We start from the raw sequence: 72,089 nt of genomic DNA, 5'->3' as shown, positions 1-72,089 counted from the left end.
CTAATTGATTAACCTGACTCGGTTAGTCAAACTGCAATGGACTAACTCGACCTAGCTAGTCACTACATCACACTAGAATACCTTCGTGCGAGAATATAAACTCCCCCATCTAGAACTCCGTTCCGTAAACACATCGTCGAAATAATAGCATCCCATGGAATGGCCACTCATCAACATACACAACCAATATCCTCATTGGTCATAGTTGTCACGACCCTACTTTTTCCGTTATCTTTTTCAGTTAATTATTTAACGACCGTTAACTGTTAGTGTGCCACGTCATTTCTATGACTTATATTATTATTTTTATAATATATATATATATATATATATATATATATATATATATATATATATATATATATATATTAATTATTATGTGTTATGTGAATATTTGTATTCATATTTTAATTTATACGTTTCTACGTCTCGCGGATTTCCATTCGGCGAATCTTTTTGGTTTTCAAACCAACGGTCGAGTTTTTGGGACATTTAAATCCTAAATATTTTAAATATGATATTTTAAGATCATATTATTATATAGTGTATTTATATTTATTTTTCGTCGCGCGTTTGTTATCTTTTCGGATTTTTAATCGCGTAAGCATGTTTTCGCGTTTCGGGATTCGTTCGGGCTTTCGGGCCATCAGGAATTACACGTTTTTCAAATTTGGGCCATGGGGCCCACCCCACAACCCACCCATCGGCCAAATAAGGGAGGGGGGTGTATCCCTTTTGCTTCTCATTTTTGTTTTACATAATTTTAATTCTCAAATATTTCCTAAACCTAACTTGCAATTTTTCTCTCCTCCTCCTCCCTCCTAGCCGTCGCCATTCATCACCAATATCACCATCATCATCTAAAATTAAAGCTTGGATCAAGGATTGATTACTATATTCGTGTTCCTCTCGTTCTTCTCTACGCGATTACATAAATCGTTTCTCGATTAGGGTATAAACCCTAACCCTAGAATTTTCAATTTTTCATTTATTTACTGTATTTTGATGATTATCTAGTAGTATGATGTTTGTGGATTATTGTAATGGTGTTTGTATGCATAGATGTACTCATAATCACATGTTTTCGGTTTGTTAAATTCTGGACAGCAGCTATTTCGTGTATTCTGGGTTTGTGACTGAGATAAATGTTGAAATAAAGTATGTAAATGGGTTCCTCTCATCAAGACATTAATTTTAGACTCCAGATTCATGTCATTTAGATTCCCGGAGCCCTAGTTATGATCAAATTACTATTTTGTTAAAATTGAAATGTGGATTGACATTAAACAGGTTTGGTCCGACTTTGTGACCATCCTTGGTGTCTTTAGGGTGTGTTAGTGTGTTAGGACTAATGGTGGAATGAACTTTCATGTTCGGGTCACCTAAATCCGAGCCACGGTTCACCCGGTACGACTAAAACACGGTTTTGAGTAAATTGAAAGTCCAAGTGATGTCATGGCTGATTACCACGACTTGTGGACTGTTCTTGGTGAGTTCTTGAGTGCACCATTGTGTCGGGTGGTTTGAATAGGCGGAGATGCATATAAGGCTCGCCAGATATCGACACCCGGGGCTCAAGATACGACCCGATGAACTTTTGAATTAAAACTTATGTTTAATTCTAAAACTTATGATAAAAATAATGAAACTCATTATTAATAAATTTATTATAGTAAAAGAAGTAATTATTATTATTATTTAAGACTTATGATATAAATATTTATTATATCATTTAATTATTATTTATGATTTAATTAACCTTTTAATTTAACTTATGATTAATGACACTTTTATTATTAATGGAAAATACTTATGATAAGTATTAAATTTATTTTATAATAATATTATTATAAGACTTATAATGAAGATTAAATAATTATTTAATTATTATAAGACTTAATTATTATTTAATTATGATTTAATTATTAAATACTTATGATTTAATAATTATATTTAGAAACTTATGATATGATTAATAATTCATTATTAATTAATAATACTTATGATATGATTTAAAATTTATTATTAATTAATAATATTTATATTATGTCTAATATTTAATTAATTAATTAAATACTTATGTTATATTAATTATATCATTTCAACTTATATTAACTTTAATAATTCATTTTATTTAATTAAACTTATGTTATGACATAATTATACACTTTTAACTTTAATAAACATTATAACTTATGTTATTATTAAAACTTACACTTTTCAAATTAACGTTGACTATGTTTGACCAAGGTTGACTTTTGAGTTGACTTTCGGTTGACTTTGACTTTCAGTTGACATTTGTTGACTTTCTAAATAAGGAAACTTTCCTAACTTAAAAACTTTCTAAAAATAGAACTTTCTAAATTTGGAAACTTTCCAAAAATAGAAACTTTCCAAAAATGAAAACCTGCTAAAAATAGAAACTTTCTAAAAAATAGAAAGTATGTGTCCGTACGCTGTTCCTGTCAAACCGATGCTTGCCAAGTATTGTTCTATGTCTACTTGGAACATGTACAATAGCTATCATACTAAGACTTGACCTAAGTTAGTTATTTATATCGACCTGCTTTATTTATAGGTCGGCGTTGTGATCGTTCCTGATCACTTTATTCTATTTGCTGTTCGCTTGTTTGTGTGGTTTCTTCAGTTGCTTTTAAGGTGAGTTATAGTCCCGTTTTTACATACTTTTCAAAGTATATTTTTGGGATGTGATTTCATGCATTTTATTTACGTTTAGACACAAGTAACAGTTAAATTTAATTATTCATTGTGAGTTGGACAAAAATATTCCCTAGTCTGGTAACTGTAATCATTGGTTTCTACCGGTGAACGCGAATCCTACGGATAGATCTATCGGGTTTGACAACCCCATTTCGAGCTAGTCGCGCTAGCAATTTATAATCGGAATGTTTAGTACTTCGTAATTTGTTGTAGATACACTGTTCAAGTGTATATTTTTATTGTGTTTGGCAAGGGTAAATAAAGGGTTAAGTGGTTACCAGGTGGCTCATTGATAATGGAATAATGTTTAATGTTTTCTAACATTTTTAAATCTTGTGGTCTAAAGTTTACTTATTTATTTAAACCTATAATTCACTCAACCTTTGTGTTGACAGTTTACTTGCATGTTTTCACAGGTACTTGAGTTTTGTGATGCTTCCGCTGTGTTTAGAAGAGTCTGCATGCATTTGGGCAGATTTTATGAAACATTTTATGAAACTTAAGCTTGCATTCTATTTTTGGATAATTTAAACTTGTGGGTTTATTGGCAAGGTTTTGTGTCAACTTTTGGTTTATTACTATGATTGGTTGTTTAAAACTACATATTTTGGTTTGTTTCCTTTTTGGGAAACTTTTGAGATAAAAGAATGCAACTTTGTTTATTTAATTCATTTAAGTCCGATCAAGATGTGGGACCAACTGACGGATCCGTTAAATGTTTTGATGGGGTCGTCACATGTGGTATCAGAGCGTTGGTTGTAGGGAACTAGGCGGTCTTAATGTGGTCAACCCGTGGTTATTAGGGTGCATTAGAGTCTAGTCTACAGCCTGACCTTTTTGCTATAGCATTATTATGCATTTCATTTCGTATAAGTTATATTATTAGCTTTTATATCTTTTTGGTATGTGGTTTGCGGTTTTGCTGTTTGCAGATGTCGACTTCGAGCGATAACTTCGTTGCTGCTCCTGCTCCACCGTCTCCTGCTAGACGTCGTGCTAATCAATCAGAGATTGATGATCCTGTTCATTACTATTTTTCTACCATTACTCATATGAACCGGGCTTATAATGAGGTGACACGTATTAACGCCCTTAGTGATTGTTTGCGCACTTTGCCACATAATGAAGTTATGGACAAGATCCGTGCCGACATGGGTAACTTTATCACTTTCAAGCATAGGGTTGAGGATGAGAACCGTAAGCGTGATCGAGAAGTTAAGGCTAAGTTCGAGGCTCTCGAGAGCACTGTTCGTGTGTTGAAGGAAGAGTTGGATGTTGTGAAAGGGAAGTTGCGTAAGTATGAGGATCCTGCTCGTTGGTTCGAGAAAATCGAATCTATTTTCAGGGTCAGTCGGGTCCGTGAAGAGGACAAAGTTAGTTTCGCTAGTTGCACTCTCAAGGATAGTGCCTTGACATGGTGGAACAATCTGTTAGTAGTTTGGGAAGCGATGTAGCTTATGGTTTGGCCTGGAATGATTTTAAGGAAAGATTGATCACCCGCTATAGACCTCGGGGTGAGCTTAAGAAGCTAGAGGTTGAGCTCAAGAATTTGAAAATGCATGGCACCGAGTTAGATGCCTATGAACGAAGGTTTTTCGAGTTAACTTTGCTGGGTCCTAGGGTTTATGCAGATGAGGACCGCAAAATTGAGGCTTAAATTGATGGTTTGTCCGAGAAGATTGAACACGGGGTTGAGTCTAGTGAACCCCAGACTATTGAGGCGGCTATGTCTATGGCCCACAAACTTAATGACAAGGTGTTGAGAAGAAGCAAGACTACAGTTGTTGAAACTAGTGAGGAGGTTGTCAAGAAGGCTGATAATGGGAAACGAAAGTGGGATAACAACCGCAATCAAAACCAAAATCAGCAGAAGAAACAGGATACAGTTAAACAAATATAAAGCCCATTAATAGCCCATAGTCTAATTTCCACAAGTGTCGTTCTTTTGTCCAAACCCCAATTATGGTACAAAGCCCAATTACCCAATTTTAGTAATTAGCCCAACATCATGATTACTTCGTTTTAAATAAGCATAATAATAACTTAGCTACGAGACATTAATGTAAAAAGGTTGAACATAACTTACAATGATTAAAAATAGCGTAGCGTTACACGGACATAATTTCGACTTACACCCTTACAACATTCGCTAACATACCCTTATTATTAGAATTATAATTAAAATTAAAATTAAAATATAAATTATATATATATATATATATATATCGTATAGATAGAGAGATGAGAGAAATAGAATATGAAAATTGATCAGAATTCGGTTTGCTTTATAGCCAGAGTTGAAATTTGGGGCTCCGCGACTCGCGGCAAAAGCCTCTTCAAACTCCGCGAGTCGCGGAGGATGTATTTACAGCTCACACCCTTGGAGTTTCTCTGCCGACGGTTTTTTATATATAAATATAATATATATATAATTAATATAATTAATTATATATTATATTATATTTATATACATAGTTAACTTGTAATTTTTAGTCCGTTGCGTCGAGCGTTAAGAGTTGACTCTGGTCCCAGTTCCGGATTTTCGAACGTCCTTGCGTACAATTTTATATCTTGTACTTTGCGTTTTGAATCTTGTACTCTTGTAATTTCGAGACGTTTCTTATCAATAATTGGAACCTTTTTGATTGTCTTTTGTTCTTTTGAGCTTTTTGGTCGTTTGCGTCTTCAATTCGTCGAATCTGTCTTTTGTCTTCACCTTTTATTATTTAAACGAATATCACTTGTAAATAGAACAATTGCAACTAAAAGCTTGTCTTTCTTGAGGAATAATGCTATGAAATATATGTTCGTTTTTAGCATTATCAGATACCTCGGGTGCTAACAACAGGAATCAGCGTGTGTGTCCTCGTTGCTATAAAGCTCATGATGGTTACTACACAGTTACTTGTAAGAGGTGCTCTAAGCAAGGGCACATTGCTAAAGATTGTACAGTGCTTTTGCCGGGTTCTGCTACTCCCGCGGCTGGTGGTAATAATAATGTTGGTAATAGAGGTGGTAACGATAACGGTAATGGGAAATCGAATAATGGAAGTAATCAAAGGGTTTGTTATGAGTGTGGGAAGTCGGGGCATTTTCGAGATGCTTGTCCCAATAAGAAGACTGCTGAAACTGCACGCGGCCGAGCGTCCAACATTAATGCTAAGGATGCGGAGGAAGATCCTAAGCTTGTTACTGGTACGTTCTCAGTCAACGATTTATCATTTTATGTACTATTTGATTCGGGGGCTGATTTAAGTTTCGTGTCGAGTAAATTAAGTCCGAGAATCAAAACGCCGTTAACTCCCTTAGACAATACTTATGTTGTTGAAGTAGCTAATGGTAAGGAACTTACTTCTAAGACTGTACATCGTAAATGTAACATTAATCTGGGTGGTAGGGATTTTGAGATAGATTTGATACCGATTGAACTTGGTAGTTTTGATATTGTTATTGGTATGGATTGGTTGTCTGCGAACCGTGCTGAGATCGTGTGTTATGATAAGGCTATTCGTATTACTGATGTGATTGGAGAGCCACTGATGGTCTTTGGAGATAAGAAATGCACACAGTTAAATCTTATTAGCTGTATGAAAGTTCGTAAACATCTCCGCAAAGGCTGTCATGCTATTCTTGCTCATGTTGTTGATCCTAGTAAGGAAGTAAAGAACGTTGATGACGTTCACATTGTTAGGGATTTTCCCGAGGTGTTTCCCGATGACTTACCTGGCCTTCCGCCGCAACGCGCGGTAGAATTTCAAATTGATCTTGTTCCCGGCGCTGCTCCTGTAGCACGTACTCCTTATCGTCTTGCGCCTTCCGAACTTCAAGAATTGTCGAGTCAACTTCGTGAGTTGTTAGACAAAGGTTTTATTTGTCCTAGTTGGGGAGCTCCCGTTCTGTTTGTTAAGAAGAAAGATGGTTCTTTTCGTTTATGCATTAATTACCGTGAATTGAATAAGCTCACTGTTAAAAATCGTTATCCTCTTCCGAGAATTGATGATCTGTTCGATCAGCTGCAGGGTTCTTCTGTTTATTCAAAAATTGATCTTCGTTCTGGCTATCATCAGTTGCGTGTTAAAGAATCTGATGTTTCAAAAACTGCTTTTCGCACTCGTTACGGTCACTTTGAATTTCTTGTTATGCCGTTCGGATTGACAAATGCACCTGCTGTGTTCATGGACCTCATGAACCGTGTGTGTAGACCCTATCTGGACAATTTTGTTATTGTTTTCATTGACGACATCCTTATCTATTCTAAGAGTGATGAAGAGCACGAAGAACACTTGAGGTTAGTGCTTGATTTGTTAAAGAAAGAAGAGTTGTACGCTAAGTTCTCTAAGTGTGCTTTTTGGTTAAGAGAAGTTCAGTTCCTTGGTCATATTGTCAATAAACAGGGAATACAAGTTGATCCTGCTAAAATTGAGGCGATTGAAAAGTGGGAAACCTCGAAAACTCCTACTCAAATTTGTCAGTTCTTAGGGTTGGCAGGTTACTATCGAAGGTTCATTCAGGATTTCTCTCGTATTGCGAAACCTCTGACTGCTTTAACGCATAAGGGGAAGAAGTATGAGTGGAAGGATGAACAAGAGAATGCTTTTCAGATTTTGAAGATAAAGTTGACTACCGCTCCGATTTTGTCACTACTAGAGGGTAATGACGATTTTGTTGTTTATTGTGATGCATCGCGACAAGGCTATGGTTGCGTTTTGATGCAACGAAAGAAGGTTATTGCGTATGCGTCACGACAGTTGAAGATTCACGAAAAGAACTATACAACTCATAATTTAGAGTTGGGGGCTGTTGTTTTTGCGCTTAAAATTTGGAGACACTATCTTTATGGTGTTAAGAGTACTGTGTACACCGATCACAAGAGTCTTCAACATATCCTCGATCAGAAACAGTTGAACATGAGACAACGAAGATGGATTGAGACGTTGAATGATTATAATTGTGACCTTTTGTATCACCCGGGTAAGGCCAATATTGTGGCTGATGCATTGAGTCGTAAAGAAAGGACTGAACCTCGCAGGGTTAGGGCCTTGAATATGATAGTTAGATCAAACCTCGTTAGGCAGATTCTTGAGGCACCACAAGAAGCCTTAAAGGAGGAGAATTTCGTGAAGGAGAATGTAGAAAAGGTAGCTAAGAAGTTTGAAGTACGAGCTGATGGTACTAGGTATTTTGCGGGACGTTTTGGGTTCCGAAATTTGGAGGTCTTCGACAACTTGTTTTGGATGAGGCTCATAAGTCTAGATACTCTATTCATCCTGGTTCAGGAAAGATGTATCAGGATCTTAAGGAGCTGTATTGGTGGCATAATTTGAAAGGTGATGTGGCTATGTATGTGGCTAAGTGTTTGACCTGTGCTAAGGTCAAAGCTGAACATCAAAAACCGTCTGGACTTTTGGTGCAACCAGAAATTCCCGAGTGGAAGTGGGAAGGTATCACTATGGATTTTATTACTAAGTTACCAAGAGTTTCGGGTGGCTATGATGCGATTTGGGTGATTGTAGATCGACTCACTAAGTCGGCTCACTTTTTGCCGATTAGGGAAACAGATTTAATGGAGAAACTCACCCGTTTGTATTTGAAAGAGATTGTTTCTAGGCATGGTGTTCCCGTGTCCATTATTTTCGACTGAGACAGTCGATTTGTGTCGAGGTTTTGGCGATCTTTACAGGAAGCCTTGGGTACTAGGTTGGATATGAGCACCGCTTATCATCCTCAAACGGATGGTCAAAGTGAAATGACCATTCAGACATTAGAAGATATGTTGCGAGCGTGCGTCATTGATTTTAGAAATGGGTGGGATAAATATTTGCCACTAGCTGAGTTTTCTTATAACAACAGTTACCACGCAAGTATTAAAGCCGCACCGTTTGAAGCTTTGTACGGTAGGAAATGTAGGTCTCCTATTTGTTGGAATGAGGTTGGGGATGCTCAACTTACAGGTCCAGAGATTATTCACGAGACTACTGAGAAGATTGTACAAATTAAAGAAAGGTTGAGAACTGCTAGAAGTTGGCAAAAGAGTTATGCCGATAAGGGAAGGAAAGATGTTGAATTTCAAGTTGGTGATCGTGTTATGTTAAAGGTTTCGCCTTGGAAGGGCGTAATCCGTTTTGGTAAAAGAGGGAAGTTAAGTCCTCGCTTTGTTGGACCTTCTGAGATCATTGAAAGAGTTGGACCGGTGGCTTATCGTTTGAAATTGCCACAAGAACTCAGTGCTGTTCACGATGTCTTCCATATTTCGAATTTAAAGAAGTGCTTGGCTGAATTTGATCAGACTATTCCTTTGGAGGAACTTCAAGTTGATAAGCAATTGCATTTTATTGAGGAGCATGTTGAAATCATGGACCGAGAGGTTAAGACTCTTAAACAGAGCAGAATTCCTATTGTTCGGGTCAGATGAAACGCTAGACGCGGTCCCGAGTTCACTTGGGAGCGTGAAGACCAGATGAAGCAGAAATACCCGCATTTGTTCTCAGATGCCGAGTCAACCCCTGCGCCTGCTTAAATTTCTGGACGAAATTTCCGTAACGGGAAGGTACTGTCACGACCCTACTTTTTCCGTTATCTTTTTCAGTTAATTATTTAACGACCGTTAACTGTTAGTGTGCCACGTCATTTCTATGACCTATATTATTATTTTTATAATATATATATATATATATATATATATATATATATATATATATATATATATATATATATATATATATTATGTGTTATGTGAATATTTGTATTCATATTTTAATTTATACGTTTCTACGTCTCGCGGATTTTCATCCGGCGAATCTTTTTGGTTTTCAAACCAACGGTCGAGTTTTTGGGACATTTAAATCCTAAATATTTTAAATATGATATTTTAAGATCATATTATTATATAGTGTATTTATATTTATTTTTCGTCGCGCGTTTGTTATCTTTCCGGATTTTTAATCGCGTAAGCATGTTTCCGTGTTTCGGGATTCGTTCGGGCTTTCGGGCCATCAGGAATTACATGTTTTTCAAATTTGGGCCATGGGGACCACCCCACAACCCACCCATCAGCCGAATAAGGGAGGGGGTGTATCCCTTTTGCTTCTCATTTTTGTTTTACATAATTTTAATTCTCAAATAATTCCTAAACCTAACTTGCAATTTTTCTCTCCTCCTCCTCCCTCCTAGCCGTCGCCATTCATCACCAATATCACCATCATCATCTAAAATTAAAGCTTGGATCAAGGATTGATTACTATATTCGTGTTCCTCTCGTTCTTCTCTACGCGATTACATAAATCGTTTCTCGATTAGGGTATAAACCCTAACCCTAGAATTTTCAATTTTTCATTTATTTACTGTATTTTGATGATTATTTAGTAGTATGATGTTTGTGGATTATTGTAATGGTGTTTGTATGTAACAACCCAACCCGTTAACCAACCAATAACGCGGATAATTTTTTTTTTTTTTTTTGCTGGAACAGCATATGGCGCGGCGCGCCAAAGTGGCCTGTCCAAAAAGTCATGAAATGCGAAAATGTTTGACCACTTCCCGACGTATTTAGACAAAACGCTTTTAACCATACATTAATATATGTAGAACTAACACGTTCCATTAATAAAATTAGTCTTACGAAGACCGGGCCCACATCGGCCGTTTTACGACTTTCGTACGAAAATACAAGTTTTCAACCACATGATTTGTAATACAAAATAAAGGCCGAGCATGGCGATTAGGGATACGCTACCCAATCCTAATCAATCCAAAAGCAAGCCTTCTAAAGCAACTACGCAAGTCCACTAGTCCCCGCTTACCCGAGCCTCCGCATCCATGCAATCTATAAAAAAGTCAACAACGAGAGGGTAAGCTAACGCTTAGTGAATGCAATACTTATACATATACATATGTAATTTACCTACACGCATCCACTTACAATACCATGCAAACAAAATGCATAAACGAGCTAGCAACACCAAACATACGACTAGCAACCACGTTAGTATATAAATCGTCACAATAATATACTAAAATCATAACAATGCATAAATATAACAAACCGTTCCCCGCTATGGCACTACCGACTTGTAGACGACCAATAACGTCGAGTCTCACTCGTATGTTGTCACCGACTTGTGACTCATCAAAGGGTGTCACCGACTTGTGAACTACCCACCAATATCTATGGGTCACCGACTTGTGAACGCCATGTGATATCACCGACTTGTGAAGCGCCACTAAGTGTCACCGACTTGTGAACACTATAGGGTGTCACCGACTTGTGAATCACCCAAGGGTATCACCGACTTGTGAACCCCCATCAATACATATGGGTCACCGACTTGTGAACCTCTATGTGGCATCACCGACTTGTGAAGCACCACCTAGTGTCACCGGCTTGTGAACACTATGAAGTGTCACCGACTCGTGAATCACTTCCCCGACTTATGGAGACACCGACTTGTGAAACACCAACCAACTACTAAGGGTCACCGCCCCGTGAACCATTATGAGGTGTCATCGACTTGTGAATAACCTGTCGGGACACTACCGACTTATAGTTCCCATCCCATCATACCAACAAATATGTCACCGTCTTGTGACATAACGCCCACTACTCACGATGTGGCACCAAATGCCCACATCGCGTACGAGTAAATAAACCACATACATACATGTATAAATATTCCACTCACCTTTTCTCCTTGAAGAAATGCCACCGAATAATCCGCAACACACCGATGGAATGTACCTATTCCATTATCACAAAACAAGTAACACAATTAGGGTGGATATACAAATCAACCCAAATTGACAACTAGTGCAATTTCGACCCAAATGCACTTCCAAGCATAAATCGCGCCCACACTAACCAATAATCACTAACACAAGTGAGAACGGTCCTAATATGCCAATCAAACCCAAACATAGGTGTTAAACACCTATCTTGCCCAAAATGACACTTAAACCCTAATTTTGACCCAAAGGAGTCAACATCGTGCCATTAGCGAGTTTTGACACCAAAACATATTTAACTTGGTTTTATACTTCAACTTAATCCATTTTAAGTTTATAAACCTTATTAAATCGCCAAATGGGTCATAATCACCACCAAACCCTAATTTGACCCAAAGTCACAATTAGTCAACCAAATAGCCTTAAATGGGTTTCAATACTTCCATAATCACTAACTTAAGTGATTAAACTCAATTTCAAGTCCTAAACATGGCCAATTAGTTCACCAACCCAAAATCCACCAACAATTAACAATAAACCCAATTACTAGCATCACTAAACCCATTTCATCATCTAAAAGGGTTTTTCATCAAACTAACTCAAACCCTAACTTGAATATCAAATCAAATAGATGAAATTCGGAGTTTGAGCTTACCAATACCTCCACAACGTAGCTAGGAACAAAAGGAACAACTTTAGAACTCGAGCTTTTGATCAATTCGACCTCCTTCTTCACCAAAACCCTAAATCTCTCTCTAGAATCTCTCTCTCTCTCTAAAATAGTTTGAGAGTGATGAATGTATGTGAAAATGATCCAAAACTGATCCAAACCAGCTAATATGGCTCACAAATCCGGCCCCAAGTGAAATTACTCAATTGCCCTTCATTTAAAACAATTAAAAAGAAGAAGAGGGCTGTCTGCGTGATTTGGCGCGACGCGCCCCAGACCCGCGCGGTGCGCAAGTAGCCAGTTTCAGATTCTTTTACCTTTTTAATTACATAACAATGTTCAACGAAGCCCGTTCTCGAATGTCATAAGTACACAAGTATACAAGATAAATATTCGGGTCTTACAACTCTCCCCCACTTAAACTCGATCACGTCCTAGTGATCCTCGTCACTTAACCAAATGGACCCCACTCAACGGTCCTCAACATACGTCCCAATCCGGCTTTCCTAAGCAATTTCTCCCAACGAATCGCCTACAACAACTAAAATCGTCACCCACGATTTTCACAAATCCACAATCCGAGTACTAAAACTATGCTCCCTCCCTAACATCGGGAAAAACTCAACTAATCTCGTACCGAGATATCTATCCCTTAGCGTACTATTACCGAGTATAACGCCAAAAGCAACAAGGTCTCAACCTAAGGTCAACAACCCGAAACGATGAAGACCGAACCAAACGAACCCTTACGGATTACACCAATCACTAAACATCCCTTGTAGTGCGTCATACGACCAATACACAACTACCGTAACATCATAATCCAACGGCTAGAACCGATAGCGCCCAAAACGACTATGGAAACGCAAAACCCAAGGTGTATGAAATCAACCATCGTCACACCCGTAACAAACATGTGAGCGAAACACGGATATCGCCTCACTAATCCCACAACATGGTCCTCACGACCCACCATCGACGTATAAAACGACCGATAGTTCCCGCAACAATTTAAGCACACACAAGTCTAAGTCTAGGCACCTATCTCAAGTCACCTAAATCCCTTAGACCATGCTCTGATACCACTTGTAACAACCCAACCCGTTAACCAACCAATAACGCGGATAATTTTTTTTTTTTTTTTTTTTGCTGGAACAGCATATGGCGCGGCGCGCCATATGGCCGCGCGGCGCGCCAAAGTGGCCTGTCCAAAAAGTCATGAAATGCGAAAATGTTTGACCACTTCCCGACGTATTTAGACAAAACGCTTTTAACCATACATTAATATATGTAGAACTAACACGTTCCATTAATAAAATTAGTCTTACGAAGACCGGGCCCACATCGGTCGTTTTACGATTTTCGTACGAAAATACAAGTTTTCAACCACATGATTTGTAATACAAAATAAAGGCCGAGCATGGCGATTGGGGATACGCTACCCAATCCTAATCAATCCAAAAGCAAGCCTTCTAAAGCAACTACGCAAGTCCACTAGTCCCCGCTTACCCGAGCCTCCGCATCCATGCAATCTATAAAAAAGTCAACAACGAGAGGGTAAGCTAACGCTTAGTGAATGCAATACTTATACATATACATATGTAATTTACCTACACGCATCCACTTACAATACCATGCAAACAAAATGCATAAACGAGCTAGCAACACCAAACATACGACTAGCAACCACGTTAGTATATAAATCGTCACAATAATATACTAAAATCATAACAATGCATAAATATAACAAACCGTTCCCCGCTATGGCACTACCGACTTGTAGACGACCAATAACGTCGAGTCTCACTAGTATGTTGTCACCGACTTGTGACTCATCAAAGGGTGTCACCGACTTGTGAACTACCCACCAATATCTATGGGTCACCGACTTGTGAACGCCATGTGACATCGCCGACTTGTGAAGCGCCACTAAGTGTCACCGACTTGTGAACACTATAGGGTGTCACCGACTTGTGAATCACCCAAGGGTATCACCGACTTGTGAACCCCCATCAATACATATGGGTCACCGACTTGTGAACCTCTATGTGGCATCACCGACTTGTGAAGCACCACCTAGTGTCACCGGCTTGTGAACACTATGAAGTGTCACCGACTCGTGAATCACTTCCCCGACTTATGGAGACACCGACTTGTGAAACACCAACCAACTACTAAGGGTCACCGCCCCGTGAACCATTATGAGGTGTCACCGACTTGTGAATAACCTGTCGGGACACTACCGACTTGTAGTTCCCATCCCATCATACCAACAAATATGTCACTGTCTTGTGACATAACGCCCACTACTCACGATGTGGCACCAAAGGCCCACATCGCGTACGACTAAATAAACCACATACATACATGTATAAATATTCCACTCACCTTTTCTCCTTGAAGAAATGCCACCAAATAATCCGCAACACACCGATGGAATGTACCTATTCCATTATCACAAAACAAGTAACACAATTAGGGTGGATATACAAATCAACCCAAATTGACAACTAGTGCAATTTCGACCCAAATGCACTTCCAAGCATAAATCGCGCCCACACTAACCAATAATCACTAACACAAGTGAGAACGGTCCTAATATGCCAATCAAACCCAAACATAGGTGTTAAACACCTATCTTGCCCAAAATGACACTTAAACCCTAATTTTGACCCAAAGGAGTCAACATCGCGCCATTAGCGAGTTTTGACACCAAAACATATTTAAATTGGTTTTATACTTCAACTTAATCCATTTTAAGTTTATAAACCTTATTAAATCGCCAAATGGGTCATAATCACCACCAAACCCTAATTTGACCCAAAGTCACAATTAGTCAACCAAATAACCTTAAATGGGTTTCAATACTTCCATAATCACTAACTTAAGTGATTAAACTCAATTTCAAGTCCTAAACATGGCCAATTAGTTCACCAACCCAAAATCCACCAACAATTAACAATAAACCCAATTACTAGCATCACTAAACCCATTTCATCATCTAAAAGGGTTTTTCATCAAACTAACTCAAACCCTAACTTGAATATCAAATCAAATAGATGAAATTCGGAGTTTGAGCTTACCAATACCTCCACAACATAGCTAGGAACGAAAGGAAAAACTTTAGAACTCGAGCTTTTGATCAATTCGGCCTCCTTCTTCACCAAAACCCTAAATCTCTCTCTCTCTCTCTCTCTCTCTCTAAAATAGTTTGAGAGTGATGAATGGATGTGAAAATGATCCAAAACTGATCCAAACCAGCTAATATGGCTCACAAATCCGGCCCCAAGTGAAATTACTCAATTGCCCTTCATTTAAAACAATTAAAAAGAAGAAGAGGGCTGTCTGCGTGATTTGGCGCGGCGCGCAAGTAGCCAGTTTCAGATTCTTTTACCTTTTTAATTACATAACAATGTTCAATGAAGCCCGTTCTCGAATGTCATAAGTACACAAGTATACAAGATAAATATTCGGGTCTTACATTGTATGCATAGATGTACTCATAATCACATGTTTTCAGTTTGTTAAATTCTGGACAGCAGCTATTTTGTGTATTCTGGGTTTGTGACTGAGATAAATGTTAAAATAAAGTATGTAAATTAGTTCCTCTCATCAAGACATTAATTTTAGACTCCGGATTCATGTCGTTTCGATTCCCGGAGCCCTAGTTATGATCAAATTACTATTTTGTTAAAATTGAAATGTGGATTGACATTAAACAGGTTTGGTCCGACTTTGTGACCATCCTTGGTGTCTTTAGGGTGTGTTAGTGTGTTAGGACTGATGGTGGGATGAACTTTCATGTTCGGGTCACCTAAATCCGAGCCACGGTTCACCCGGTACGACTAAAACACGGTTTTGAGTAAATTGAAAGTCCAAGTGGTGTCATGGCTGATTACCACGACTTGTGGACTGTTCTTGGTGAGTTCTTGAGTGCACCATTGTGTCGGGTGGTTTGAATAGGCGGAGATGCATATAAGGCTCACCAGAAATCGACACCCGGGGCTCAAGATACGACCCGATGAACTTTTGAATTAAAACTTATGTTTAATTCTAAAACTTATGATAAAAATAATGAAACTCATTATTAATAAATTTATTATGGTAAAAGAAGTAATTATTATTATTTAAGACTTATGATATAAATATTTATTATATCATTTAATTATTATTTATGATTTAATTAACCTTTTAATTTAACTTATGATTAATGACACTTTTTTTATTAATGGAAAATACTTATGATAAGTATTAAATTTATTTTATAAGAATATTATTATAAGACTTATAATGAAGATTAAATAATTATTTAATTATTATAAGACTTAATTATTATTTAATTATGATTTAATTATTAAATACTTATGATTTAATAATTATATTTAGAAACTTATGATATGATTAATAATTCATTATTAATTAATAATACTTATGATATGATTTAAAATTTATTATTAATTAATAATATTTATATTATGACTAATATTTAATTAATTAATTAAATACTTATGTTATATTAATTATATCATTTCAACTTATATTAACTTTAATAATTCATTTTATTTAATTAAACTTATGTTATGACATAATTATACACTTTTAACTTTAATAAACATTATAACTTATGTTATTATTATAACTTACACTTTTCAAATTAACGTTGACTATGTTTGACCAAGGTTGACTTTTGAGTTGACTTTCGGTTGACTTTGACTTTCAGTTGACTTTTGTTGACTTTCTAAATAAGGAAACTTTCCTAACTTAAAAACTTTCTAAAAATAGAACTTTCTAAATTTGGAAACTTTCCAAAAATAGAAACTTTCCAAAAATAGAAACTTTCGAAAAATGGAAACCCGCTAAAAATAGAAACTTTCTAAAAAATAGAAAGTATGTGTCCGTACGCTGTTCCTGTCAAACCGATGCTTGCCGAGTATTGTTCTATGTCTACTTGCAACATGTACAATAGCTATCATACTAAGACTTGACCTAAGTTAGTTATTTATATCGACCTGCTTTATTTATAGGTCGGCGTTGTGATCGTTCCTGATCACTTTATTCTATTTGCTGTTCGCTTATTTGTGTGGTTTCTTCAGTTGCTTTTAAGGTGAGTTATAGTCCCGTTTTTAAATACTTTTCAAAGTATATTTTTGGGATGTGATTTCATGCATTTTATTTACGTTTAGACACAAGTAACAGTTAAATTTAATTATTCATTGTGAGTTGGACAAAAATATTCCCTAGTCTGGTAACTGTAATCATTGGTTTCTACCGGTGAACGCGAATCCTACGGATAGATCTATCGGGTTTGACAACCCCATTTCGAGCTAGTCGCGCTAGAAATTTATAATCGGAATGTTTAGTACTTCGTAATTTGTTGTAGATACACTGTCCAAGTGTATATTTTTATTGTGTTTGGCAAGGGTAAATAAAGGGTTAAGTGGTTACCAGGTGGCTCATTGATAATGGAATAATGTTTAATGTTTTCTAACATTTTTAAATCTTGTGGTCTAAAGTTTACTTATTTATTTAAACCTATAATTCACTCAACCTTTGTGTTGACAGTTTACTTGCATGTTTTCACAGGTACTTGAGTTTTGTGATGCTTCCGCTGTGTTTAGAAGAGTCTGCATGCATTTGGGCAGATTTTATGAAACATTTTATGAAACTTAAGCTTGCATTCTATTTTTGGATAATTTAAACTTGTGGGTTTGTTGGCAAGGTTTTGTGTCAACTTTTGGTTTATTACTATGGTTGGTTGTTTAAAACTACATATTTTGGTTTGTTTCCTTTTTGGGAAACTTTTGAGATAAAAGAATGCAACTTTTTTTATTTAATTCATTTAAGTCCGATCAAGCTGTGGGACCAACTGACGGATCCGTTAAGTGTTTTGACGGGGTCGTCACAATAGTCCCTCGAATTCTCACGAATTCGTCTCCAACAATAGCTCCCGACGATAAACACATGCTCACTCTCACGGACACTAATCCGACAACTAATGCGCCAATCGCATTATCATAACTCCTAAAAGAAAGACGAGGTTCACCCGTCTTGCATCTCTTAATACGCACGTCAACAAACCTTGCTCCAACCTTGAGCATACGAAGGATTTCGGATTATCCTTTGCTACTTCAACTGAAGCACTTACAGAACCGTACGAGTATTACTCTAGCAATCATCGAGTTGCTATCGCTTGTAACTTCCACACCGCCACTCGAACACCTAAGGGTTTTCTTGCCGGTACCCTATGCTCAATGTAACCGTAACACCATCGGAGTCGAATACCATGCTAGTAGGTATGAAAGAGACACCTAATGTTGCGTCCCGTAGACTCCATTACCAACATTCATCTAGATCAAACACTTGATCTCAGGGGTTTCATCCACCCGACGAACCTCATGGATCATCAACTTCAACACGAAAGCGAACACGCTCTAACATCCGAATACATCCGAATACGTGTAACTCTAGCATTAAACTCAGCGTCGTTCGTCCCGATCCCATTTCCCGTCGCCATTCTAAAGAATGCAAAGCGATTAGATCACGAACGTATAAAGCACACACACAATACCACCCCATCTTGCTAAACACTCGTCGTACATCACTTGCTAGACACGATTTGCACCCGTAATAAGGTTTGCAAGTCCTTATTACGCATACACGTCGTATCGACTCGTTAGTACAACGACCGCCTCTCTTGATGATATATGCAACCGCAAACACAAACAAAACATAACACAAGAATCATTATCACAGCACAATAGCATATTAATAATATCCGCATTACTAATATAAATGTTAGTCAACCTATAAACAAGGCACTAACTAAATCCATTCCGACCCGTAATCCTACAAGTCCCGCAACAAATTTAGCACACACAAAAGTCTAAGTCTAGGCACCTATCTCAAGTCACCTAAATCCCTTAGACCATGCTCTGATACCACTTGTAACAACCCAACCCGTTAACCAACCAATAACGCGAAGAAAAAAAATTTCTTTGTGCAGCAAATGGCACGGCGCGCCATGACCCCGCGCGGCGCGCAAAAGGGCCTGGACAGGCTGCTGTCCCAAAAAGTCCCAAATGCGAAAATGTTTTACCACTTCCCGACACATTTAGACTAAACGGTTTTCACAACATATTACAATAGTTAAAATTAATACGTTCCATTAATAAAAAGGGTCTTACGACGCCGGGCCCACATATGCCCAAATTAACCCTTTAAGTACAAAGTACGAACTTCGACCATATGACTTTTAATACAAAATAAAGCCGAGCATGGCGATTGGGGATACGCTACCCAATCCTAATCAAACCAAAGTAAGCCTTCTAAAGCAACTACGCAAGTCCACTAGTCGCCGCTTACCCGAGCCACCGTCTCCAAGCAATCTATAAAAATGTAAACAACGAGAGGGTAAGCTAACACTTAGTGAATGCAATACTTATACATATGTAATTTACCTACACGCATCCACTTACAATACCATGCAAACAAACTGCATAAACGAGCTAGCAACACCAAACATACGACTAGCAACAACGTTAGTATATAAATCGCCACAATAATATACTAAATCACAACAATGCATAAATATAACAAACCGTTCCCCGCTATGGCACTACCGACTTGTAGACGACCAATAACGTCGAGTCTCACTCGTATGATGTCACCGACTTGTGACTCATCATAAGGTGTCACCAACTTGTGAATCACCATGTGGCATCACCGACTTGTGAAGCCCCACCTAGTGTCACCGACTTGTGAACACTAAGAAATGTCACCGAATTGTGACTCATCATAAGGTGTCACCGACTTGTGAATCACCATCTAGTGTCACCGACTCGTGAACACTACGAAGTGTCACCGACTTGTGAATCACTTCCCCAACTTATGGTATCACCGACTTGTGAACCATCAACCAATTACCAAAGGGGTCACCGCCTCGTGAACCACCATGAGGTGTCACCGACTTGTGAGGCACCTAACGAGACACTACCAACCCGTAGTTCTCTTCACCCTTAACCTCAATAAGTCACCATCTTGTGACATAACGCCCAATACTCACGATGTGGCACCAAAGGCCCACATCGCGTACGAGTAAATAAACTACATACATACATGTATAAATATTTCACTCACCTTGTCGCCTTGAAGAATGCCACCGAATAATCCGCAACACACCGATGGAATGTACCTATTCCATTATCACAAACACAACAACACAATTAGGGTGGATTTACAAATCAACCCAAATTGACAACTAGTGCAATTTCGACCCAAATGCACTTTCAAGCACAAACCGTGCCCAAACTAACCAATAATCACTAACACAAGTGAGAATGGTCCTAATACGCCAATTAGACCCAATCATAGGTGTTAAACACCTATCTTGCCCAAAATGGCATTTAAACCCTAATTTGACCCATAAGAAGTCAATATCGCGCCATTAGCAAGTTTTGACAACAAAACATATTTAACTCGGTTTTATACTTCAACTTAATCCATTTTAAGTTTATAAACCTTATTAAATCGACAATTGGGTCATAATCATCACCAAACCCTAATTTTGACTCTAGTCAAAATTAGTCAGCCCAAATTCACCTAAAGTGGTTCCAACACTTTCATAATCACTAAACCTAGTGATTAAACTCAAGATTAAAGCCTAATCAAGGCCAAATCGTCAGCCAACCTAAAACCCGCCAAGTGACAAGAATAACTAGTCACCATAAACCCATTTCATCTTCTAAGAGGGTTTCACAACAAATCAAACTCAAACCCTAACTTGAATATCAAATCAAACAATGTAATTCGGAGTTTGAACTTACCAATACCACCAAAATGATGCCGTTGACGAGTAGAGCAACTTTAAAACCCGAGCTTTGGTGAGAATCCAACTCCTTCTTCTCCAAATCAAGCTCTCTCACTCTAGAACTCCTCCTCTCTCTAGATGTGGATGAGAGTGTTTGTGTGGGTGAGAAATGAGCTCCAATGGAGTTCTAGATCAGTCTTGATGACCCTAAACCGACCCTAAATGAAAAGACCAAAGTAACCCTCATTTAGACCTTTTAAAAAGGCTAAAAATTGCATCAGACGGGTTCGGCGCGCCGCGCCGAAAGTTGGAGCGCCGCTCCAACCTACATGTCAGTTTTCAGAAACTTGTTTTGACCATAACTTTTTGACCGTAGCTCCGTTTTCGATGAATCAAATATCGTTGGAAACGTAATAAGATTTCCTTTCCAATGGTAAGGCTTTGAAATATCAACATAAACTTTATTTGGGGTTGAAAAGATACGTACACACCTTGTCACTTCAGACAACGTCCAGTTTCCTTCTGCGTTCGAGCAAGCAACACGTACACTTCATACACGCATCGTACACCATAAATACATTATGTACAATAAATACTTGGGTCTTACAGGTAGTATGATTACCTTCTTCATCCAATTGACCTATAGAGATAAGCTTCCTTTTCAAATCCGGAATATACCTCACATCTCTCAAAGTCCAATTGGAACTATTGGATGTCTTCAATATCACATCTCCAATGCCTCTTATGTCTAAGCGTTTGTCATCCGCCAATCTCACCTTCCCCCGATACGCCTTAAAATTATTCATCATCTCCTTACTAGGATTAGCATGGAATGATGCACCCGAATCCATGATCCAAGCTTCAACCGAATTTTCAACACAACACACCAAGGCGTCATCCGTATCCTCGGAAGTGAAGTTCACCCTAGCTTTATCCACCTTTGGATTCTTACATTGAGTGCTAAAGTGACCCTTTTGATTGCAATTCCAACAAACCGCAGATTCTCGGTCCTTAGAGTTAAACCTCTTTTTGAATTTCTTACCCTTCTTCGTACCCTTATCGTTCTTCCTGCCCCTGTCGGTATTTAAGAGCGACCCCAATGATTCTCCGGAATTCCTCCTACGAGTTTCTTCCCCTAGAATCAAATCCTTGATCCCCTCAAGCTTGAGCTTAGTGGTTCCTGTGGAACTACTAACTGCAGTAACTGTACCCGACCAACTTTCAGGCAAAGACGAAAGCAAAATCAGTGCCTGAAGTTCATCATCAAACACAATCTCCACCGAGGCCAATCTTGTAATGAGATTGTTAAAATCATTGATATGATCTGCAGCACACGCACCTTCTTTCATCTTTTGGTTGAACAATTGACGCATGAGAAAAACCTTATTAGCGGCGTTAGGTTTTTCATACATGTTTGTAAGTGCCTTTAAGCACCCAAACGTAGTCTTCTCGTTAATAACGTTATATGCAACGTTTTTTGCAAGAGACATCCTAACCGCTCCTAAAGCTTGGAGATTTAGGAGATCCCAATCTTCTTGTTTAATGCTATCCGGCTTCTTCTCTTCAAGTGGTAAGTGTAATTTTTTCTGGTACAAATAGTCTTCTATTTGCATCTTCCAAAATCCAAAATCTTTCCCATCGAACCGATCAATCCTAAACTTTCCTTCGTCCTCCATCGCGCCCAATACGAACCTTGTGCGCTCTGATACCAGTTGTTAGGAATTTATGGACCCAACAACGATCACCAATCAATAGATTGTGATCCCACAAACGACAAACGGACAAAATAAATGCAAGAAAAGTAAAAGACACAAGAATTTACGTGGTTATATGTAATCGGTATGATTGCTTTAGTCCACGGGCAACTAGAGAGCTTTTTTTATTGATTTTCGTACATAGGGTTACAGAATACAAAGGGTATATTTATAGTGCTAATCAAAATTAGAAAACAAATCAAATAACTTGCTGGCCACGAACAAAGTCGCGTTTCGCGACACCCCATCGCGTTCCGCGACAAACTGCATCCATACGCGACAAACTTGATCAAAAAGCGATAGCCATCGGGTCCTGATTACTGATTGATTTGTCGCGTTCCAGCTCAATGTGTCGCGTTCCAAACTGTCGCGTTTCGCGACAAACCATGCCCGAACGCGACCTGGTGCCTGTTTCTTCGTTTTGATCTTCTTTGCAACTATCCAACATGTATTAGTGTTGATGTTGTGTGCGTTTAATGAGTTCAAGACAAAATATTCAGTAACATGCTCTAGCATATCAAAGGCTGCAAAAAATCAGACTATGTGGACTGACAATGGGTAATATACTAAGGCACCAGATTTGAGGTGCATTCTAATACCCCCATTTTCGCCAAATATTTTCTGCAACTCAAAACTACTGAGAACTTCCTTAATTTCCTCTTAAACACAAAATTTCTTCTTCAATATCTTTTAACCTCGACATTACATCCATCAACACTCATTAGCAACAAGAGAGATGATGATTAAACAATAAATCCATATGTATTTACACTAAAATTGCATAAAAATACACAGTTTATTTTTTAATTCATTGGGGGTGGCTAGCCCCGTTTGCACCTACATAGATCCGCCCCTGGGTTCACTACAAACATCATGTTTATAGTTGTTTCAGTAGGGTTTTGTTTGTTTTTTGTAGCATGTGGTATGTTGTTATTCTTGTTTTGACTTGTCTCGGTTGTAGTCAGTGGCGACTTTAAGTGAAGACCCGCGGAGTCCCGTGACACCACTAGTTTTTTGAAATTTATCACAAAATTTTTATTTTTTACGTATAGGACACCACTAAATATAATAATGGGACCCCATAAATTTTTAGAGATTATAGTTTAATAGTTTGGACTACTAAAGTGTCTGAAATTAACCCACTTATTATATGATTTTTATAGTATGAGTCATTAAATATATTAGATATAAAAATATACAAACTCTTGTCCAATTCCAATTTTAATTCTTCCTGACTTCCATCTACATCACAATTTTTTACGGTTCTATCTTCAATTCTTCATCCTAGGGATGTCAATGGATCGGGTGAAGGCGTGAAGCCATATCCATATCCATTTAGTTTTTGTTCATCCATATCTATATTCATATCCATTTAATTTTTTTTTTTTTTTGAAAAGCATATCCATTTAAATTTAGTTCATCAATCTATATCCATATCCACTGCATTAAGCGGGTTAATTGATATCCATTGGATATTTAAGAAATCTTATATTATTTAGAAAGATATAATCAAAATAAAAGCGTAATATAACATGACATAATTTACAATTCCTCCGCCTGAATGTGTAATGTTTGTCTAAGAATGAACAAAATTTGTTAAATTTACTATCAAACATATATTATGACAAATTACGTTTAATTTTTATGTTCAGATATACATGCTTTATTGTGAATACTCATGGTGAATGCATTATATGGTTGCAAGCAAGATGTATGTGTAATGGTAAATATATTTGTAATAGTTATTGTATATGAATCCCTAATCTCAATACTCATAACTACCTAACTTATTATTTTTTTAAAGTAAGGTGAAACTGCAATTTTACAGCTAATGTTAATGTTATGTGATTCATATTGATAATAGGTTATAAAATTGCAATTTAAAATTGCTACTGTATAGGTCATTGGCTAAAATAATATTTTAAAATTGCTACTGTATAGAGCATTGCTACCTGTAAAATTGCTACTGTGTGTGCCATTAATTGCTAGTGCATATGAACAACCTTATATTTTGCGCGTATTATTCAATTTATGTTTGTGTTTTAGGCGCGACCTGACCGACTCGACTTGACCCGACTTGACCCTACACATTCAATATTTTGTGGAAGAAAGTTATCAAATAAATTTTTGGGACCCCATTGAATTTTGATCCTAAAATCGCCACTGGTTGTAGTTAGCGTTATCTCGGGTTGTTATACTGTTCTCAAGTCTGACGGTGTTGTTTGTGTAGTTGTTTGTTTCTTTTATCTATTGATAAGGCTGCCCAATTATATATTTTTTGTTATTTTAATATAGAAAAAAAAGAATGTTACTCCATATGTTCATGGATCATACGTACGTCTAAAATAAAATTAACACATAAAACCTATATGGGCCCAATTCTTCAGGATCAGTGATGCATATAGTAAACTAATTAACTATATGGGCCCAATTCTTCACGGATCATACGTCTAAAAATAACACATACAACCTATATGGGCCCAGTTTTTCAGGATCAGTCCTTTAAGTACTTGGTAGTCGGTCGTAATATCTAATTTCACCGTATAAATAAATAAATAAAATCCTTAATTGAAACCCTAACTTTCCCCACAATCAAACACCACCGCATCGAACAAAAAATCATAATAATGTCTGACTACCACCTACCTTTCGAAATTCAAATTGAAATCATCAAAAAGCTTCCAATCAAACCATTGGTTCAATTCAGATCAGTTTCAAAATCGTGGAAGTCACAGCTCGGAGTTCATCGCTAATTATCACTTGAACAACGATCGCCTGCACCATCGTTTTCTTGTAAGGTACGTTGAGCCAAAACATAGTTCATCCATAAATCCAACCACCGGTGATTTTGAACCAGAAGTAGAAAAATATGTTTCGATTGTGGATGATGATAGTTTTCCCGGACACAAGTTTCCCTTGATTGTTCCATCGAATATTAGACGACTACTCGGTTACGATCCAACTATCTTGGGTAGCTCTCAAGGTGTGCTCTGCTTGTGCGTTGATTTAAGTGACCCTACTGTTAGAAATATGTTCTCGGGTTGGCTACGGTTCGATCGTAGTTTGACCGTGTTACATATATTCCGAAGATATGCCAATGACATTAAATAATAAAAGTCCATTTATCCTATTCGGTCACACACAAAGGCCAATCGTAAATTGTTTGATATACCTTCTAATCGAAAATTAATTTATTAATCATTAGTTAATGGTTTAATAAATTAAGTAAGTTTTTTTTATGTGTATACATATACTTACAAATCTAAATATATAAGATTTGATTTGATATAAATAAGATTTGATTTGATTTTTAAATCTTATTTTATATAAAGATTTGATTTTGCAAATCTTTTAAAATCTTTGCAAATCTTTATATTTGTATTATATGTATCAATTTTATTCTATATAATACCAAGTCTTTGTATTGAAAATAGATATGTAACTTGAGATACAAAAACACACATACAAAATGCTATTTCTCTTTCTCATTTTCAAGTAATCAAAATACTTGAGATCTATAATTGGGTTCGGGTTTTGGTGGAAATAAGGAAAAGAAAAGATCGGTTAAGTAGAAGGTATAGATCGAAGCAAGGTTGGAACTTTGGGTGTCTACCGTTTAGAGGAACTCTTCTTTGGGTTTTCAAATTCGATCTTCAAAAGGGCTACAAAGGTTGTATTCTAATCTTCTCTTGTTCAGTTTCGTTAATTTGTTTTGTTTACTAAAGTTTTGTACAATGATCCGTGGAAGAGTATGATTTTGTAAAGTTTTAAAAATGCTTCCGCTCGCTTTGAATTTGTATCATACTCCAACACCTACTTACTGGTATTTATTTGATGAAGAGCGGACATTTGTTCTATGGAATCCTACAATTCAAAAATCAGTTCATGTCGTTGTCCCTCGTGTCGAAAAATATATGAAGTTCCAGAGCGTTTTTGGTTTTGGGGTCTGTCCTCGTACTAGTGTCCCTAAACTTGTCAAAATTAGTTTTAATTCAATTTTGCATTTTGGTTGTATAGATATTCATAATCACACCCCACAAGTTGAGATTTTCAGTTTAAGTTCGGGGTCTTGGAGGAAGAGTTTATGTATGAATGTGCCCCGTAAATCCATTGAATTGGAACGGAATCATGTATGTGTGGATAAGTGTATTTATTGGTATGCCTTTGACAGGACTGTTACTGGTGAAACCAAACGAAAGACGAACTTAATACTCTCATTTGATATGACAACTGAAGAATTTACAGAATTAGATCTCTGTGACGGTTTAAAAGAAGAATATGTGGATGGAGCATACGGTTGTACCGGCTACTTGAGTTTATCTAAGTTAGGGACATCTCTTGTTGTGCTTCAACCCAAAGGTGGATATGGTAAAGAAATTTCTGTATGGAGGATGGAGCATGGGGTTCCAAACTCGTTTACAAAGTTATTCGTTATTAAGTCACCAATTGAATCATTACGAATACATATAGTACATGACTTTAGGAAAACCGGTGAACCTATTATTGAAACCGAAGGGCTAGTTGTTTATGAACCCAAGTCAGGAGAAATCAGTGATATTGGGATTGCATGTGATTATACTAATTCCTTAGCGAACTCTTACATTGAAACACTACTTTTGCTTGATTCATGAACTGGAGAATAAAGTTATTATTGGTAAGAGTTGCAACATTGTTTGGATTGTTATTGCTCTTCAGAGTTTTACAGATATGGAAAAAATAATAGTAAATTGTTTCGTGTGTATAGTAACAGTTTTCATTATATAGTAGTGGATTTCTTCATGTTTCTTTCTTGTTGTGTATGTTATATTTTTTTTTATCCAAAACAGAATAAAGGATTGAAAAAAGTCAAAATGCTGCCCATCCAGGTGCCAGTGGTTTTTCATATTAGTTGATTTAGATACATTTGTAGAAGAAAGATTCATGTGTACATTTAATAAGTGTTAATAAAAACCTTATGAAACCATGAATGGTATTCTCTCTAAAACCTAATAGCTTGATGTAGAGATGGGTGGGTCTATCTGGATACCAGAATGGGCGGGTTGATTTGGGTGATTTCTATAATATAAAACCAGCTTCTGAGTTCACAGATTTTGGCATTAGCCAAAATGCCAAAAAACCACGCCTGCATTATTTCTTGGTCTGTGGTAAATTAAAAAATTATAGACCTCTCATTATGCTCTTGCTGGTATAATGGTCTTTTCTATTTATTTTGATACACACCAAAGGTGGCAAAATGGGTGGACTGGGTAACGGTTAAAATAAGTTGTGTTAGAAATAGGTAAAAAAAAAGTATGGGTAGAAACAAGTCAGTTTAGGTTTACAAGTATCACTTATACCAATACATAATAGGCTCAAGTTTTTTGCACCCCATGTTTATCCACCAAGCTACCACATTTGACTATGTCGTCGTCGTCGTCATCATCATCATCATATTTATTTATTTATTTATTTATTTATTTATTTACTCCATATACTAAAACACAAAGTCAAGTGAACACTTCCCGTTTCATGCTTAAACGGTTCGCACAACGTGCTTTACTGGTTGTTCCCACTATGCCCATCACTAACAATTCGACAACTCATGCTTAAACGGTTCGTACAACGTGCTTTACTGGTTGTTCCCACTATGCCCATCACTAACAATTCGACAATCACTGCAAAGTTCAAGGACCAAATGTAAAACACACAAAGTCAAGTGTATAGTACCCGTTTCATGCTTAAACGGTTCGACAAAGTCAAGTGAATAGTTCCCGTTTCATGCTTAAACGGTTCGTACAACGTGCTTTACTGGTTGTTCCCACTATGCCCATCACTAATAATTCGACAATCACTGCAAAGTTCAAGGACCAAATGTAAAACACACAAAGTCAAGTGAATAGTACCCGTTTCATGCTTAAACGGTTCGTACAACGTGCTTTACTTGTTGTTCCCACTATGCCCATCACTAATAATTTGACAATCACTGCAAAGTTCAAGGACCAAATGTAAACTTTTAACGGGGAAACATAAAATTTATAGGGTATAAAATTAAACTTCAAGGGGTCAAAAGGTAACTTTTTAATGTTCCATAAAACACCCCCACTAATTCCACCTAAATTTTCAAAGGCCTTTGATTTTTTGTGGGACTCGAGTTAGGTTTAACCGACATAACCGTTAAACATGAAATAATTTTACGAACTAAACGTAACAAATTATATTTGAAACAGAGCCTCGATGCGAAGCGAGGACTCCTATACTAGTTTATACCAGAGGCGGATCTAGTGCATTAGGAGGGGGGGCGTCCGCCCCCGGTGAATTTCGAAATTTTAGTGCAAATTTTTTCGGTTTTTCGATTTTTCCCCCGGTGGAAAAAATTTTTTGCCCCAAACCCTTTATATTTTGCCCAAAACCTCTATAATTTGCCCCAAAACCTTTGTATTTTGCCCAAAAACCTTCAAATTTTACTCAAAAAACTCTATATTTTGCCAAAAAAAAAATCCCTACGTTTTGAAAAAAAATTCGCCCCCGGTGAAAAATTTTCCTGGATCCGCCACTGGTTTATACTATATACATAATGCCACTCGGAGCTCTAAAAGGGGACATGAAATAAAGAGGTAGGCTCCCTAACACTGATTTAACTAGTGTTAGTCTACCACCTATAGATAGCAATTTCGCTTTCCATGGATTTAGTTTAGAGAGAAACCTGTTGATGACCTCTTCCAAAGCCGACAAAGAGGACATCTTTCTTTTCACCGGCAAGCCAAGGTAAACAAAAGGTATAGAACCATGAATACAATTGAATCTAGCTGCAATTGAAGCTACTTCTTGTTAAGAGACATTTAAACCACATAATTTGCTTTTGGAAAAGTTAATATATAGACCTCATGCCTCCCCAAACCATTGTAAATGTTGATTAAGTTTGAAAACATTTTTCATACGACCAATCACCAAAAAATAGTGCGTCATCCGCATATTGCAGATGCAACAATGTAAGGTTTTGGGATCCAACCGTAATTCCTTTGAATGTTCTGAACGTTATTTAGCAACACTTCACGTTCTAATAGTTAGTGGAATTGATTCTCTTTATATAGACACAAAAGATTGAACCAATAGTAACTCAAACAGTTCAACTGCACACATAACTAGATCATAAGATGTCGAAAGAAATAGCTGATCGATCTCTTATTACTCTGTTTTGATCAAAGTTGAAATTATTATTTAGTTAAAACTACTTGTTCTGAGATATTAGTTTGGGACAAATCATTCAAAAGTTGTCGTAGAAAATTAGAATTACGTGGACCAATATTAGACCGACTTCAATCACACAGAACTAATATTTGGTACTTAAATTACTGAAAATCACACAGAGCTATTACCAAAACCCCCAAAACCATGGGCTGGTTTTCATTCAAGAGTGGACATGTCACTTATTATACTCCATACGTTTCTGTTTCTCACAAAAAACTTTAAGGTGCGTTTGATTAAAATTGAACGATTTAGCACTGAATGATTAATATTCTGAATAGCTCAGAGACTATGAATAAATTTGATTCTGAATCAAACTATAATGCTTGATAACCGTTCTAAATGAAAAAGTATGAATGATCAAAATTACTATATTAACCTTATGTATGCTTTAATTTTACGTGAATGACACATTTGAATCAATTATTTTAACCTGGCATGTTTATAATTCATAAACAACAACTCGTATATAACGTATTAATCTGAATCATACTCCTATTAACTTAATAGGGAAAAGTATATGAGAATGCACTGAACTTTCAAATCTCCTATTGTATGCATTTAACTTTCTAAGTTGTGCTATTGTATACATTAAGTAACCTGTTGATATGGTTTCCAGTTAATATGTTTAAATAATTATTGAAATAGTCCTTGTAATTTGCATTATTTTTCATCTCCTCCACTTCATCTTTATCCCCAAATTCATAAACCCTAATTTCAACCTACCTACTTTTTTTCAACCTTTATTAAGTTATTCTTCTCCCTCAAACTAACGAACCCACCAATATCATCTTCATCAATTCTCATCAGATCTCAAATCATAAATAATTGGATCTAAACAACTGATCAATACCTACCTCAAAGGCTATATTAATTATCTAGTACTATTTGAATTAAAAAAAAAAAAACATCATAAACAATCGGTCCATATCTATCTAATGACTATTGGTGAATTTTATTTGTTTTTTAAATTCGTATGTTCCATTTCCTCATAAACAATTTTATTCCATCTTAGTATGCTCCCATATCCATTACAAACCCAAATTCATAAATCATCAAATCTAGATTCGTAATACCAATTCCCATTTATTTATAATCTCCAGCGACTTGTAATACCACCACCGGCAACCTCAGAAACGTTTTTATGTTACCGTTCGTCACCAGAATCGATTAGACACTTACTGTTTGTTGCCAAAGTTGTTATGGTGAAAAACCAAAAATTCGATGGTGATTTTGGATTTGGGTTTTGTTCTTGATTCCAGATCGAAACTTTCCTTATTCTGATTTGCTTTGCGTACAAGTAAAATAAAAAAGAAAAGTGAGAACGCAAGTTTTGATAATCTGTAAATAATAAGAAACTTTGTACATTTTTGTCGTTAATTAATTTTTAATAATAGGCAATGATGAAATAGTTTGATTTCGTATAGGTTGTATCGGGATTCGTTAGTGTTAGTAAGATTGGATCGAAATAGTTTGATTTCGTATAGGTTGTATCGGGATTCGTTAGTGTTAGTAAGATTGGATTGAAATAGTTTGATTTCGTATAGGTTGTATCGAGATTCATATAAGGAGTTTGATGGGAAATTGATGGATGCTTATTTTGAAAAATGTAAGGAGTTTGAAGATTGGAGGGATGCTCTGAAGAGATATGTTAGAGATGATGATTAGATGAGATGAACAGAACAAACATGAGGATCAATGGTGTTGAAAATAAAATAAATAATTAATATGTAATATTGACAAACATGATGGACCTGTGATGTAATTTTATTTAAGATGATAAGGGACCAATGAAATTAGGATTTACAAATATGAAGGACTAATAATGTAAATATCTAATAGAAGGATACCTATTATAGCAGGTTAAACACATACAATAGGACAATTTAGAAAGTTAAATGCATACAATAGGAGATTTGAAAGTTGGATGCATACAATAAAAATTTGATGAAAGTTCAATGCATTTTCATATAGTTTTCCCTAACTTATAAGTACTAATATTAAATATTAATATTGTAAGTACTATTAACCTGGCATGTTTATAAGTACTAACTAATTGAGGAGCCCTCGCTTCGCGTCGGAGCTCCGTTTCGAATATAATTTACTGCGTTTAGTTTGTAAGATTATTGCGAGTCTAATGGTTATGTCGGTTAAACATAACGATAACCGACCGATAAGGTAAATCCCATCAAAAATTAAGGTGGTCCCTGAACTTAGCCATGATTGTCAACGCCTAGTAATGGTTGCTTGTGTGTACAAATTTCGAAGCACAAAGTACGAACGTTTTAATCATGAAAAATAACTATTCATAAGGTTTTGTGTTTTAGATAAAGGGTAAATTAAAGCTCTGTTTCGAATATAATTTACTGCGTTTAATTTGTAAGGTTATTGCGAGTCTAATGGTTATGTCGGTTAAACATAACGCTAACCGACCGATAAGGTAAATCTCATCAAAAATTAAGGTGGTCCCTGAACTTAGCAATGGTTGTCTAACTCCTAGTAATGGTTGCTTGTGTGTACAAATTTCGAAGCATAAAGTGCGAACGTTTTAAGCGTGGGAAATTACTAGTCATAAGGTTATGTGTTTTAAATAAAAGGTAAATAAATAAATAAATTAAACTACCGTAACCTCTTAATTAAAATAAAAGGTTCCTCATTTACTGTTTGAGGTCAGCCCAATTCTTCACGGTCAGGCCTTTTTGTTGTCGCTCCGTTATCTCTGATGTCACCGTCTAAAATACGCTTATTCAAACCCTAACTTTCCACATAATCAAACACAAAATCATAATGTCCGACTACTACGTACCTATTTAAATTCAAATTGAAATCATCCAAAAGCTTCCTATCAAATCATTAATTCAATTCAGAGCAGTTTCAAAATCATGGAACTCACTAATCGATAGCACTGAGTTTATCGCTAATTACCACTCCATCAATGGTCAGCATCGTGTACTTGTAACGTACTCTGATTCGAGCATAGAAAAAGATGGGGTGAAATATGTTTCGATTATGAATGATGATAGTTTTCCCCGACATATGTTCCCCGTGGTTGCTCCACCGAATATTAGACATCTACTAGGTAATTGTCCAAGTATATATGGTAGCTCTCAAGGTGTGTTCTGCATGTGTGTCAATTTCAGAGACAATTGTTACTGGTCAAGTCCGTGTGAGGAGAAGACATTTGTTTTATGGAATCCTACAATCAGAAAATCGGTTCATGTCGTTGTCCCTGGTAATTTAAAGTATATGGAATTTATAAGCGTTATCGGTTTTGGGGTTTGTCCTCGTACTAGTGACCCTAAACTTGTCAAAATTTCTTATATTACCAAATTGCAATATATGGAAATTCGCACCCCGAAAGTTGAGATTTTTAGTTTAAGTTTGGGGTATTGGAGGAGTTTGTCTATGAATGTGCCCCGTACATCCATTGAATTGGACGAGGAACATGTATGTGTAGATAAGTGTATCTATTGGGATGCCTTTGACAGGACTGGTGCGGGTGAAACTGAAAAATTTAGAAAATTATTACTCTCATTTGATATGACAACTGAAGAATTTACGGAAATAGATCTCCCGAATAATTTGGCATATTGTAACGGTTACTTGAGTATATATAAGGTATGGACATCTCTTCTTGTGCTTGCACCCAATGATGACAGTTTAGAAGGATATTGTGTATGGAGGATGGAACATGGGGTTTCAAACTCGTTTACAAAGTTATCGGTTTTTGAGTCACTATGGATACCTGACTTTAGGATAACCGGTGAACCTATTATTGAACCTATTATCGATGATATAAAGAATGCAGTTGTCGTTTATGAATCCAAGTTAGGAGAAAGCATTGATGCTGGGATTGCCATAGATGTACGCTCAGCAAACTCATACATCGAAACACTACTTTTGCTTGATCACTAAGATTTCTGTTTAGATGTTCAAATCATTAGAGGAGTGAATAATAAGTTTTTGGTAAGATTCAAATGTGTAGAGCTAAGAATACAGGACTCACTCTTGGAGCAAGAAAGCAATTTAGTTGGATTTTATGAGAACGTAAATGCACATATTATATGTTTCCAAGTATTTTGGATGATTATTAATATATTTTAGTGAATGATCAGATGTTAAATTACAAGTACTCTGAATGTATTCAGATGTTAATGACTAGAACTTTCAATTTGATTACCATTGATGCAATTCTTACTCTTGTACCATATAAAAAATATGCATTTTTTTAGTGAAGAAGTACCTTTTCTTTTCATATAGTGTTTGTATTAGAGATTAAAAATCTGATTATTAGTGAAGAAACCTCATAATTTAATCATTGAATTTTCATGGATCTGTTAATAGTCCTTGTGTTAGCACCTGAAAGTGTCTTAGAAGGTCTCTTTCTGTGATCCCTGTTACTCCTTATTTAATATGAATAAACGATGTATTCCAAATAATTTACCCCTATGTATTGTAGTTTGTGGATCTCTAGTTTGCGTACCTATTTTTTGATATTAAGTGTGTAAGAATAATGGCTCACTGAACCATTCAATTAGTCTAATAGCTCTGGGTTATTTTCTTCAATGAACAATTATGGCAGCGAACTTGACAATTAGGATCGTAAGGCACACTTCAGTGAACTCCAACATGATGTACACGTGTGTTTGATTAAATGTCAAAATTTAAAAGACTCGGGGTGCGTTTGATTAATCTGAATGATTAAGCACTGAATGATTCATAATCTGAATGATTGAAAGGTTCTGAATGAATTTAGTTCTGAATGACAATAAGTTGTTTGATAATCATTTTGAATATACAATATGAATGGTTTAAATCAACTTGTTATCGTTTAACATTAACAAAAACTTCAATATACTTATTTGGTAAGTGTTCTGGATATGATTTTAAGAACAATATTACATAAAATTCCGTCTCTTAATTGTTAAGAGAGTGTTTAAACTCTGAATGGTTTAAACCATTCAGCACCATATTTCATTCAGATGTCAGAAACAAACGCACTGAATGCTGAATAGTTCAACATTTGGTGCTGAACCATTCCATTAAGAGGTAAACAAACGCACCCTTAATAATGTTATATATATATATATATATATATATATATATATATATATATATATATATATATATATATATATATATATATATATATATATATATATATATATATATATAATAAATTAAAAGGACTTCCGATTCTGAAAGTTTTAAATCGTGAAGGGATTATTATTATTATTTATTTAACAAATTAAAGTGAACTACTCGATTCAAGACAGCACAAAGAAACCAAAATCTTATGAGATTAGTAACCTTAGGCTCCAAAATGCTTTTATGGTTTCATCATATGATAAGGTATTTCCACATTATATGTATATGATGATTTTGATGACGATTTCTTTCATTACCAGATCGGCATTTTGAGACCATCATGAAACATATGGCAAACTTCATGAGTTTGAACTTTGAACCAATCATAAGCACCTATTCTTACCATTTTCTCATGTTTAGTGGTAATGTCTACTATCCCAAAACACTTATTGACCCATAAAGTCAACAAAACCTCAATCATACCATCAATGGATCTGCACCAATTCTTCTTATGATTTAGATTTCTCTTAACTTCACCCACTTATAACATTCAAAGATAGTCAATGTTAAGTGTTAACTGTAGTGACCCGAACTTTTCCATGTTTATATATATATTAAATGAAATTGTTATTTACATGATTAAGTGTTTCCAACATGTTAAGCAATCAAACTTGTTAAGACTTGATTAATTGAAATAGGTTTCATATAGACAATTGACCACCCAAGTTGACCGGTGATTCACGAACGTTAAAACTTGTAAAAACTATATGATGAAATATATATGGATACATATATAGTTAATATGATATTATGATAATTAAACATATCATTAAGTATATTAACAATGAACTACATATGTAAAAACAAGACTACTAACTTAATGATTTTGAAACGAGACATATATGTAACGATTATCGTTGTAACGACATTTAATGTGTATATATATCATATTAAGAGATATTCATACATCATAATATCATGATAACATAATAATTTAAAATCTCATTTGATATTATAAACATTGGGTTAACAACATTTAACAAGATCGTTAACCTAAAGGTTTCAAAACAACACTTACATGTAACGACTAACGATGACTTAACGACTCAGTTAAAATGTATATACATGTAGTGTTTTAATATGTATTCATACACTTTTTAAAGACTCCAAGACACTTATCAAAATACTTCTACTTAACAAAAATGCTTACAATTACATCCTCGTTCAGTTTCATCAAAAATTCTACTCGTATGCACCCGTATTCGTACTCGTACAATACACAACTTTTAGATGTATGTACTATTGGTATATACACTCCAATGATCAGCTCTTAGCAGCCCATGTGAGTCACCTAGCACATGTGGGAACCATCATTTGGCAACTAGCATGAAATATCTCATAAAATTACAAAAATATGAGTAATCATTCATAACTTATTTACATGAAAACAAAATTACATATCCTTTATATCTAATCCATACACCAACGACCAAAAACACCTACAAACACTTTCATTCTTCAATTTTCTTCATCTAATTGATCTCTCTCAAGTTCTATCTTCAAGTTCTAAGTGTTCTTCATAAATTCCAAAAGTTCTAGTTTCATAAAATCAAGAATACTTCCAAGATTGCAAGTTTACTTCCAAGTTTTTCTAAATCCATTCCAAGTAATCATCCAAGATCAAGAAACCTTTGTTACTTACAGTAGGTTATCTTTATAATACAAGGTAATAATCATATTCAAACTTTAATTCAATTTCTATAACTATAACAATCTTATTTCGAGTGAAAATCTTACTTGAACTGTTTTCGTGTCATGATTCTGCTTCAAGAACTTTCAAGCCATCCAAAGATCCTTTGAAGCTAGATCCATTTTTCTCATTTCCAGTAGGTTTATCCAAGGAACTTGAGGTAGTAATGATGTTCATAACATCATTCGATTCATACATATAAAGCTATCTTATTCGAAGGTTTAAACTTGTAATCACTAGAACATAGTTTAGTTAATTCTAAACTTGTTTGCAAATAAAAGTTAATCCTTCTAACTTGAATTTTAAAATCAACTAAACACATGTTCTATATCTATATGATATGCTAAATTAATGATTTAAAACCTGGAAACACGAAAAACACCGTAAAACCAGATTTACGCCGTCGTAGTAACACCGCGGGCTGTTTTGGGTTAGTTAATTAAAAACTATGATAAACTTTGATTTAAAAGTTGTTATTCTGGGAAAATGATTTTTATTATGAACATGAAACTATATCCAAAAATCGTGGTTAAACTCAAAGTGGAAGTATGTTTTCTAAAATGGTCATCTAGACGTCGTTCTTTCGACCGAAATGACTACCTTTACAAAAACGACTTGTAACTTATTTTTCCGACAATAAACCTATACTTTTTCTGTTTAGATTCATAAAATAGAGTTCAATATGAAACCATAGCAATTTGATTCACTCAAAACGGATTTAAAATGAAGAAGTTATGGGTAAAACAAGATTGGATAATTTTTCTCATTTTAGCTACGTGAAAATTGGTAACAAATCTATTCCAACCATAACTTAATCAACTTGTATTGTATATTATGTAATCTTGAGATACCATAGACACGTATACAATGTTTCGACCTATCATGTCGACACATCTATATATATTTCGGAACAACCATAGACACTCTATATGTGAATGTTGGAGTTAGCTATACAGGGTTGAGGTTGATTCCAAAATATATATAGTTTGAGTTGTGATCAATACTGAGATACGTATACACTGGGTCGTGGATTGATTCAATATAATATTTATTGATTTATTTCTGTACATCTAACTGTGGACAACTAGTTGTAGGTTACTAACGAGGACAGCTGACTTAATAAACTTAAAACATCAAAATGTATTAAAAGTGTTGTAAATATATTTTGAACATACTTTGATATATATGTATATATTGTTATAGGTTCGTGAATCAACCAGTGGCCAAGTCTTACTTCCCGACGAAGTAAAAATCTGTGAAAGTGAGTTATAGTCCCACTTTTAAAATCTAATATTTTTGGGATGAGAATACATGCAGGTTTTATAAATGATTTACAAAATAGACACAAGTACGTGAAACTACATTCTATGGTTGAATTATCGAAATCAAATATGCCCCTTTTTATTAAGTCTGGTAATCTAAGAATTAGGGAACAGACACCCTAATTGACGCGAATCCTAAAGATAGATCTATTGGGCTTAACAAACCCCATCCAAAGTACCAGATGCTTTAGTACTTCAAAATTTATATCATATCCGAAGGGTGTCCCGGAATGATGGGGATATTCTTATATATGCATCTTGTTAATGTCGGTTACCAGGTGTTCACCATATGAATGATTTTTATCTCTATGTATGGGATGTGTATTGAAATATGAAATCTTGTGGTCTATTGTTACGATTTGATATATATATAGGTTAAACCTATAACTCACCAACAATTTTGTTGACATTTAAAGCATGTTTATTCTCAGGTGAATACTAAGAGCTTCCGCTGTTGCATACTAAAATAAGGACAAGATTTGGAGTCCATGTTTGTATGATATTGTGTAAAAACTGTATTCAAGAAACTGATTTCGATGTAACATATTTGTATTGTAAACCATTATGTAATGGTCGTGTGTAAACAGGATATTTTAGATTATCATTATTTGATAATCTACGTAAAGCTTTTTAAACCTTTATTTATGAAATAAAGGTTATGGTTTGTTTTAAAAATGAATGCAGTCTTTGAAAAACGTCTCATATAGAGGTCAAAACCTCGCAACGAAATCAATTAATATGGAACGTTTTTAATCAATAAGAACGGGACATTTCATTAACTCTCCTCCTCCGATGTCATAGACTACTTCCTTCACTATACTTGATGCAATAATCCGTCATATACAAGCTCAATCCAATAGTGTCAATCTCAAATCATCTCCAAATTGTAACTCCACGCCCAACCCAAACCACCCAGATACGCACATGAAGGGTCAAAGATTGACCAGCGGTATCCAATCTCATGTTTGAGATTCATCAACCTCCACAACCAGTTCCAAAAAAAATGGAATCTTCTTCTACCCCTTAACAGGCATTTTCATCCCAGACATGAACTACATCACCAACTATACATCATATAGAACTACATTTGTCAGTAACTATCACTTTATTCCGCTAGTTAATAAGAATGTACATTACCTCAATCAAACTTCTTAGGGATTCGGCACATCCGGTACCGCCTCCGCCTTACCCGTTTCACCATCAGTGAAATCATCATCCTCTGTTTCATTATATTGATTCTTCATCACATTCAAACCCTACCGAATTTGATTATTCTAGAATTAGAAAAGAAACATAACAAATTGAAAGATCAAAGAACATAAGACTTACGAAGGAATTGCTGATGACGGTAGTGATAACTTCCGAAATTAGGATCTACATATACAAAAAACCACGATTCCGTCAATAATAGAATAATTGGCTTTTACGTTCCCAAGCTTTTCATATCCTTGAATTAAAATAAGGGTCTTTTTGCGATGCGCTCATGCATCATGGACAGATTAATCAAGAATGATGGATCACGGACAGAAAACTGGTGTTGGAAAAGAAATCCAAGTGGAAGATCACGAGCTGAATTGAAATCAAATTCAGAAATAATGATTCTGATGCATGGGTATGTAATGTACACCCGAATGGTAGCTTATCAACCTCAATCCTTACACATTTGTTAATTGAATAGTTAATCCCACGAGAAAACAGTCCCCAAGAAACGATGCGAAATAGATTAGTAGCGTAAAATCTCGAAATTTTTGTATGGCTCTAAAGAAAAGACTTCCAACGCGTGTTGAGTTAGAAAAAAGAGGTATTGATTTAAACTCTGGGAGATGTCTCGTTTGTGATAACGGGATTGAATCTATAGAATATATTTTTCTAGAGTGTTCATTTGCAAAAGATCTTTGGAATTGAGTATTTATATGGTGGAATGTGCAAAACAAAAACCGATCAAGTATAGAAGATTTGTTCAAAGGCGTTCAAGATCCATCGAAACCAAACTACAAGTCGAATATATGGCAAGCCGTTGAATTGGTTTGTGGTTATATGATTTGGAGAAACAGAAATCTTACGCTATTCCAAAACAAAAAAGGACACGGTCCGATGACGCTAAATGAAATTCAAATAAAATTGTATGAATGGGTTTCGTGTCGTTTAAAGAAACAAAGGATGGATTGGAATCAATGGCTTATAAATTCAGGCTCGTACGACGATCATGGGTGATTATAGAGATCCAAATAATTGTTTTTGTGTTATTTCCTTTTGTTGTTCGTGTTGTATTTATTTCTCGTTCGGTTAGTTTTTTCCAGGCTTGATGTTTAGTGCCTTTGTATAAGCATGCCCTTCATGCTTTGTACTTTCTCTTTTTTGGTTTAGTAAATATATTTTTGCCTTTAAAAAATAATGTTTATTTTTTTTATAAAGGCATGATATATTTGCAGATAATCATCGTTAATTTGATCCATGGGTCCAAAAATAAATTAAATTTTTAATCTAAGGGTTCAAACTCTGCCATATCACATTTTTGATAAGTTGATTTGCTAATTACCCTTTTGTTATTATATATAATAAAGAGAGAAGAGAGATATTATTTTTATTATTACAAATTAATTAATTATTATTATTATTCTTATAATATTAATACTATAATAGTATTTTAATATAATTCTGGTTTAAGAATTAATATTACATAATAAAATCTATTTAGTTTAGGTGTTACATCGGGAGAGATGGAGAATATGATTTCGATTTTGAGTTGTTGAAGAGATGTGTTATCATTCACCTATCTTGGTCTTCGGATGAGACCAAATATAAACTTATCTTTGAACTCGAAGGAATTAGTTAATCAGCTGTGATGACCCGAAAATTTCTGACCAAATTTAAACTTAATCTTTGTATGAATATATATGATAAGCACATTAAACTTATTGGTTTAAATATCGTACATTAAACTTATTGGTTTAAATATCTATTTGAATATATATGATAAGTTGAAATATTTATTATTAAAATTTATTTATAAATAACTTCCAATGTGTATTTAAAAACTGATTTATGTATATTAAAAAGATATATACATATATATAATTTCAAGTTATTTAGTAAACGATGGTAACATTTTCAAATTGCTACAGTACCCAAAATGCTACAGTGCTTTCGAAAATCACTATTTACTACAGTGAAATTGACTTTGCTACAGTGAATTGCTACAGTAAAAAATGACTTTGCTACAGTAACTTACAGTGATATAGTTTATGGATGATTTAAGACTATATTTTGACAAAGGTAAGATTCACGAAACGTAAAGTACAAGTTTTCTCAGTATACGATAGGACGTTCGAAAAATCGAAACCGGAACATAAGTCGAGTGACGACGTACGACTTATCGGAACGAAAATTACAAGTCAACTATGCACGTGAATATAATATATTATATATATAATTAATATAAATTATATATAATATATATTATTTTTAGAATATGTCGACAAGCTTGATGACAAACAATATGTGAGCTGGAAGGGGAGGCCATGCGATCGCATGGCCACAGGCCTTCAAACCCATGCGATCGCATGGCAGTGTTTGTCAGGCCACATCTATAAATTTCAGTGTTTTCGCTCGATTAAAATCACACACATACACAAATATATATACTCCGTAATATTATTTATTTATTTATTTATTTATTATTATTATTATTATTATTATTATTATTATTAATCGTATTATTTTTTTATTATTAGTGTTATTATTTTTGCGATACAAAAATAATAATGTACATAAAATATTACGACGGAGTGCTGTCCAAGTAATTTTCAAAACGAGTTTCCGAGCGAGCTAGAGTTAAGGAAAATATGGGTTATTGCCAAGGAAATTATGGGTAATGTTCGGGGGTATTTTTGTGAATCAAACCTCGTGTTTATCATCTCCGATGCGTCTACGTGCTTTCCTGCAATATTGTATATCAATATTAAACTGTGAGTTTCATATGATCCCTTTTACTCAATATATTTTTGGGCTGAGAATACATGCGACTGTTTATAAATACTTAAAATACTAGATTTATATGCGTGAGTTTCAATTGCTCCCTTTTTAATTGCTTTTGCAATATACATTTTTGGGTTGAGAATACATGCAATTTATTTTAAACGCAATGGATACAAGTACATACTTAATTCTACACTGAGTTTAAACCGAAAATCCCTTAGCTTTGGTAACTAGCAACTGCCAGTACATATGATGTGGACTGGTGGGCGCAAATAATAGTATATGGATCCATAGGGCTTGACATCCCCGTCCGAGCTAGAGCGCTAGCCTTTTAACGGACGTGTGTTATTTGAGTTTAGGACACGTTGGTTTGCGTGTATTAAAACGAATGGGGTATTTATCATTATAACGTTAAAGTTTAGTTACCAAGGTGCTCTGTTATGTAGAATCTATTGATAAACGTTTCTGGATGAAACAACTGAAATCTTGTGATCCATTTTTATATAATCTATTGATAAACGTTTCTGGATGAAACAACTGAAATCTTGTGATCCACTTTTATATACAGATTATGCGAAACACTAAAACTATGAACTCACCAACCTTTGTGTTGACACTTGTTAGCATGTTTATTCTCGGGTTTCCTAGAAGTCTTCCGCTGTTTGCTTATATGTTAGACAAGCTATGTGCATGGAGTCATACATGGCATATTTTTCAAGGAAATGTTGCATTCACCAAATCATCACCATGTATCTTATTTTGACTGCATTGTCAATGGAAGTACTATTGTAAACTATTATTTACAGTGATTGTCTATATGTAGAAATCATCAGATGTCGAAAACCTTTGATTTAAATATTCATTTATGGTGTGCCTTTTCAAAAGAATGCAATGTTTACAAAACGTATCATATAGAGGTCAAATACCTCGCAAATGAAATCAATGAATGACGTATTGTCCATATGGATTTGGAGCGATCGTCACATCGGCTCAATCAAAAACCATCGAAAACGGTAGGCTAAAAGTCTCTCAATTGTTGATAGGCTCACTCTAATTAAATCGGTGTTTGAGATTTTGAAATATATTTTCTATCGTTATTCAAATGTCTTGAGAAGATGTTGAACGAGCTTGAAGGCCTACGAAGATATTTCTTTCAGAGAGGAGATCATGAAACAAATATAATGCTATTGACTTTTTTTTTTTTGTAAGGCAAGACCTCAAATTGAGGTTGGTGGAGATTGAACCTGGGTCTCTTTTGGAGATTCCAAAGCACCCGACCACTCAACCACCCTTTTGGGTTTAAAAATATCATTGGCTAAACGGGATTAGTTTGCTCTAGTTATCGTTGTGATGGTTGTGATGAATTTATAATGAAATGGAAGTGCTTGGATTTAATATTTGATTATTGTATGACTTCTTTGATTCTTTTGAGTCAATTTAGTATGTCAAAACTGAATATTTTGGTGTGTCATTAAAACACATATTAGTTTTATATAACATTCACATATTGGTTTAATAACATTTAGCTATAATTAAGGGTGTGCACCATTTACTTTGAAACCGAATATCGAATTGAATCCAAACAAAAAAAAAATCAAACCAAATTGTTAAATGGTTTTCGGATCAATTGAAACCAAAACTGAAATCGTAATTCGATTTTCGATTTGGTTTTCAGTTTGATTTTCGGTTTTGAAAATTTTAAATTCGGTTAACCGAAAACCGAATTCAAATTAATAACATATAAAACATATTTATATTTATATCTTTATATTATATTTGATGTATTATAATATTTTTATTAAACAATAAACATATTATATACCTTGTATACTTAAATTAATTTCTAAACCGTTATTTCTAATTTATATGTAAATTTATGCTAGATAGGATTTTTATTTTTAGTGATTTCGGTTTTAACCGAAACCAAACCGAAATCAAATTCGATTTTCGGTGCGGTTTTGGTTATGATTTTGATATTTAAATTTGGTTTCGGTTTGGTTTTGGTTTTGGTTTTGTAAGTTTGAGAATCGAAAAAATCGAACTGAACAAACCGAAAAACCAAAAAACAAACCGATGAACACCCCTAGCTATAACATATCATGCACTTTGCACAGGCGATTCTAGTTAAGAGGAAGTGGGGTCCTATGACCCGACTATTTTTAAATATGTTTATACAGTGTACTAATCAAATTGTGTAAAACACCACTGAATTTAGCTATAGGACCTCATATTCTGAAATTTATAATTTTTTTGAGGTAAACAACCACTAGAGTATCCTTCAAATATAATTGGTTTTGAAAAAAATAAAAATAAATAAGAACCCATTGAGTTTTATCCTAAATTTGCCACTGACACTTTGTCTTTTAGATAAGAGTATAATGAGTTGTAATCATATGAATCCAACAATTTCATTGAATTAAAAGGGACCAATCAGAGTGCGACATGTGACGCGACAATCACATGCGATTGAAAAAAATAAAATTCAAAATTTCTTTTTTTTTTTAAAAAAAATTTTAAAATTTTTTTTTCAAAATTTTTTGTTCAATCACATGTTATTGAATTCTACATGCAGAATCACATGTGATTAGGTTTTATAATCACATGTGATTGGAATGCAGAATCACATGTGATTTACAGTTTATTGCATGTCAAATCCAATCACATGTTATTGAAAAAAAATTGAAAAAAAAAATATTTGAAATTTTTTTTTTTAATTTTTTTTTTCAATCACATATGATTGTTACGCCACATATCGCACTCTGATTGGTCCATTGAATCTCAACTTAAAAGTTGGATTCATTTGAATATTCTTCACGAGTATAATAATATATAGTCTATAGTCTATATTAAAAGAGAAAATTGCGCGGATAGTCCCTGTGGTTTGTAGCACCCAGCGTGGATGGACAAAGTTGGTGATTTGGGGTTGGATAGTCCTTGTGGTTTTGAAGTCGAGCAAGGATAGTCTAGTTCTCTAACACTGTTAATTTTGTTCAGTTAAAGTTAGTCATGTGATAAGCATGTGAGGGTATTTACGTCATTTGAGCTATCTTCACCTTCAATTACATATCCCATCTTCTGTTAAACATTCATCTTCATCATCCCAATTACAAGTTAACATAGAATTTTAATCCCCTCTCATTTCCTCATCAAAGTCTCTAACTAACATTTCCAATTCCCCAATTTAATCCCCTCTCATTTCAGATCTACAAAACTCATACACATATATATGTATGCAATCATCTTCACACATATATATTATATATATATGATGAAACTCGTTCATTAAACATTAGAAACCCTAATTTAAGCCAAAAAAAAAAAAAAAAAAAAAAACCTCGGCCTACCACACCAATCAGTGACTTTCATCACCATACGTCGTCATCATTATGATTTCGTCATAATATTACCGGAAATTGACGATGGTGTTACGGGCACGACCTCAGCGACGGATTCATTTGGGAGGAATATTCATCCTCTTCAGACCTGTTGACGATAATGACAAAATCGTTCAGATCTGGTTGGCTACCTGATTATATTTCTTACCTTCGGTAGCTTCTTTAAAAACCAGGATTTCTCAAACACCCACAACAAGAAAAATATAGATAGACATGTAAATGGTACTGAGGTTTGGTAATAATCTGATGCTTTTTCTTAACGATTTTTGGATTTAAGGAAAATGGGTTAAGATATTTATTGAAGGAAAATGGTTTTTGATGATTTATGAATTTTTAAGGAAAATGGTTTTTTCATGCTTACAAAAGAGAAAAAAATACATGGACTGAAATTGATTTTAATTTGTGAATTGTCTGAGATGGTTTTTAGGTATCAACGAGATGCTACTGTGGTTTAGAAATTCCTAAGGAAATGGGTTTTTGAATGACTTTGTAAAATATAGATCTTCAACTATTGTTGTAATTATTAATTTTGTTGTTGTAATTTTTAATTTTGTTGTTTATGAACAACTGTTGTGTGTTTATGAGTTATTAAAAAAAAAAAAACCTGAATTTGAGTTTAACAGTGGAATCCAGATGTAATCCAGATGGGGATAAAGAGGTGGGGATAAAGATTAAAGTCATGGAAAGAGGTGGAATCCAGATGTAATCGTGCAAAGACCAAATTACCCTCGTGTGGAATGCAGTGCAATGAGGTTAACGGTAGAATCAGACAGAAATCGTCAACTGACCTATCCTTGCTCAACATTTCAAAAATAATGACTATCCAACCCCAAATCACCAACTATGTCCATCCACGCTGGGTGCTACAAACCACAGAGACTATCCGCGCAATTTTCTCATATTAAAATTCTATAATGATGATGTCATTATTAGGCTAATTCCTTTGTTAAAAAAAATTAAAAATAAAAAGAAAAAAAATCTAAACCCTTAAGGTGATGTCATTAATCTAATTAATGATTAATTAAATTAAATTAAATCAACTTATTTATTTATTTCATGTTTTTCGAGAAAAAAATTTACTCTCATTAATTATTAATTATTATTTAAATTTACATATGAGTTCTCTTTTCGAGATTAATTACGTTATATATGTATGTGAAATACACGTCTCAATAAAAGGTTCTATGTAGTTTTTTATGACAAGAAAAATATTAATTGTGATGAAAATTGGAAGATGATGGTGAAAAAATATACGTAGTTCATTTATTCCAACCAAGTTAAGCATCAATGTGTCTGTAAAAATAACGAGAAGTTTCTTAGTCAGAATTCGCTGGGCCATTAAACTAAATGACTTTAGCGTTTAAATTCACTTAATACTTAAAATATATCATTAAACTGTTTCGTTTACACAACCCGTAATTTCACGAGTCATTTCAATATAATATAATTACATAAAAACACTTAACTTAATTGTAATAAATAGTTAAATAAATGGTAAAATAAACATGTCACTAACATATTTATTTGAAATTTAGAATATATTATATATATATATTTATACATTTATATATGTAGAATAATATTATATTATATTATTTAATTAATTAATATTTAGTTTAATAAATAAAAGGCGCGAATTGTAACACGAGAGTAGTTGCTGGCTGTTGGTGTGTCAAACAAGTAAACCGACTAAATGGTTCAGCACTTCAAAACGACGTCGTTTTCAATTCCACCCCTCTTTTCCTTCAATTAAGAGTTAGGTTTAGGTTTTGAAATCACCCATCTCAAAGAGTGATTTCATAAACTACAATCGAAATCATAATTCCCTTCCTCTATCAACCCTAGAGTTCAATTGATCGCATCATCAACCTGTAATTGATTTTTTGCTCACCTTTCGTAAATTATTGAATGGATCCAACATTGAAGAGCTCGTTAGGGTTGACTGATTGTTTTCGATTCTGAACTTTCGTTTTTTGTAATTGAACAATTCAGAACTGATTACTATTGTTAAAGCTGATACAGAAACAAATTCCGATACTGAAACGAATTGCATGTTTGTGTTGAAGCTAGGGTTTATATACTAGTTATTGAATTCATTCATGATTATGTGAAATTTTGAATTGCTGCCAAAAAGGTTACAATGTGAAATTGCATGAAGAGTAGCATTTTGCAATTACATTGATTTGTTCTGTTACTGAAATCGTGCTTTGTTATATGATGTGGAATATTTATTTATTTTTTATTTATTTGTTTTCTTATGTAAATGATGAAAATAACAAATGACAAATAATGAGTTTGTGTGATTGTAGCAGTGGCTTATGAAGTAGTTGGTGTTTTTGGAAAATGAAAGAAGAGGAAGAAGATATAGCTCTGTTGAGTAGTTTGGGTGTGACGTCAGCCAATCCAGACGAGATTGAACATGATATATTAGAACAGGTGTGTTATTTCGACTTTTTTGTTCGTGTTAGTTTCTTGTTCATCTAAGTGTGTTTGCCTGTTTCTGATGTCAAGTGCATACGATTTACTAAAGGCATTCAAATGCGAATTGTAGTGCAACACAATTTGATCATAGCATTTATATTTTGGCAGGCAAGAAACCATGCTGAACAGGACACACAAGCGGACGATGAACATCCTGAGAGACGACAAAACGACGATTTATCATCAACCAACCGAATGGATGTTGTCAACAGATTGAGAGCCATAAATGTCGAAATAGATGCTGTTGCATCCACAGTTGAAGACGTGAAGAACTTTTCAAGAGCCGAAAATGACGATGATGAAAATGAAGCGCGGGATTTAAAACGAGAGCAGAGCATTCTGCAGGCTTCGTCTAATGATCTAACACTTCAACATGCTTTAGCAGCTGACCGATTGGAAAGCCTTAAGAGGACAAAGTCTCAACTCGAGAAACAAGTTGCAAATTTGGGGGATCAACCCAAACGTAGTAAACAGACGAAGATTTTGCAGTTTCTTGTTAAGGAAGAGTCAAAACGCAAGCGAAATCAGAAAGAAATTCCACCAACAAATAAGAAACTGAAAAAACGACACAAAACTGTTGCTTTCAATGATGATGATGATTTTGATGCTGTTTTAAATGCCGCCTCATCAGGTTTTGTTGAAACCGTAAGTCCCTAATAGTGGTACTTAATTAATTTACTTTGCAAAATATGATAAGTGTTTGTTAACAATTGTAATTTGTTGGTGTCAGGAAAGGGACGAATTAGTCCGAAAAGGAATACTAACCCCGTTTCATAACCTTAAAGGGTATGAACGTCGCATTGAAGAAGCGGGACCATCTAACACTTCTGAAAAAGTCAACGATGAAGTCAACGATCTTTCCTCTACCAGTATAGCAAGAGCTGTTAAATCGATGTCAGAGGCTGCTCAAGCTCGTCCAACAACGAAGCTGTTAGATCCCGATTCGTTGCCAAAACTTGATGTACCGACTTACCCATTTCAAAGACTTAGAACACCGTTTAAAATTCCTCAGTCTAAAGATTCAAAAAAGATAAAGAGAAGACCTTTGCCTAGCAAGAAGTGGAGAATCGTTGCGTCTCGCGAGGAGAATTCTATTGGAGAAGTTGGTATGACACTTTATCTATTGCTTTTTTATCATACTAATAATGCAACGGGGATAGATGAGTTAATAATGAATAGGACTATATGGGCCGTATTTCATCTCTATCGGGCCAAGCCTTTATAAATAAAAGGAAGTTGGTCTAACAGGACTAAAGTACCAAACTTGTGTCTATTATACTCAGTCTCTATCTCATATTTCTATTCAAAAGATCAGATTTTTAAATTTGAATTATCTAATTTTGTGAACACATTTGACACGCTGATTATATGTGAACATATTAGCAATTTGGACTAATCCTTACCTGAAGTCACCCGTTTTGACCCGTCTTGGTCTTATACTTTGAAGCATTTTTGATATAATATATCTTGATTTCAGAGGATGCGAGGGGATCTGTGGTTGAGGAAGATGATCGAGAAGATGTTTTAGAAGATAATCAAGGTGTTGAAAATGAGGAAGATGATGAAGCTTCTTTTGTGACACTTGAAGGTGGATTAAAAATTCCGTCATCCATTTTCGGTCAACTGTTTGACTATCAAAAGGTTGGTGTACAGTGGTTATGGGAGCTTCACTGTCAAAGAGCAGGTGGAATTATAGGTGACGAAATGGGTCTTGGAAAAACCATTCAAGTATTATCTTTTCTTGGAGCTTTACATTTCAGTAATATGTATAAGCCGAGTATAGTTATATGCCCCGTCACCCTTTTACGTCAATGGAGACGAGAAGCAAAAAAATGGTACCCGAGTTTTCATGTTGAAATCTTACATGATTCTGCTCAAGATTCTTCTTATAAAAAGAAACAAATCAAATCAGATGATGAAAGTGAGTATGAAACAACAGAAAGTGATGAAGAAGAGATTTTGAAACCGAAAACGAACAAAAAGTGGGACCCGTTGATAAACCGGGTTATGAGAAATGAATCTGGTTTGTTGATTACTACTTATGAACAGTTGCGTATACTTGGAGAAAAACTGCTTGATATTGAATGGGGATATGCGGTTTTGGATGAAGGACATAGAATACGAAACCCTAATGCTGAAGTTACTCTAGTTTGCAAACAGTTACAGACTGTTCATCGTATTATAATGACTGGTGCGCCTATTCAGAACAGATTAAGTGAACTTTGGTCATTGTTTGATTTTGTCTTTCCTGGAAAATTGGGCGTTCTTCCAGTTTTTGAAGCCGAATTTGCGGTTCCAATTTCGGTTGGTGGTTATGCTAATGCATCACCTTTGCAAGTTTCCACTGCCTACAGGTGTGTCTGAATTTTTCTTGTATACAATGGTAAATCATATATTATCTAAACTTGTATGCACTTTTTTTAGTATGGGGCAGTGAATAAGCAAGGTGATCAAATGGGTCAACATATCACATTACATATCACATTACATTCGATTAGTTATATATATTAAAGGTTGCAAATATCGCAAATCGGGGAGTATTCGGTCGGGACGGGACTTTCTAGGGAGTACTCGGATGTAACCAAGTTTGACTTTGACCGATTTTGAACAAGTTTTGACCAATTTTGACTGATTTGTCAAGTAATTCCGAGTTTTGGTCGACTTTTGACCTATTTTCCGAGTATTCCCGAATTTTGGCCAAGTTTGACCAAATTTGACCTAGTTTTACTGCGTTTGACACTCGCCGAGTACTCCCGGAGTTGCAAAAATCGAGTCCTCGCCGTGTAATTCGGAATTCTGCAACACTTAATACATTAAATTATAACTGTTGTATTTTATATTTTATATATACAAAATACTAAGCTAAACATAATAAAAGCTCACTAAAAGTGTAATGTAGTTAAAGTTTCAATCTTTTTAATATAAATTTAATGTAACTATATAAAACTGGTCAAGGTGGTTTTTCAATCCAATGAATATTTGCTGTTCTAGAAAAAAAAATGTAATGTACTATTCGGTTTCTTTGCTGCTAGGGTTATGTATCTGATTGTGTTCAACAACACGCAGATGTGCAGTTGTTCTACGCGACTTAATCATGCCTTATCTTCTAAGAAGAATGAAAGCAGATGTAAACGCACATCTTCCAACAAAAACAGAACACGTCCTCTTTTGCAGTCTTACATCAGATCAACGAGCTGCATATCAAGCATTTCTTGCCAGCTCAGAGGTCGAACAAATTTTTAACGGAGACAGAAACTCGCTTTATGGAATCGATATCATGCGTAAAATCTGCAATCATCCCGATTTACTTGAACGAGAACATGCAGCTCATAATCCTGATTATGGAAATGTTGAAAGAAGTGGAAAAATGAAAGTTGTTGAACAGGTGGGTACCTGGCAAACGGGTCAGGTTGGGTCGATTTGGGTAACGGGTCAAAACGGTTTTGGGTCGAGATGGGTCATGTGTCAAAAAGGTCAGATTTTTAAGCGGGCGTTAAATAGGTCAGGTTGGGTAACGGGTCGAAACAGGTCACTGGTCAAATGGGTTGATACCCATTAGACCTGTTTCTCTATATTTTGTATAGGACCCAACCATTGGACCTTTTTTTTTAATGTTTGGGGTTTACATTGTCATGCTTTTTTTAAGACCCAATTGACCCGAAAGCTTGACCCAGTTGACCCAAATTTGAGAGTACGGGTCTTAATTGCCACGTATACGCAGGTGCTTAAAGTGTGGAAAGAACAAGGCCATCGGGTTCTTCTTTTTGCACAGACTCAACAAATGCTTGATATTCTTGAGAATTTTTTGATTTCGGGTTGTTATACATACCGAAGAATGGACGGGTTGACTCCAGTTAAACAGAGGATGACTTTGATGGATGAATTTAACAATTCTTCTGATATATTCATCTTTATTTTGACGACTAAAGTTGGTGGCTTGGGGACAAATCTAACTGGTGCCAATAGAGTTATCATATTTGATCCTGATTGGAACCCTTCGACTGACATGCAGGTTTGACTTCGTTGACTTACTTTTATTTACAGCAATGTTCATTTGTTTGCTTGCCTTGAAAGGTTGCATATAATATCTAATATTGCAGGTGGGTCAGCTGTTGGTAATTGGCTCAAATTGTTAAAAATGGGTAGTTTTGTTCTACTTGTTTGACTTGTAAGAGAAAGCATGACCAAATCGACCCATTTAGTGAACGGGTCAAATTGCTAAAAACGGTAGTTTTCGTTCTACCTGTTTGACTTGTAAGAGAAAGCATGACCAGATCAACCCATTTAGTGAATGGGTCAAATTGACTCCTCTATCTACTTTTTATGTAATATATCTAAAGTTGTTTCAATTTATTATTGACTACATGTTGGTCAGAAGTCATACTCATTATTTTATGTTGTTAAATTACAGGCGAGGGAGCGTGCTTGGCGTATTGGACAGAAAAAAGATGTAACAGTTTATCGATTAATAACACGTGGAACAATAGAAGAAAAAGTATATCATCGCCAGATATACAAACATTTTTTAACCAACAAAATCTTAAAAAATCCACAACAAAGAAGATTCTTTAAGGCCCGAGACATGAAAGATCTCTTCATATTGAATGACGATAGAGACAATGGCAGTACCGAAACATCTAACCTTTTCAGTCAGTTATCTGAAGACGTTAATATCGTTGCACCACACGTTAATAACCAAAATGGGTTAACCGGACAAGCTTTCGTTAAAGATGATAATTCAGCAACACGAAACAGAAAATCATCTAAAAAGAAAGAAAAGGAAAAGATCGACGATAGTAATGGTGATGAAGGTGATGAAACAAATATTTTGAAAAGTCTGTTTGATGCACAGGGGATTCATGTAAGCTCTCATACACGATCTGCCACATTCTGTTGTATTTCATATGGGGTCCATAAACTTTGTTTTTACATGCGGGGTCCTTGTACTTTACACTCGTTTCGCGAGGGGTCCTTGTGAGTAACGTGCGGGGTCCCCGTACTTTACACTCGTTAAGTTGTATCCGTAAACCACAGGGACTCCTCGCGTCAAAAAAAAGTTCAGGGACCCGAAATGTAATTTTGTCACATAAAGATTGACTATATGGTGAAGCTGTGTCTGATGAAAACTTTATGTTTACTTTGATGATTTACAGAGTGCAGTGAACCATGATTTAATAATGAATGCTAATGATGAAGAAAAGATGAAACTTGACGAACAAGCTTCGCAAGTTGCACGAAGAGCAGCTGAAGCGTTACGACAATCACGTATGATCCGGAGCCGAGAAAGTGTTTCGGTTCCCACATGGACCGGAAGATCTGGAACCGCAGGTGCACCCGGGTCAACTTCATCTCGAAAGTTCGGGTCAACCGTGAACTCCAAATTAATTACAAAATCCCGAACCGAAGATGGTCCGTCTAACAGTAATCGGTTAGTTGTTGGAGCATCAAGTGGTAAAGCATTATCGTCTGCTGAATTACTTGCTAAGATTAGAGGAACACAACAACAAGCGGTTGGTGATGCGATGGAACACCAATGGGATGCGGGTTCGAGTTCGAGTGTTAGAAGTAGAACACAATTGGCTCGTAATTTGGGTGGGGTCCAGCCGGAAGTTTTGATTCGTCAGATATGTACGTTTTTACAACAAAGAGATGGAATAAGTGATTCGGTTACTATAGTGCAGCATTTTAAAGATCGGATACCATCGAAGGATTTGCCAGTGTTTAAGTCTCTTTTGAAAGAAATAACGACCATGCAGAAAACTCCTAACGGGTCGTCCTGGATTTTGAAACCTGAGTACCGTTAACATCAATGATTTGATCGATTTTTTTAACCTTTTTAACCATTTTGGTATATCTGAGAGGTCATTTCCACTACAATACGAAAAAGATTATGAAAAAGATTATAACCGTTTGTATGTATTCTTTGGGAAGAAAAACCGACAATTTTGTTAGGTTTTATGCAGATCTGCCTTTTCAAATTTTGGTCTAGGGCAACATTACCATTGATATATCCTGTAAAAAGTTGCAACATCTTTGAGATTGTTATCGTTCTTCAGATCTGAAGTAACAGTTTTCGTCATATATAAAATTGAAGTCGTTCATATTTCATTGGAATTGTTATCGTTCATGTGTTCTTTGATAACATAGTGTCAGTGACCTGATGGTTAGATTATAGCAAGGTGTCGTTTTGATTTACTACTATAATAAAAACTGTTGGAATATATCATCTACATTAGTGACCAAGAAAAATTGGCAACTTTACATATTGCATGAAGAAGAGCTATTGCAAGTTCCACTGGAAAAAACTGTAACTTAACGCATGTTTGTATCAACCTCGTGGATTAGTGAACAGGCAAACGTGTCGGTAGCATTTGTTGCCTTTCTCCTAAACCATAAGTTGATAGCGTAGCAATAAATAGATGCACCTACTGACCCAACATTGATTTACAACTACTAGGCCTCCTTTGTTCTCACAGACATTATTACTTTGCTTATTATGCAACTTGTGGCTGCAAATTCTTCAGATATAACTCAATGGTGTTAAGAAATGTATCGAAACATGTTTGATAACAATAGGTCATGTCTAACTCGACCGAGAGATAAAGTAAATTTGTACACAACAATTAGTTGTTTTTCCATTATTTTACAAGCCAGATCAAGCTTTAGGTCAACGTGTCTTATTACTCACGCTCTGCTAATATGCAGACGTAACATATTCCTCAGAACACACTCAAGGCACATGTATAGATAAGCTATAGCAAACTTTCATTACATTAACAATACCCAATCCCGCATGGGGAGGGGCATAAGGGAGAAAGATATAGATAGCCATATATGAAAGATATAGATAGCCATATATCTACCCAAGGATCGAGAGACTTCTTTTAGAAAGAACGTGTTATTCTTCTGTGCACAGTATAATATCACTATCAAGACCATTCGAGGTTGCAAATACTTCAGATTAAACAGTGACAACAATACGGAAAAACCGGTGAATCAAGATCACTGAGTATGAAACACCATATGCGAACTACTGAGAAAGACTCGCATTCGGTGATGCGCAATACAGTAATGCAGACGCCGGAGCACAAAGTCATAGCCTTGAAAGAAATGAGACTAATTTTGTCATATAAAATTGTACATAGAAATGTGAAATACAAGGTCTAGCACATAATAATACACATTGAACAAAGTATTGATATATTTCGATAACATTATTTGTAACAATGAGCTGCAATTATACCTTCTGTTGTAGTATATATTCTGCTTTTTTTCCCAACATAACAGAAGAAAAGAAGTTGAATACTCGCCATGTATTACACTTGAAGAAGTCAAAATGCTGCCCATCCAGCTGCAGTGGTTTTACTTTGAGTTGATGCAGATCCAGTTGTAGAAGGAAGATTCCTCTGTACATTCAATGTTAAGTGTCAATAAAAATCTTACGAAACCACAAAACACGGGGGGTCTATCTGGATGAGTAACGGATCAAAATGGGTGGGTTGATCTTAAACAGTTAATAATGGGCCAAATATATATTTTATCATATTAGCTAAACATAAAGATGATCCATATGACTGTTTTTCCATTATTTGCATTTAGCAAGTTAAACTAAATGTTAATATCCTCTATCAATCAATTACATTATAGTTATTAAGGCCAAGGTACAGTAGACACAATATAACACTCATACAAGGTCATATTATGAAGAAAATATTGATTTTAGTTGAATTTGTATTGTTAAAAATGAAACAATCTCAAATGTATAGGTTACACATATTATTGAAAAGAGGAAGATGGCAATTTCCAATAAAAGTATTAGTGTTTATTCCCCTTATAATCTTGATGTTTACAAACACCTTTTGATGAGTTAAAACAACCACCAATGCCATGGACCAAAGATGGATAAAGTAATCAATGAGGAAATGTAGGTAAGAAAACTATAGCACGTGATATAATAAACTAATTGAAATACCTCGATCTGAGAGAAATCAGAGAAAGCATCAGTTGACTTCCTTGCAGTTTCATTTTGTCCTTTAGCAGCAACGTTATGTCTTGTGGAAGTCATCCGAATAGCAGCAGGATCGTTGGGTGGGGGCGGGATAGGAGACCTTATTTTACCAGATATGGTTGGTGGAGGAGCAAGGCTTAAAGGCTTAAGATTCTCAGTTCCAGGTGGTTTGATCTTTGTAGAAGTAGTTGGTGGAGGGGCAAGGCTTAAAGGCTTAATCTTTTCAGTTCCAGAAATACCCCCAGACAAACTAGCAGTTGATAGCATCCCGGCTCCACTTGCAGGTTTGTTTTTAACATTGATCCTAATCGTTTCACCTTCCTACAAATATGTAATTTAATATTTAATATTTAGCATTCGCAGTGATAGATGATGAAAAGCTGCATAAAATCTACCAAACAGATCCCCTGATTTAGTTACCTAAGGATTATATATAGTCATGTGGGAGTGATTGAATTAGCTTTGGTCGCTTTAGTTAGTTATATATATGCTTATTGTATAGTATGCGCGTTTGAGCTTAAGGCATAATATGCTAGTTATGTTTAGTACACTGAAAACAACAAGCCTTTATATTACTTGTTAGATCTGTAACTAATACGGTCACTTCTCAACCCTGGTTTACATTTTACAGAGTCTGTCTTAACCAGGTATCACCAAGTTTACTCTTCTCTACTTATTTAGATCCAACAAAATTCATCAATCAGCAAAGGCTTTTTGCTATAGATACCTACTTATAAACCATTTAGCCTTAAATGTAAAATCTTTATATTAAGGGAATTAAAAGAACTATTCCCACCCTAGAATATATAACATGTCTCCATGTATCTACTCTAAAACTAAACTTACTTCCATCGAAAAAACATTCCTATCACTTAGTTTTCAACTTTTCGGAAATATATTAGCCGATGAATTAGTAGTTGTTGTTCTTATATACAGGAAATGAGCTTTTTAATAAAGAAAGTCAATTAATAGCCACATAGAAAGAATTATGGCAAAATAAGGAAAACTAGTTATGAAAACTATGAATACGCGTCAAAGATGTCAACGGCTCAATGTCCACAAAAGTACAATGGATTCTGAGGCACGAGGCACAGCATATTAAAAACGTTGTAGAAATATATATTGCGTATAAATTGTATATAAAACTCAAAATAACCTTAAATTAATAGGGTTTATAATATTTTAAAAACTTTGAACCATATAGGCTATTTTGTGCCTTTTTAAAGGCCGGAATTTGATAAAATAAAAAAAAATAAAAATAAAAACCATAAAACGGTATAAAAGCCAACACCAAATTTGTTCACTTAAAATAAGAGTCAATAAGGCCCTTCGACACAACAAACCCTAAAGCTTGAGCCTCTGCGCCTTTTTTCCAAAGGCACACGTAGCACAAATAGAGTTACTACCATTACGGGTGCAAGTACAAGCCTTTTCCTTTACATTAAGGTTTCTAAACATTCACAAAATGCAAGTTTACTTTACTAAATTGGAAGTACATTAATCCATTAAAGACGAGCTATAAATACCTACTAGAATCACAAGATACAATGTTATATACCGAAGCATAATGTGGTACCCTGCTAGTCAAATGCAAGTAAAGCTTACGGTATCTAACTAAATTACTTCACGCCTTCTAATGGTGTATCCTATCGTATACACGCATAAAAGGCATAATGGATGCATAAAAGTAGCGTCAGGAAGGCTGGAAACAACAGTTTTGTGGAGTTATCCGTCCAGCGTTCTCCGTTGTACAGGCTGCTCCGTCATGCATAAGCCCTGAAGGCCGCCTAACGCGTAAGCCCTGGCCGGAGAACGCCACCTTCAGCGTAAATTTCGGATCACAAGTAACAGAACGTATCATCATCTGACACGTGTCCCCGAGCAATCTGGTGGATCTGACACTATAAATAGACCCCTTGGGTCGTCATTTTACACAGTTCAGACATTCTGACAACTTTGAGAGCTGAGACTTCACTTCTCTTTCTCTCTCTACTTTCTCTCACTAGAAGTCATCCGGCTAGCACTTTTACGCTCTACAGACGACAGATTGATTAAGCCACCCCACAAGTTTCTACACTTGTGAACCGGGTCTGCAGGGATTATTTCCCAAGGGTAAAAATCAATCGGCAACACTCCGCCCCCCACTAAAGCTAGATTACTTCTAGTATCTTGTTGACACACTAAACCTTACCTCATAAGGAAATAGGTGTTAACACCTTCCAAACAAATTAACAATACACACATTTACAAACACAGATAAACACGTTATATCCAAAATACATTAGCTTATGCATACACACAGAAAGATAAAACAGAAGACCACTCCCTATGAAGACTTCAAGTTTTTCAGGACTGAGTAAGGACATTTTACTCTCTTTGATAACTTCAAGAACTGATCTTTATATGGGTCCAACCACTTATTATAATTTTCATGTTTTACCAAATAGTACATTAATATTTTCTAGCAACATTCAAATCAAAAAAATATTCGTTAATTGGAAAAAAAATATTACATTTTGAACAAAAATACATTCTTTAATTAAAAATAATATTAAAATCAAAAATAAAATATGACAAAAGGCACACTTGGCACACTTATTTTTTAATGAACACATATACGACGTATTCTAAAACATATATCTTGTATAATAGAAGTGCTAAAATATGGAGAAAAAAACGGGTCAGCCCATTTCCACACATCTTCTCTTCAACCCCAGCAAAGAATCCTAACTACATTTTTAGCTGATGCAATATCATCCATTTTTGTATCATCCTTACTAAAAGAAAGGGGGGAAAGTTGGATGTATAAACCGTTTAAATAGACCCACTGGCCCCACCCAACCTCCGTCACTTGCCGCACACTCCCAGGAAGAACACTCCAATCTCCCTTCATGCCTATGGCATTTATGTCGTCACTCAACACTAGACACATGTCTTGATTGATTTCTCTCTCATATTTTTCATTTGATTTCCACGTGCTCTTATTTTTAGGTCCATCTATAGGGCTATCTATATATGCCTTCGTATCATTTTGGTACGTAACACATATTAAGCTGAATTGCTTCATTTCTTTCAAATAGACTCAACAATCTACTTAATAGAAAAAAGTCATATTGATAGTCGAATAGCCGATAGGTAAGGTAAAAAGTCTATTTACCTAGAATAGCCGATAGTTACATACAGTTATAGCACAAACAAATATGTTATCTCAATAAGTATATATACACGTAGCACAGATCAAGTTTCTACCATTACAAAGTGTAATCATGTCTTTCTTTGAACTAAGATTTTCTAGATATTTCATACTAAATGCAAACTCACTTCACTAAAATCACCAAAAGTCCATTACTCTCACTGAATGGATTTACTTAATGGAATCACAGTAAAATTTTATATAGTGCAACATGTCATGGTACCCTGCTATTCCAAGTGAAACTCTAATTGCTGTATAAAAATTATACTACTTTATGCCTTCATTATTATCCAAGATTTTACCTAAGAACTTGCTCCAAATTTCTATCTATTTCAGTAAGTGATCTAAAATATCGACTACATTATTTTATATGCATGAAAAAAACTATTATTGTGACTCAATCAATGCATTTAACTGAATTATTTCATGCCTTCGAAATACACTCGTCAATAGTTATTCAACATTTTGCCCTAAACTAGCTCCAAATTTCATTTAACTAAAATATAATTCTCATATACAGTCGATGATAAGCAGATGATAAATAACTACTGTACATATTAAATTTATGTCTCACCACTGCATCATATTGAATAATATCAAGCCTACTATTTAAAATCAACAATAATTATTCAACATTTAGACATAAATTTGATCAATAATTTTAGATCCCAATTATATAAACACATAAAGCAAGTTATTACGCATATATATATGATTAACAGCAGGATGAATATTACCAAGTTTCGAAATATACAAAAAACTGTAAGTGATGATGCATAAAAATACCTTCAATCTATGATTAACAGCAGGATGAATACTAATACAACTATCATCACTCGATTCACCATCAGTAGCATCCTTCTCACCTTCTCTCTTAACATACTTTTCATGATCCGATAACGCAACATTAAAATCAAACGCTTCATTCCGTTCCGTAAACCCTAAACCTATAAACGCATGTTTTCCAGTTCCATCTTCAATCTTCAAAACAAAATATCTCGATGAATCAAGTACAGATTCAACCGCGTTCTCTCTCTGTCCAGGATACACAAAACACGCAGCAAATAAATCACCAGAATTCGGATCTTCTAATCGGATCTCACATCGATTGTTACATGAAACAACACGTAACCTGCCGGACCAGATCTTATCGGATTGAAGCCATTCGCCGCACTTGTAACCGCCGCTGGTGGATCGCGGTGGAATTTTAAATACGGATACTTCTCGAACTACGAGTAATGTGTGTTCGAATGATTCATCATCTTCTTCTAATTCGAACGACATCGTTTTGGTGTGGTGGATTGAAATTGAAAATGCGGTGGTTAAGAACTTGATTTGGTGAGTGAAATTAAATGGTGAATTTGGTAGAAGTTGAAGTTATGAAGGTTTTTGATTGTGTGGAAACGACGTCGCTTTGAAGAAATTGAGATCGAGAAATACTTGTATGCCTCTCTATTTGTATCAACTCTGTCTAGGGGAAAAAAATACAGTTTTTACAAAGTTGAGGGTCTATTTTATAAATAATATCAAATCAATTTACCTCACAACGATTGTTACAAAGTTGAGGGTCTATTTTATAAATAATATCAAATCTGTGAAAATGCGCATTATAAATCCATAAACCCCAAATTGAAACCCTAGTTCTTCCACTACCGTCGTTTACCTCCACATAATCAAGGTACTTTATCGTTATATTTAAAAAAAAAAATTACTAGATCTTAAATGTATATAATTCTGATTATGATGTTAAAGTTATGATTGTTTGATTGTTACAGCAAACTGAATCAATATGTATCTCCAGTTTTACATACATGAAAATGGTGACAAAGTTTATACCACCAAGGTTCGTTTTCTTAAATCCTTAGTTTCATCTTTTAATTTAGCATCGTTTTTGTTTACTGTTTGCCGTTATAGTCCATAAGCTGTTATACTGAACTTTAGGGATAGGGATTCATGATAGCGTGCTCGAAAAGCTCGAATATTTATATAAAAAGCAATCTTTCAAATATCTAACTTGTTTCAAGTTGGAGTACAAACTAAATAAATACAATAACATGAATACATATAAAAAGTATATAACCATGGGGGTGGGTGGTGTAATTCCTTCCATAGTGGAGGTCATGGTTCGATTCCACTGCAGTTATTCTCTCATGGCCACGGAGGTTCGCCTGCAATGACTCCGGGTTGCTCGCAAAGCGGGTAGTCGCCCTCGGATTAGTAAGTTCGTAAAAATAAGTTGGATAACAGGTTAATAATAAATAAATAAATATATATATATATATATATATATATATATATATATATATATATATATAAAGTATATGCATAGTATAAAGTACAATGAACATGGATAAAATACTTTTTAGATAGGCTAATAAATAAAACTACTAGCAATTACAGAGTATATAATTTCAAAATTTCAAAATAGGCATATTTAAGTTTACATAGACATTACTTAAGACTGCAAAAGTTCAGTTTTAGCCATTCGAATTCACTCAATTACTAGACTCATTTGCTCGATAAAAACTAGGCTCATTTGCTTCCTACTTGTTTATACACCTTTTCTTGTTAACCGATAACTCTATATATATTTTGGATGTATATGAGGCTTCACTCTTATTAGCAGGGGCGAAACTATTTAGGGGCAGGGTGGGGCGCCCTCCCCCAGTAAATTTGCAATTTTCAGTGAAAAAATTTCGGGGTTTTCAATTTTGCCCCAGTAGATTTTTTTTTTGCCCCAAAACCTACATATTTTGCCTCAAAACCTTCAAATTTTGCCCAAATTTCTCCAACTATTGCCCCAAAACCTTCAAATTTTTCCCCAAAACCTTCAGAATCTGTCCAAAAACCTCCATAATTTGCCTAGAAGCATCAATTTTTTGCCCCAAAACCTCCATATTTTGCCTAGAAAATTGCTACGGTTTTTTTTTTTTTTGCCCCTGTTAAAAAAAATTCTAGTTCCGCCATTGCTTATTAGAGACGGTTTACGTTGGTTTTTGTTGTGTATAAATATTTTTATTGAGGTAAGTAATTGACCTTGTTGACTACTAATGTTGGTGTGCAGAAAGAATCACCACTTGGATTAGCCACACAGTCAGCTCATCCTGGTATGTATTTTCTATCTATTACGCACATGTATATGTTTCTGCACGTGTTTTAACCATCGCAAAACATAATCACCACTTGGTATGTGGACTTGCAATTTATTTTTAGATTCTTGGTGTTATTGTGTTAATTTGTCCATTTGTATATTTGTGCACTATGACAACAACATCAATGTGTTGTATTAAATGTTACGAAGGTATTGAAAGCATTAATGCCATAATATTTTAGAGGTAGCAAATATAAGCCATTTTTTAGATTATATTTCATTCTACTGTAGGATAGGTTCAAATATGTTGAATAAAAACGAGCTAAACGTGGAAAATGGTCAAAGGTAGCTTAAATATACTCAAATGGTTTCAACCTGCCTAACTTATAAGTGGGTTACTTCTTAAATGCTTATATTCATTTTGAATTTATTAACTGGATATCTAAATACAAAGTTTAATGTATATACAAAACTTGTTGGCTGGTCAACCTGAGACGTTTTTGTTGGATCTACCGTGTATTAACAAAAAGAAAGTACATGTCATTTTCGATGATTACATGTTCTAACTTTTCTATCTTTTGCAGCTCGGTTTTCACCAGATGATAAGTTCTCAAGGCAGAGAGTTCTCTTGAAGAAGCGTTTTGGCTTGCTGCCAACCCAAAAACCGGCACGCAAATACTGAGTAGTTCACCGCATGTTACGGTCGGGTGTCGTCCTTTGCGTGCATAGCCTTGATAATTTACAATGTTGTTAGCTTGCTATCGAGTTTAAACAGTTGCGATCTAGAGTAGAACTTTTGTTATGGTTTTTGACTTGTTTGTACTTGTAGAGTGCAACTTTTGTTAGTGTACCCATTTATAGAACATATATGAATTCTTGTTAACAATTGCATTTGTTTTTAATTTCGTGCTTTATAAAAATAGTCATTAGGCTTGTGTACCATGATTCACTCTGCATCTATAGCACACATGAAAAACGTATGAAATCTTTTAATCTACTTGGTATACTATGGCTACCTTCATATATTATTATTATATTATATTATTATATTATTATATTATATTATATTATACCTACGTACTAATATGCATGGGAGAATTTGTAGTTTCAGTTGTATCCGGATGTCGTTTTGAGTTTCCGTTCACACTACACCCGGCCTAATATGCATGGGAGAATTTGTAGTCTACACCCGGCCTAATATGCATGGGAGAATTTGTAGTTTCAGTTGTATCCGGATGTCGTTTTGAGTTTGCGTTCACACTACACCCGGACCCTCAAATTCGACCTCATATACACAACGACCCCCCAACTTTTTACTATTTCAGGGGTAAAAAGCGTACTTATATAATTTTTTTAAAAAAAATAAAAATGATTCCACCCGTATTTTTAACGGGCCCCATCTTCTAGCTCGGTCCGAGTTAAATTTTTCCGAAACCACCGTTCAACTCGAAAAAATCAGACGGACACAACGGGACTAACTATGCGCGAAACGGACATCGTTAAAAAAACACTAAATAACGGGTCCTATATTCTCGCTCGGTGCGAGCTAAATTTTTCCGAGACCACCGTTCAACTCAATATTATTTTACGAACACAACGCGACTAACTATACGCGAAACGGACATCGTCAAAAAAACACTAAATATTTCGAGCTATATTTCATACATATACGTACACGTCCAACAAACAACCCAATCTACTAGATATATTAGGTACCAAACAACGTATATACAAATATGACCGCGCGTTGAATACAACCGCAGCAACGCGCGGTCGAATTTTTTCTAGTTTACTAACATTCTAAGAGAGAGAGAGGGGAAAAAAGAAAGACATAAGTTTTTTTATCAAAAGTATTTTATTTTGTTTTACAAAATTTAGAATTAATCATTAAGAAGAAAAAATCCCCTACATCACATAAAGCATGATATATACATCATAGGTGTCAGACCCTAAGGATACCCCTCCATCTGACACGTGTCATACACCAAAAATTTTCAGACCTTTTTTGATTAAAAAAAAACGTAAATTGTATAAAAAAAAAAAAAAGTGTCTCAAACCTATACGAATTCAAAAGGATTCTCAGTTACCCTAATCTAATTGTTCCGCCTTTTTTTCATCGATTCCTCCCTCAAATGTTAATTTCTTTGATCGCGCCTCACTCACTATAAAATCATACTCAATTTCCTGATTAAAATGATGTATTAATCACTGGCAACTGATGAGTAATTAGGAATACAGAATACAGATTACAACCCTAAAAAACTGCAGCGGTTCATCAACAGTTCGAGACCGCCTTTAATCAAATCCAAACAAACGATCGATTTATCGTTGTTCATCTTCCAGCATAAAGATCGAAGCCGCCGTACAAAGATCAATAAGTCACTTAACAACCCGTTGTAATGATTAATCGATCTCGCCGGAACGAAGATGAAGGCGATCGGTGGTGGTGGTTTCCCACGGCAGTAATCAATTTCCAGAAAATCAAACCGTTGTTTGTGTTGCTGTTACGATCCGACATCGCCCAAGTATGGGATTGGGTGATGGCTTATAAGTCAAGGTGTCCCCTCCTCCTTCAAGCTAGTTTTTGGGAGTGAGTTCTACACTTGGGCTTATGGCTATGTCGAGCTATCCCTCGATTCTTAAGTGAATTCAGGGTTAGTCTCGGGTCTCCTCGATTCAAGTTATCAATTCAGGAAGATCATAACAGTTGCTTTACGAATGGTATCATCGATTGCTTCATTTATAATTATACCGCCCTTTGATCATTAGCAATCTAAGCAGGTATGTTTTTATGTTTGTTTTTTTACTATTTTCAAATGGGATTCATTTGATTAAAATGTTAATGTTAATGTCAGCATGCCTTCTTTGTTATTGAAGTTTACATCTAATTACGTTTTGCTACTGATAAAGTTAACTTTTTATACCTTTTGATGTTAGTATTATGTTAATGTTAATGTTCATTGGCAATTAGTTTGTATTTCTTCTTTATGTAATCTGCAGGAGTTGCACTGTCATTCTGTACACGGGCAGTTTTTGGGATCTCACGGAAGTATCTTCTGCAATTTCATATGCACTAAATAGCTTATGTCACTACACAGACATCTCAAGAATGGGGTGAAATACAAGTGAGCTTTGTTTCACGGTAGTTGTTATATCAACTTCTTCATATTATTAATTTATGTGAATGTTGTATTCAGTTGTTCTGATGATAAATGTATTGATCTAGGCTCATCACTAAAGAATTTATACATATTTCTTCTTATATTTTTGGGTTTCTGAATATATTTTGATTTGTGCTATTTAGGGGTTGCAGCGATTTAGGGTTTGCATCTTTCTTTGCAGCGATTTAGGGTTTGTAGTGATTTAGGGGTGTGCAGCTTTGTTTACTGCGATTAAGGGTCGAAAGCGATGTATTAGGGTTCGAGCACGTTTGTGGCTTTTGATGCTGGTAAAATTTAACTAATTCTGAATGTAAATGTTGTTCATATTCATTGTTCAACATCATCATTTTTAATTTGCTGTATGGTGTTATTAAATACGTTATTTCATGTTATAGAATGCACAATAGTGTTGCATTATTGATGTGAAGAACAGTTGCAGTTGACTTGACTTGGTGTGCTATTATGCATATCATGTTGTATTTTGAAATTTAGAATATTAGACAAGGTTTAAACTTTTAAGGGGGTGTAAAACATTGTGATAAAACAATGTACATAGAAATATTTTATAAGCATGCTAACAATCTTTACCTGCAACTTTATATAAATATTATTCAAGATGTTCTGATGTGTTGCGTTTTTGTTTTCTTAGAGTTCGATCAAGAAGATTAAAGATCTAGAAGTCAGTGTCCGAATTGCTTATGGAACTATCTCACTTTGGCTTGGACGAAAGGCTACTAAGTAATGCATACTTTTTTTTTCTTTATTATTGAAGTGTTTTAACAAGACTTATAGTCTATATGATGTGAATTGTACCATGTTGTTCCAAAGTGATCATGTGATATTAAACAATCAGAATCCTATAATTCAACACAATAATCCTTTTTTTTTTTTTTTTTAATTTATTATCATATCAAGTGTTTGATAAACTCTAATACTTAATGTAATTTTACATGAATCTACTTGCAGGGCAAGCCTCCACATTGGCAAGATTTTGTTGGAATCACAACATTACTAATAATCAACTCGACAATTAGTTTTATCGAAGAAAACAATGCAGGAAACGTTGTCGCAGCTCTTATGGCAGGTCTTGCACCAAAAACAAAGGTTATACGTGACGGGAAATGGGATGAACAAGACGCTGCCATTTTGGTACCTGGTGATGTTATTAGTGTCAAATGGGCGATATTATCCCGGTCGATGCACGTCTTTTAGAAGGAGATCCTCTTAAGATTGATCAATCTGCATTGACCGGTCGAATCATTACCTGTGACCAAAAAAATCCAGGTGATAGTGTTTATTCGGGCTCTACTTGCAAACAAGGTGACATTGACGATGTTGTTATCGATACTGGTGTCCACACGTTCTCTGGAAAGGCTGCTCATTTAGTCGATAGCACAAATCAAGTTGGCCACTTCCATAAGGTATCAATACGCCATGAAAAAATTGCATCTTGGTGACATCAGCAGACCGAACATTTTAGCATAAAGCTTTTCGGTCAAATGCTAGAACTTACTGAAGCTTTTAGATATACCTGGAAAACGAGTCGTGTTGGGTAAAGACTCGAAAAGGTTTCGGTCGAAACGGGTCATGGGTCGAATTAACCATTTTTAAGATTTTTTATGGACCCAATTGGTTAAATACCTAACCTAAAGGTTTCGTCTACTTTTTTTGTTATTATTATTTTATTTTTGAAGGCATAAAAGAATGGCAGATGTTATGTATTTGTATGCGACTTAAACTAACCATTTTTGCTATATAAGTGTCGGTTGCATTTTCAATGTGATGTATTATACGAACTCTGCTTCATGAATGCACTCTTTTGTCTGGTTGGAGGTAACATTCAAGTTTAAGATTCATCAACAGGTCAGTAAGGTTTGATTGCTCCAGAATTTGTTTATTGTTTATTAATTTATTAACAGTCACTAACAAGGTCACTAACAATCAGTATATATAGCCATTTCCATTCATTACAAGAAGAGTATGATGTAGATAGAGATGAGATATTGCTCGATGATGATGAAAATGATGGTTGGCTGGCTACTCCTAAGTTGTTTTTGCACATGGTGTTCCCATTATTCCATCTCGAGGAATTGCGTAGTCGTTATCTTCCAACAGGGGTGACTGCCGTACTGTTAAATCAGTTTTTAGTTGTTCATCCGGAAGGTAGGTACCTGTGAATTTCATTAGTTTGGTAGCTTGCTCGGTGTTGCGTGATTCGGTCGTTATATCTCTTATCCAATATGTTTTCTGGTTATATTTTGGTTTTTGTTTACTATATATAATCTTTTAACACCATAAGGATTTTTAACGTATATATATAATATTTTGGTTTCTGCTATTAGGTTTCTAAAATATGTTAGACATTTATTGAATTATCCCTTGGTTGGTTTCTTTACCCCGATGCTCCAGATCTATGTTTGGTTTCTTTCGGTAGTTAATCAAGATTATCTTAAAGTTGGTCTATGTTTGGCTATGTATAGCTTATCAAGGATGGCTTAGAGTTTTTATTTTATTACCTTATGAGCTTTTTGGGTGTTATAATGTTTAAGTCCTCTTTGGTGTCCATTTGGGTGAGTTCGACCCGTTTGAACAATTGGGTGTCAAATTAGGTATATGTTAATTTGGACATCTCTCATATGTTGTATTAAGTAAATCATCAGGTCTTGGTATTTAAAATAGAGTTTCGGGTTTTATTTTGGTTGAAGTGTAAGTTTTGACCCATTTCGTATAAATGTCAAAAATAGTTCTCGGGCTTACTTTTCGGACTTTTAAAATCAAAATGTGTAAGTTTTGGTGAAAACTAATAAATGGGTTAGGAAGTAGACTCAACAAGCCTCAAATTGATATAGGATATGTATGGGTTTGTAGACTATAAATGCGTTTTAAAGGGCTGGCAAAACTATACAGTAACTGCTGTATAAAAAAGCAGTATAGCACCTGTAGCAGTTGGGTGGGCTGTTTATTTAGGTCATACAATAAAGCCATGCAAGCTCATGATAGAAACTCACATCTTTTATGGTGGTACAATAGGTACATCAATGTTATATGTGATCACAGTTGCAATTTATAGAGCTTACTTGACTTATTTTGAGGTAACTTACTTATGCCTTCTTTTAGTGGATACACAATGGATTGGAATGTGGTATAGTTTTTTTTTTTTTTTTTTTTTTTCAAATTATCGTTTCAGCTCTGATTTGTTAATTGTGTTCTAATTGTAGTTTACTCTGTTGTTTTACCGAATTGGTGAATATGTCATCTGTAGCGTATAGCTAAGGCAATGGAGATATTTGACAAATAGAGGGTAATCACCATATATGTAAGTGGCTTCTACAATCATTAAATTTATGAATTATTTCAACGATTCTATATATGTTTATTAAACAAAAGGTGACCGTAGAAAAGATTACAAGATAAACTGACCCATTCATCTCAATGACTATCAAAATTGTGGTGCATATTCTGACCAGTAGCATTACTATGCATTTTCTGAACAACACCTTTACTGTGTAATCTTCTTTGGACAGTATTGTCATGCCTGCATATTATAGTTTGACTTAGAAAGGTTAAACTACTTCTGGTCAGATCCATATTTCATATAACTTTAAATTTAGACCCCATAGTGTTAGAAACCCAATCTATATCACCAACAAAAAGATCACAAATTTGCAACCTATAATGGAAGAATACAGTCCAGAAATTACCCTAAAGAACACCCTCACCCTTCTTTTCTTTTATTCAATTTCCACTGTTTTTTGAATGTTAGCTACGTTTTTTATGTTAGCTACTGTTTTATTTAATTTCCACTATTTTTTTTTTTTTTCTGTTAGCTACGTTTTTATCTAATAATAAATATAATTTTTTTTTTGTCAGGTACATCCAGAGCACATGTGCAACATCAGGAGAGTGACTCTATGAAGGTTTGGACTGGCTTTCCAACAATATAGCAAACAAGGCAAGTACTTCTGAGTTATTAATATATGTATAATGTATATGTTAGGACTTAGGAGTCACTAATGTTAAATGAGTTAAAACCATTTTTGTTGTGACAAAAATAAATGATTCTAAACACTTTGTTAATCAATTAGTGTGTTTTAATTACTCTCTTTATTTTACAAATGCTGTAAGTAGTAAAAATAAGACTATGCCACAACTCTCACATTTACATCTATACATAGCAAATGAAGCCTCTCCACAAAGCGTACGTTGCCTAACTTCATGGGATGTTGGATTGACTAATCCACTTACTGAATGGGTCATGAATACCCGGTCTTCATGCTAACCAAATACTTGACTTTACATAGGTCCATTTGGGTCATAACACAAAGGTCCATGTGGGTCATAATTGTCCATTTCGACCTGTTTACATTAGTTTTGAAATTTGAGGTATCCAACAGGTTTACAAAGTCATTTTAGAGTTGTTGAGTGAATTTGTGTCACCCGGTTACATTAGATAATAATTTGGGTCGATAACTATATTTGGTGTCATTTTGGGTTAACATGGTTAAAGGTTAAACATTTAGAGATATGTACGAGTTTGTAGTTTTATCATACCGTTAATTGATATAACATTTTACGTTTTCAGTTTGTTTGATTAAGAGTCATCCGTGCAACGCACGAGCTCTTAAAGGCTAGTTGAAATATCAAACGTAATGAGTAAAAGTTAAGTGATTAAAAAAAGAAAGAGAAAATAACGAACGAAAAAAGTAATTTAAGAAAAGTAAAATTAAATCCTTACTTTGCTGAGAAAATAGAAAAAGAAAAGTGGTACCCCTTCCTTCACAAACATTGAAGCCAACCTATGCAATTATTTTTAATTTTAATAGTGGAAATATAGTATATATTTTTTTAAGCGAGATCATTTTTTAATAAGGAAAAACAAAAGATAAATAGTAACATTATTTTTGGTATATAAAAGTATAACGGTTCATTCTACGGAATAATTTGGTGAATGATTTCGATATTACGTTCGGACCTCGTCAATACATTCGGGACCCTGTTAATACGTTTCGACCTCTCAATGACTCCGACCGTGATTAAAAAAAACTAAGATATACTAATGATATATATATTACATACCCCACATCTATTAATCATTAGTCACTCTCTTTTTTGGCGTATTAAAATTAACTATAGCTCCTAAAGGTATGTTCACTGTTTTTAGTTCGATCGTACATGTGAAAGTAATTATAACATTTTATTTTTTTGTCTTTCTAGAAAAAGTGAATCACATAAATATAAGGTGATGGTTTAACTACTCTTACAATAATAATCCCAACGATTAGATCTTCCCACTGTAATCTTCTTTGACTAACGAATTCATCACCACTCAACATTGTTAGAGCTTAAAACTAGTTATTACTATTATTATTTTTAAAAAATTGGTTTTGAGTATTGTGAATCTTGTGAAATGGGTTTTCTACATTCAAAGAACAAATGGTAATGGTAGTAAGACTCTCTATCGACCGAGGATTGAGATATGGAACTATCTTGACCTGGTTACCAAAACCTTGCAAACAAACCATTTGTGTGTTATTATCGTCCCAATGACTCTGCTAACTTCTTCGATGTAAAAGTAACGGAAGATGATCAGAGCAAGGTTTTGGTTCCATTATACCCAATTGACAGGCGATTGAAGGAACTTACTCACACAGCTTGCACACCATTTACATAATCAAGCTTGACCCAGTTCATATAAGTTTCATGATTAATTTATAATCACAAAAAGTACATCTTCAATGTTATTTCAATATTTATGAGTCCGAACAGTAATACCGAATGCGATATAGTCTAGTTAATTTAAGGCATAAAGCATATATATATGTAAGCTTAATTAAATTCTTCTTATTGCTATTACGGAGTAGTTTATATGTTTATAATATTTCATACCTAAAAGTTCGCTCAGATAATATATAACATGGCATGTATTGATACACGATCCGTAAACAATCAAAATTTATTCTTATACAACAAAACGTGTACTAAAGTGTTGTGTTGTACAACATCATATAGCATGTTTAGTTGTATACGGATAAAAATTTAGTTATGTATGGATCACTCCCCATCTCATAATGATATTAGAAAGCAGAAAGTTAATTTATCATATAACGTACATTTACTCTTAGACCAATCCTAACCCTTACATACTTCATCACCAGGACTAATAGTCACATCACCGCCACATCACCGACACATCATGACATCAACACCCACATCAACGCTTCCTCACCAGGATTAACTCAAGACTAAATCACTCACAACCATACTTCTTCATAAAAATTGTGACTCACTCTATTATTAAATGGGTGTGTGTGTGAGAGAGAATGAGAGGAGAGAGAGAGCAAAAAATACGTCCAAGCGAGATCAATACAACGGGGGGCTACATGATAGATTAACTAGGTTATTCGGAATCCAATTGACTTCGTTCATGTTCTTCAACTTCCCGGAGGAATGGAACGTTACAGAATTATGGCGAAAATTCAAACAACATGGTGATATACGAGATGTATACTTGGTGGGAAAACGATTAAGAAATGGGCAACGATTTGCTTTTGCTAGATTCGCAGGGATAAAAGATGCAGATTCAACGCTTTCCATGCTAAGTCGTATTAACTTCGAAGGACGACCAATAAGAATTTTCAAGGCGGAAGAACGAAAAGATAGTAATCGAGATGGAAACAATAAACATGAACCAAAAGAAACAAAGAACCACAGTTGTTTCCATGCTAATGC

General features: G+C 35.0%; 4 protein-coding genes across 7 annotated transcripts; 3 read left to right on the top strand and 1 right to left on the bottom strand.

Moving 5' to 3' along the window:
* Positions 1-26,583: 26,583 nt before the first annotated feature.
* On the top strand, positions 26,584-27,300 carry LOC139870102 (uncharacterized). The gene has a single exon (XM_071857953.1). It carries the CDS (start codon positions 26,584-26,586, stop codon positions 27,298-27,300), a length of 717 nt encoding a protein of 238 aa, XP_071714054.1.
* Positions 27,301-31,480: 4,180 nt separating this feature from the next.
* LOC139870101 (F-box/kelch-repeat protein At3g06240-like) lies at positions 31,481-33,808 on the top strand. Its single transcript, XM_071857952.1, has 3 exons — positions 31,481-31,543; positions 32,278-32,333; positions 32,761-33,808. The coding sequence occupies exons 1-3, from the start codon at positions 31,481-31,483 to the stop codon at positions 33,806-33,808; spliced, it is 1,167 nt and encodes a 388-aa protein (XP_071714053.1).
* A 13,310-nt stretch (positions 33,809-47,118) lies between these two features.
* LOC139869987 (protein CHROMATIN REMODELING 8) lies at positions 47,119-54,002 on the top strand. Of its 4 annotated transcripts, none has more exons than XM_071857845.1 (9): positions 47,119-47,297; positions 47,739-47,862; positions 48,016-48,552; positions 48,638-49,013; positions 49,385-50,261; positions 50,974-51,292; positions 51,629-51,919; positions 52,319-52,768; positions 53,061-54,002. In XM_071857845.1, exons 2-9 carry the CDS (start codon positions 47,770-47,772, stop codon positions 53,709-53,711), a joined length of 3,594 nt encoding a protein of 1,197 aa, XP_071713946.1. In that variant the 5' UTR covers positions 47,119-47,297; positions 47,739-47,769; the 3' UTR covers positions 53,712-54,002. The 4 variants fall into 4 exon arrangements, with proteins under 4 accessions (XP_071713946.1, XP_071713945.1, XP_071713944.1 ...); XM_071857844.1 differs by having other exon boundaries at positions 47,119-47,363; XM_071857843.1 differs by having other exon boundaries at positions 47,119-47,560.
* Positions 54,003-54,910: 908 nt separating this feature from the next.
* LOC139872812 (uncharacterized protein At1g03900) lies at positions 54,911-60,506 on the bottom strand. Its single transcript, XM_071860739.1, has 3 exons — positions 59,895-60,506; positions 55,880-56,236; positions 54,911-55,313 (listed from the first exon to the last, which is right to left on the bottom strand). The coding sequence occupies exons 1-3, from the start codon at positions 60,390-60,392 to the stop codon at positions 55,239-55,241; spliced, it is 930 nt and encodes a 309-aa protein (XP_071716840.1). The 5' UTR covers positions 60,393-60,506; the 3' UTR covers positions 54,911-55,238.
* Positions 60,507-72,089: the final 11,583 nt, after the last annotated feature.

The sequence above is a fragment of the Rutidosis leptorrhynchoides genome, chromosome 10, assembly GCF_046630445.1.
Source record: "Rutidosis leptorrhynchoides isolate AG116_Rl617_1_P2 chromosome 10, CSIRO_AGI_Rlap_v1, whole genome shotgun sequence".
In the NCBI taxonomy this organism is placed as follows: Eukaryota; Viridiplantae; Streptophyta; class Magnoliopsida; order Asterales; family Asteraceae; genus Rutidosis; species Rutidosis leptorrhynchoides.
This window is presented reverse-complemented; position numbering and strand designations above follow the sequence as displayed.

What these genes read in the sequence shown, in the direction of transcription:
- LOC139870102 (XM_071857953.1), top strand. Translation starts at nt 26,584, where the DNA reads ATGAAGTTCCAGAGCGTTTTTGGTTTTGGGGTCTGTCCTCGTACTAGT.
- LOC139870101 (XM_071857952.1), top strand. Translation starts at nt 31,481, where the DNA reads ATGGATGCTTATTTTGAAAAATGTAAGGAGTTTGAAGATTGGAGGGAT. An exon ending in GGGATGCTCTGAAGAGATAT is followed by an intron (nt 31,544 to 32,277) that starts GTTAGAGATGAT and finishes TTAATTTGTAAG; the next exon opens with GTTATTGCGAGTCTAATGGT. An exon ending in AACGCTAACCGACCGATAAG is followed by an intron (nt 32,334 to 32,760) that starts GTAAATCTCATC and finishes AATTCAATTCAG; the next exon opens with AGCAGTTTCAAAATCATGGA.
- LOC139869987 (XM_071857845.1), top strand. Translation starts at nt 47,770, where the DNA reads ATGAAAGAAGAGGAAGAAGATATAGCTCTGTTGAGTAGTTTGGGTGTG. An exon ending in AACATGATATATTAGAACAG is followed by an intron (nt 47,863 to 48,015) that starts GTGTGTTATTTC and finishes ATATTTTGGCAG; the next exon opens with GCAAGAAACCATGCTGAACA. An exon ending in AAATGAAAGTTGTTGAACAG is followed by an intron (nt 51,293 to 51,628) that starts GTGGGTACCTGG and finishes ACGTATACGCAG; the next exon opens with GTGCTTAAAGTGTGGAAAGA.
- LOC139872812 (XM_071860739.1), bottom strand. Translation starts at nt 60,392, where the DNA reads ATGTCGTTCGAATTAGAAGAAGATGATGAATCATTCGAACACACATTA. An exon ending in CTGTTAATCATAGATTGAAG is followed by an intron (nt 56,237 to 59,894) that starts GTATTTTTATGC and finishes ACATATTTGTAG; the next exon opens with GAAGGTGAAACGATTAGGAT. An exon ending in CTGATTTCTCTCAGATCGAG is followed by an intron (nt 55,314 to 55,879) that starts GTATTTCAATTA and finishes TTGAATGTACAG; the next exon opens with AGGAATCTTCCTTCTACAAC.